At 37.4% G+C, this 72,089-nt stretch overlaps 1 protein-coding gene across 2 annotated transcripts; it reads right to left on the bottom strand.

Annotated features, from left to right (window-relative positions):
- Positions 1-730: 730 nt before the first annotated feature.
- On the bottom strand, positions 731-57,971 carry LOC128869181 (uncharacterized). Of its 2 annotated transcripts, none has more exons than XM_054111693.1 (5): positions 56,482-57,971; positions 56,220-56,379; positions 55,941-56,155; positions 31,678-31,848; positions 731-1,061 (listed from the first exon to the last, which is right to left on the bottom strand). In XM_054111693.1, exons 3-5 carry the CDS (start codon positions 55,989-55,991, stop codon positions 1,002-1,004), a joined length of 282 nt encoding a protein of 93 aa, XP_053967668.1. In that variant the 5' UTR covers positions 55,992-56,155; positions 56,220-56,379; positions 56,482-57,971; the 3' UTR covers positions 731-1,001. Both variants share the same exon structure in this region; 1 of them encodes a protein (XP_053967668.1).
- Between the last annotated feature and the right edge of the window lie 14,118 nt (positions 57,972-72,089).

Here is a 72,089-nt window from a genome sequence, read left to right on the forward strand (position 1 = left end):
CACGTATACTTGGGCAATAGAGATCAATAGGCGTGCTGATAAAGGCATTCAGCGGTTGAATCGGTACGCGTATTAGAAATGGAGCAAATGATTTTCCGCCATGTTCTTTAAAGTCCGGAATTGTCAAACGTCAACCTGAGTGATAGGGCGTTCGGCTCATAGTGGCGCGAAAACAACCGACGGGCTACACTGTACCGCAAATTCAGATTAAATTGAGCTATTTGGTATAAAACAAATATGGTGGTTTGACAGTAGTAATGTATAACGTCGAAGTATGAATGAAATTATTTTCTTTCGAACGAATTAGTGAATGATCTTAATCATACTACGATTACGCTTGAGATTAAATCTTAAGCATGTACAATTTTTTTGTTTCAATCAGAAAAAAAATTGCGTGATATTTGCCGAGACCCCCCCTCTCTTCAACGTAAGATTAGATGAGACTTGACTCGACCCCCTCCCCCCCTTAAACATCTCACGTAATTTATGGACGCCCCCTAATGGCATTTTGCTTCGGACCAATTTGCGACTTCGAATTTTTGCGGACTTTTTCGGTTAGAAGTATTTTTCTTCGTTCACTTCACTTTCGGTTTCGGATGCTGTGATTTAAAGGCCGACGTGTTCGGTCATCACATACATACATCGATTTCGTTGAATATCGCAACAACTAAATACACGTACCCGTAGCAATTTGAACGATTTTGCCAGCGGAGTCTCAATTTAACGGCGCGTTGTCAGCGAAGTCTCAGGCGGTTGCTCATAATCCCACTTCTGAAAATTTTCATATGCCCACGATGTACCTCAGTCACTATAGCCAACGTTTACCAATTGAAACACGACTACACTTTTAATGCTATATATTATATATATCATTTATTTTCGTTTTTTTGTATAACCAAGACCGTATTTCAATTATTTCCATTAATTACCAAACTTCGGGTGTTGCCGGTAACGGGTACTGCTCAACTGGACGGACATCCACAGAGATGTATTTTTTAAGCTTATGGCAGCGTTGCCACATCAGATGACACTATAGATAATAGGTATTTATTGTACATTTCCTGAAATGAAAAAAAAAAATATATAAAATTGTGAAAGCACGAATTACGAAATTGTTCTCATATTATAACAATTTCTCACACGACTTCGATATTGACATCGATTAAGTCATTGCGATTTACCTGATTTTTAAAACACTAATCTCAGTCCATCGTGATTAAGTGAAAATTGTAGTGGTTTAAAAATCTAGGTTCAGGTGCTACCTGAAAAAGAAGATCAATCTTTTGATCAATATCAAATAACTTCCTAATGATCTTAAAGCTTGCAGTGCCATGGGCGGTTGGAATATCATATTTCATAAATACTTTACGGATGGACTTTATGAGATGGCAATAGTCAAACATGCAAAAATTGGATATTTATGCACGACAACGATCCCAAACATACTGCGGGAGTGGTCAAAAACTGGCTTTCGCAGGAAAATATATATTACCCAGCTCGATTGGCCAGCACAAAGTCCGGATTTAAATCCAATCGAAAACTTGTGGAATGATGTGAAGACGATGGTTGGACAAAAAAAAAATTTAAAATATCGATGAACTTTGGGAAGGTGTACGGGAAGCATGGAACTCTATTCCTTTGGACAGGTGCCAAAAGTTAATAGAGAGTTTACCACGCAGGTGTGAAGCGGTTATACAGAATAACGGCTATTCTACCAAATATTGATACGGTAAATAATAATAGTCAACAATCTTTTCTCAATTCTTACAAACATTTCATATTTCAAAACTGCGCTAAGTCTTTGTCCAAATCCCACTATGACCAAATAAGAATTACTTCCATTTTTTCATATTTTTACTAGGAAAAACTGTCTACTTTAAGTTATTTTGTCTTATAATAAAGTGTTAATATAAATGTATTTGGTTCAAAAAACTGGATTTAATTTGGTTTCATATCATTTAATCGAGCATTATATTGAACTCTTTTTAAGTGCGCTAAACGTTTGACCATAGCTGTATGTCCTATGCTAATATATGTATGTATATAAACATGCATAGATACAATTACGCGCAATTTTCATTAAAAAAAAACAAAAAGAACAAATCTGTAAACATGCATATAAATCATATGGACATATCAAATGAACAAATCTGTTCTGTACGCAAGCAAATATAAGCTAATGTAAACTACATTTTTTCACACTTGCGTATCACTCTCTCCCTCCCATTTCTCTCCGGCAGCCATATTAATTAATTTCCTACTGTTAACTTGTGCTAATTTCATTTTCTTACCCGTGTTTTGCTAGAGCCCAATATGAGGAACGGGCCGATTGCGCCTTCTCTATGAATTTACGTTCTCTGATTTTACTATAGAACTGATAGCTTTTTTTATGCTGTTTCTTGCGGATCGTATATACCGCATACAAACAGAATCTACTGTATTGTCTTTATATTCGAATTGAGTTTTAAACATAAATGAACGCACTATTAGGGTGCTCCGTGAGTATATGGGCGGATGTGTGTAAAAGTGTGTATACAAAAATATCAGTGGCAACATTGTGACGATACCATGAAATACAAACACACACAAACCGATGAATTTATTATGTAAATATGTATCCGAAGGAAAACAGCTTTTTTCTACGAGCACAAGTGTTACTCAAATTTGAGTATTCTACGGACAACGGAAAGAGACTACGATAACGTCGGCACCATTAGAATTTTAGCTTAGGGCGACATACACATATGGAGGAATAAATTGCTTGTGTGTGCGGTTATATGTACAATGTACATTGTACATGCATATAAGCAAGTTAACAGAAAATATTATATATGAAAATTCTTTGTATATTTTGGCACATATGAATTCAGTTCATATTCATAAGCATTAACTGCAATACTTTCGCAAAGTGACATGGAATAATAGACAACTTATGGTGGGGGTAATTGATAAGTTTAATGTATTTTTTAAGATTAAGTCACTCTGTGTTTGAACTTCAAAGAATAAAGGCAAACCTCGAGTCGATAACGGAACGCATTTTTATTTGTTCAACAGTGTCCACGACTATGTGTATTGTATAATAGATAAACTGTTTAATACTTTAAATTGAAGTTCGTTTGGAAGAAAAAAAAATAGCGAAATGATTTTTCTTTAATCCGTAAACTTCACTTTATTTGATCTTTCATCCTACCGACTGTTCAATCTACCTTTTAGATTGCTAATTACAGACTACTAGAACTTATTACAATTGTCTTACTTATACCTTTCGTTATGTCTACCTTGCATATTTGGTCAGCAGGAAATTAAATTATTATTTGCAAATCGATTCTTTGGAATTGTTTTGCTATAAAAAAATATGAAATATATTGGCATGTGCCGGAAACGCAAATTCAGCATTTGTTAAGTAAGTTCAATATTTGTTTAATTAATATGTGATAAAAAAGTTCTTTAGCAAAGTCAGCATTTGCTAAGCAAGTTCAATATTCTTTCGATTAATATGTGATAAAAGGTTCTTTAGCCATTTCAGCATTTATGAAATGTGAAAGGGTATTGGCATGTGCCGGAAATGCAAATTCAGTTAAATTCTGAATATTAAGAATTTATTATGCGTATTATATTACTCTTAAGGGCTTTACTATAACACCCGCACCGTTAGTTTAAGGCTCCGACGAAATATGCAATATAGACAGTTTTTTATTTGTTTTATGTATAATATATATCGTTAACACTATGATGGTAAGAACAATTATTATGTTTATGCCTATATTTATAAAATTTGATTTCTTTGTTTGATATTGTATTTGTTCGATATATTTTACATGTTTAATTTGTTCTAAATATAGTGATTCTAACTTTAAATTTGAAAAAGTTGCATTCGATTTTCCTTTGATTTTTGTTATAACATTAGGTAGAATAAATTGGTCGTAAAATTTTAGTTTTACATTATTAAAAGCTTTGTTCATTGCGCTAATTTCAAAATTTTCAAATTTTACTAAAAAGTTTCCGTTTATTCTGATATCAAATTTATTACAGTTATGCTCGACTTTGAAGTAGAAGTTTTTTAATATTAGTATACCGGGTAAAATTTCGATTACGACTGATTCGTCTAACGTTCGCATATCGCAGTATGCTTCTTCGAAGTTTAATATGTTTGAAATACATTCATTAGAAATTTGAACTAAATTTTTCTTAAGAATATCTTTAACGTTTACATCAAAAATATTATTTTTGGAATCTATTAGTATTTCGTAGGTATTCAATATAATTGATTTATATTTTACATTGAGAATTTTCTCAAATATAATTTTCGATAGAATTTCCTTTGAATATTGAGGAATCTGAAGAATTATTACGATACTATTGTCGTGTAAGGCGACGGCTATTTTCATATTTGTGTAACTATCATAGTCATCTATCAAGTCAAGCTCTGTGTTTGTTATAATGTCCGTGGGAATTATTCCCAGTTTGCTAGAAAATATTATTTGCCCAATATCATCGATGTGGTCTGTTAAGAGTGAAATGTCATTGTTTATTTGGCAAATTTGTTCTAAAGGGTCCGCCATATAACTTTACGGAATTAAAAATGCTATAAAAAAGAAACTACTCAATATTTTTCCAAACTGTTTTTTTTTATTTTGAAGTACAATCCTTCCGGTTAATGATGTAACACAACTTCATTCCAATTGGACTTTGTACGGCGTCATACCAAGGTCTTTACGCAAAATTCGTCCGAATGATGTCTTCGAAATGTCCAATTGTTGAGAACGACGGTGAACTGATGTTCCTGGTGATTCACGAATACTCTCGGCCACAGCAGCAATATTTTCGGGTGTACGCACGGTTTTTGGTCGGTCACGCGTTGGTTTGTCAATAAGCAACTCAGTTTCTCTTACTTTTTTCGCAAAGTAACGCACATACGCTTCATTCGGTGCTTTTCTTCTTCCCATTGCCGTACGTAAAAAGTGATGTCGCAATATTTCCCAGCGTTCTTTGAGCGTATACACAACCATTTTCGTTCAGCGAAAGAATAAAACTAATTTTCTGTCAAATCAGATGACAGCTAAGTGTTACCATTCTTCAAATAATACCTAGTTCAAATCCGTAACGATAGATGGCGGGCCCTGTATAAATGTTATTTCGTCCTCTATTGTCGCTATTTTATTTTGCATAAAGTCTTTGAATTTATTTAAATAATTTCCAATCAGAATTTGTTTCTGGTTTATGTGGTTGGTAATGCTTTGTATTTGAGAGGATATGAGGTGGTTGACGTAGGTGATGTTGTTAATTTTGTTTGTCAAGGATTCTTCGTTTTTATAAAATGATTTCAGTGAGTTGGTCATTTCTAGTTCATCGTCGTTGTCCATAGTACCTGCAATAAACTTAAGTCCTTTTCTTAGTACATTTATCAGTCCTCTTTTTTGTCTAAAGTGTGGATTTAAATTTTCTATTTTTCTTTTTAATAGCGCAAAATTTTTACTTATGGTATCTAATAATGTCTTGGCCTCAACCGTGCCAGCATTAAGTGTTTGTACTCGTATATTTTCAAAGATTAAGTTTAATGTGTCCGCGTAGGCAGTTACGTTGACAACGTGGAAGATTTTGTTATATCGGTCAATCACTTTTTGTTCTCCTGTTTTGATCGGTATGTATCCATTATTGGTAGTTAAGTCATGAATGTCGATAGATTGTGCGTAGATGGTCGTTAGAAATGTAATCGTCAAAATCCAGGGTGTCATCTGAAATAATGTATATGGGTTTTCAATGTCTAGCTTTTATTTTGGGGTTATTTTTATCCTGATATTTCTTATTTTGTTTCATATGTGTTTTGTAATATTTTAGTCCGGTTTTAATGTCCTCTAACGTCTTTTATGAAGTTGGTTCCTTCTTGAATATCAACATATTTTCTATCTTTATTTAATTTGTTTATGTAATTTTCTTGTTTCTTCAAAATCAAATCATGGATTTCTTCATATTTGTCTCCATGAATTTTCCCATTTATGAAATCAATTGGTTTCGCCTTTGTAGTACTGTGTATCGTGTTATTATAAAAACCTATTATCCTTAGAATTTTTTCTGATTGTGGTTACTGTTAGATGTTTAGTGCATTGTAATATATTCGTAATTTAAAAACTGTTGCATTGGCATAGCTTTGAAGCCAAGTTCGTTGTTGACAATAATTTTCTCAATTTTACCGTAAGTGTTAAGATAAAGTAATAGTTTGGTTTTGAATTCTGTCCATGTCCTTCCATTAATTCTATAAGCTACCGCAAATTTTGTAAATTTATCAATTTGTCATAAAAATTTGTTTTTCTAATGAGTAAAAGACATCGATGTGAATGATTTCACGAGGCTTAGAGGGTGTTTCGGTAATTTTATAGGGTATCTTAGGAAGTCTTCTATCATATTTTTCTAAATTACAAACTTCACAAATATTTATAAATTGCGTTATCCTTAATTTTAGTTGAGGATTGTAGATTTGTATCCTTAATTCTTCGAAAACTGCTTGTATACCTCTATGGTTTTTATCTAAATGTTCTTTTTCAATAATTCCACTTAATTTATTTTCGTCTTCTATATCTTCTAATAAAGTAAAACCTCTTATAATTCTAAAACAATTCTATAAATAAAATAAACGAGAACAATTCCTCGTAAGTAGTATTAAAAATGTTGTAAAATACGTCATCTATTAAAATTGCATTTAATTGTGCAGGGTTAAAATGAGTTTTAAGTAGGGTAAGAGTTGTATTTCTATCTAATTCTTTAATTTGTATAATTTTCCTTATATTTTTAAAAATTTACTTGTTTTTTATTCGTACGGATTCTGATGCAATTTTCTTTATAATCACTTGATTTTTAAACAGATTTAATGGAGACGAAGTCTCTTTATGTTTATGGGTTCATGTTCAATACGAGAGAGAGCATCTGCGTTACTATTTTTCGTTCCTTTTTTGTATTTTATTTCATAGTCGAATTCAGATAATTTTAATCGCCATCTAACGAGTTTTGAATTAGGTTCCTTAATGGAAAAAAGCCACATTAAAGGTTTATGATCGGGTTCGATTAGAAATTTGCGTCCGAAAAGGTAGGGTTTAAAGTATTTAGTTGCCTAGACTATTGCTAGTAGTTCTTTTTCTATAGTGCTGTAGTTAATTTCATGTTTGTTAAGAGTGCGACTCGCGTAACAAATGGGGGGGTTATCTTGTGAAAGTACTGCACCTAAGGCATAATTACTAGCGTCCGTTGTGAGAGTAAATTTTTTTGAAAAATCAGGATATGCAAGAATCGGATCGTGAATTAACAATGTTTTAAGAGTATTGAAGCTTTCTTAATATTTCGTGTCGAAGATATTTATTTTTGCATCCTTTTTTAAATACTTAGTCATGGGTTTGGCGATTAAAGAGTAATCCTTTATAAATTTCCTATAATAGCCGGTTAAACCAAGAAACTGTTTAATTTGTTTAGGAGTTTTAGGGATTGGGAAATTTTTGACACATTCTATTTGTTTGGGGCTTGCCTTTATACCACTGGGTGTCACTATGTGCCCAAGGAACTCGGTTCCTTTTTTTAAAAATTCTGACTTATCCAATAGTACTTTAAGATTGGCTTCTTTTAAGTGGTTAAAAATTAGTTTAATGGAATCAATGTGCTCTTGGAGAGAAGTAGAAAAAATAATAATGTCATCTAAATAAACGAGGCAAATTTTATTTATGAAATCTTTAAGGATATTATTCATGAGTCTTTGGAATGTCGCTGGTGCTGTCTTCAGACCAAACGGCATTCGTAAGAATTCATAGTGCGCTCCTTCGACACTGAAGGCGGTCTTGTGAATATCGTTTTCTTCGATTTCTATTTGGTGAGATCCCTTCGCTAAATCGAGCGCGGTGAAGTATTGGCATCTGCCCAATTTGTCTAATATTTCATCGTTTAGTTTACGATAGTCTATTACAAGTCTCCATTTAGCCTTTCCACTGGCATCAGCCTTCTTCGCTATTGTTTTATTTTCAAGCATTTCTTGAATTTGCTTCTCTACTTCTTTTTTATGAATAAAGGGATATCTATAGGATTTAGTAGAGATTGGGATATTATCAGTAGTCCTAATTTAATGTAAAACTCAATTTGGTATTTTCCTGATAGAAAATATCTGAATATTTGTTTATAACTGGCCAAAGTTTAGCTTTTTCTTCAATATTAAGGTGCTGAATCCTGATCTGTTCTCTTAGTGGTTTGTATTTCTTTTCTTCGATGATATTAAAATTTGCGTTATCTTCCTCCTGCGTGAATTCGCTGTCTGACTCGGAAGCTAAATCTAATTCTATGTTATTAGAAGGGTCTTTGCCTAAATTTACGTGTTCTTCTGTCTTGTCGCCATATTTGCTTTTGACAAAAAGAGTTAATATGCGTTCTCCAAATTTAATTGTATTATCCGCATAATTTATGTTTGCTTTTAAAGGCCTTAATAAATCGTTGCCTATTAAACCGTCATAGAAGTCATGGAATTTTGTTATTTAGAACTCGATTACGTCTAGTCCTGTACCGAATTCTTCAAAAGCTTTAATCTTTGCCTTTTCGTTTAAACAGATTTTGTGTTGCAAGGTATTTATGTAAATGGGATTTATTTTTTGAATCCATTTTGGGTGGCAGATACCAGGATTAAGAATTGAGTTAGTAGCGCCTGTATCCACTATTAGTTTTATGTGTCCTAATTTTGTCTTTACTTTTATATATGGAAGTTCTCCGAGGCGGTATAATGAAAATTTTCATTTTTAGTTAGTTCGTGTTGATTTACATCCATGGGTTCCGGTAATGGAAGTCGATTGAGTTGGTTATCATCTCCATTTTGAGCGGTGAAGTTTTGCCTATTACGGTTGAAGTTTGAATTATATTGTGGATTCTGACTAAAAGGTGAATTGAAATTCCGTTGTTGGAAATGTTGTCTGTTACGGTTGGAAGTTGAATTATTTTGTGAATTAAAATTCTGGTTCGAATTTCCATAAGGATTATGATTAGAATTTTGTGGACTAAAATTTGGGAAGTTTCACCTGTTGTAATTGAAATTCGAATTATTTTGTGAATTAAAATTCTGGTTAAAATTTTGACTAGAACTTTAACCCAAGTTTGATTTGCCTTGCGAATTTTGTAAAGGTTTCTTCTCAACTCTGTTTCGTAAGAAAAATTGTTGATTGTCTACTCGAAGATGAGCGTATCCGGCTTCAAAAAGGATATTCATTGCTCTTTCTAGAGTATCTGGATTTCTACAAGCTGAAATGGTTTTCATAGGTTCGGGGGTTTTGGATTTAAATACATTGAGGGATATACGTGAGTTATTTTGAGCGACAGCATTCGCTGCTCCTAGTTCTTGTCCAAGGACAAATACAGTTTTATTATTAAGACGCCTAAGTTTGCTCTTAATTTCATCAAAGAAGTCTATGCTAGTGGTTTTAAAAGCTGTGGCCCTGAGTGAATCGAAAAGTTCGTCACAACTTAATCTATCTCCAAAATTATTTTGGAGTATGTATTTAATTTCATTCCATGAAATCGCCTGGGAATTTATTTCTATTATCTCCCTAGCTTTTCCCTTTAGTCTGCTTTTAATTATGTCGGAAAATAGTCCTTGTGATAATTCGTCGTACGTTTGAAGCATGGGGTGAACTCTGTCTATTAGGTTTAAAAATGTCCGAAGGTCCTTAGTCTCGCCGTTGAATTCAGGGAGGTTTCCTAGGTATTTCAAGGGATCGAAGCGTATTTGAGCCATTTTATATATATATATATGTAGGTATGTATATATATATTTTTTTTAATTAATTTATTGAATTAACCTTTAAAATTCTCTGGAGGGTCTCCCGTTAGGAAGTGAATCGCAGAGATTTTTATTAATTATAAAGCTGGAGGGTCCCCCCGAAGGTGGTGAATTGCAGCTTTCAGGTGCATTATTTGGTTATTAGCTGTACAAGCCGTATGTTATGAGTGGTATTATTATTGTGTGTGGCTACTCCTTCTAGGAAGGAGGGCTTTTCTACTCTGGAGGGTCCCCCGGAAGTGAATCGCTATGTTATAGATTTGTAAATTAATAAATTATTGGCTGTACAAGCCGTTTTTAAATTGTTCACTTATTTACACTTGTTTACAGGAATTGAAATTGTTTTCCTATTGCTTTCTTTTATTTCTTTGAAAAAAATTTAAACCGTCTAATCTTTGAACAAATGTGTTATTTTTAAATGTAAAACTGTATATATTAATGATAAAATATAATTTTAAATATGAATATTATATTATTGTAGTTTATGCATACATTACGTACAAATGGTATATCGGTTATATTAATATAGTTTTTTTTTTGTGTTAGTTGAAATTCTTTCTTTGATATTTTTGTTTTATATCTGTCCTGTAGGGATCACTGTGGCGATGTGCGCTCGGCACTCCTATTTTAAAGATCAGTGATATGCCTTCACTGTCCAAAACGAGGATGGATATGCCAGGAAAGATATATATGTATATATATGTATAAATTGTATATTCTTTTGACGTGATAACGTCTTATAATTCGATTTAACAGGCTGCACGCACGAAAAAATGTGTCGTTACCTTGCTCATTAGTGTTACCTTGCTCATTTGTCGTTACCTTGCTCATTTGTCGTTACCTTGAATGAACTGCAAGCGAAAGCGCGGAACGAACGACAAAGCAAACAAAGCAAACGAACGGCAACGTTCGACATCTTGCTCTCTCCTATTTAAGTGAGCGTATATATGTATGTATATGCGCAAATGTACATATATAAATTCACGTATTTGTATTTGCATATGCCTTCTTATTGATTATTATTAATTTGATTTACTTGAAGAATTTAAAATAAAACCAAGTTTGTTAATACTACCTGTTGTTTTAATGTTATTATTATTAATTTTTTTATTATATATGAAGGAAAAAATGTATGGTAATATTTACCACATACCTTATAAGATATGTTGTATACTAATATATGTACAATATATAAACATGCATATACATATACATTTTCGCGCAATTTTCAAAAAGAATAAATCTATATGTAAAGATGCATACAAATCATATGGACATATCAAATATACGAATCTATTCCGTACGCAAGCAAATGTAAGCTAATGTGCTTGAACTGCAAGCGAGAGCGCGGAACGAACGACAAAGAGCACAATCGGTCCCCGCGTTCGGCAACGTTCGACATCTGGCTCGGTCCTACTTGAGTGATCATATATATGTATGTATATGCGCATTTGTATATAAATTCACATACTTGTATTTGCATATGCCTTCTTCCTGTGCGCATGGTAATGAACCATTTCTCTGTAGAGAATAAACGATGATAGGAAAAATAGGAAATGAAAGGGAGTGTTTCAAGTGTAATGTGTCTTGAGAAAGTCAAATCGATGATGATGCCTCTAAGTGTTGTTGACTTATTAACGTCTGATGCACAATCGAAATTGAAGATATCTTTCATGAATTTGATAAATGTTTCGTCATTTTTCACGTTTGTGTAAATGTACAATAACTTGACCTATTCCATTGCAATTCCATTTACCTCCTCCTCTATATCCATACAAAATATCTATCAAACAAATAAAATTAAAATTTTGTTTTGAAAATTGCAACCATTCCATCAATATTTTCTTATGACGTTGTCACGTTAAACTATCGTCAGTAAACCGACTTTACAGACAACCTCTTTTTTTCAAATTTCTTTATTTAATTTTATATCTTATTTCAGTTCTCGACAGGTGTTTACTCAGAGTAGACGTGTTTCGCTCACTCTAAGTTTCTCTGTGTTGACTATTTCTCAGTTTATTTGCTTAACGTTCACGTGCTTGCTTTCAAAGCTTTAATTTACTATTTTATTAATTACCTTTTTCTTTATAAGTGCTTAAAAACAAGTGTGCTTTTGGAAAATTTACCAACGATGGCCCCCGGGCCTCCAAATCTCAGGGAAAACAGGTCTGCATTGCTTGCTCCTGCCCCACAAACGAAACGGAAAAAACCTTCTTATTCTCCATTGAATTTTCCAGCTTCGCCGGTTGAAAAAAAAGATAACCCCAAATTCATTACTATCAGTGCAATCGATACCAACAAACCTCTATCAAAGTACTCATGTTTTTGCGGTGCATAAAGCATTAGAGTGTATTAGTCAAGAAATAATTTCGATTACAGAACTTCGTACAGGTAACCTCTTGTTATTAGTGAAGAATCCGCAAATCGCGCAAAAATTTATATCCGCTAAGCAACTAAACGGTGTATGTGAAATTGAAGCCAAATTCAACGACAACTTAAACAGTGTTAAAGGTACAATTTATGCCCCCTGCCTCATTGATGTTGACGAAAAAGAAATCATAGAGAATATGAATAAACAAGGAGTTGTAGCTGTATATAAGTTTAATAGAACGGTTGACAGAAGAAACGTGAGGCCGAAATACGTGAGTGCGAGGAGCTTGAGATGCTGGCCAATAGGAACAACGCCCGAAAATTCCACCAGAAAGTTCGGCGGCTTACAGAAGGTTTTAAGACCGGGGCGTTTTCCTGTAAGAACAAAGACGGTGATCTGGTGACTGACGTACAGAGCAATCTTAAATTATGGAGGGAACACTTCTTGAACCTGTTAAACAGTGACAGCTGCGCATGTCATAGAGAAAGTGAAGATCCCGATACCCCAATCGTTGACGACGGAATTATCGTTCCGTTACCCGACCATGACGAGGTGAGAATAGCAATATCACGGCTAAAGAACAACAAAGCCGCGGGCGCCGACGGACTGCCGGCTGAGCTATTCAAACATGGTGGCGAGGAGCTGGTAAGGTGCATGCATCAGCTCCTATGCAAAATATGGTCGGATGAAAGCATGCCTGCCGATTGGAATTTAAGTGTGCTCTGCCCAATCCATAAGAAGGGCGATCCTGCAATTTGTGCCAATTACCGCGGGATTAGTCTTCTAAATATCACCTATAAGGTTCTAGCGAGCGTATTGTGTGAAAGGCTGAAGCCCACCGTCAACCAACTGATTGGACCTTATCAGTGTGGCTTCAGACCTGGAAAGTCTACCATCGACCAAATATTCACAATACGCCAAATCTTGGAAAAGACCCATGAAAGGAGAATCGACACACACCATCTTTTCGTCGACTTCAAAGCTGCATTCGACAGTACGGAAAGGAGTTACCTGTATGCCGCTATGTCTGAATTTGGTATCCCCGCAAAACTAATACGGCTATTAAAGATGACACCAGCAGCGCCGTCAGAATTGGGACGGACCTCTCCGAGCCGTTTGATACCAAACGAGGTTTCAGACAGGGTGACTCGCTGTCGTGTGACTTCTTTAACCTGATGTTGGAGAGCATCGTACGAGCCGCAGAACTTAATCGCTCAGGCACAATATTTTATAAGAGCGTACAATTGTTGGCGTATGCCGATGATATTGATATCATCGGCCTTAACAACCGCGCTGTTAGTTCTGCCTTCTCCAAACTGGATAAAGAGGCAAAGCGAATGGGTTTGGTGGTGAACGAGGACAAAACGAAGTACCTCCTGTCTTCAAACAAACAGTCGGCGCACTCGCGTATCGGCACTCACGACACTGTAGACAGTTATAATTTCGAGGTTGTAAAAGACTTCGTTTATTTAGGAACCAGCATTAACCCCGATAACAATGTCAGCCTTGAAATCCAACGTAGAAACTCTCTTGCCAACAAGTGCTACTTTGGACTAAGTAGGCAACTGAGCAGTAAAGTCCTCTCTCGACGAACAAAACTAACACTCTACAAGACTCTCATCATGCCCGTCCTAACGTATGGCGCAGAAGCGTGGACGATGACAACATCCGATGAAGCGACGCTTGGAGTGTTTGAGAGAAAGATTCTGCGTAAGATTTTTGGACCTTTGCACGTTGGCAACGGCGAATATCGCAGGCGATGGAACGATGAGCTGTATGAGCTTTACGGCGACATAGACATAGCGCAGCGAATAAAGATCCAGCGGCTTCGTTGGCTGGGTCATGTCGTCCGAATGGATACAAACGCTCCGGCTTTGAAAGTATTCGATGCGGTACCAGCTGGTGGTAGCAGAGGAAGAGGGCGGCCTCCTCTGCGTTGGAAAGATCAGGTGGAGAAGGACTTGGCTTCACTTGGTGTGTCCAACTGGCGCCGGTTAGCACGAGAAAGAAACGACTGGCGCGCTTTGTTAAGCTCGGCCAAAATCGCGTAAGCGGTTACCGCGCCAATTAAGAAGAAGAAGAACGGTTGATAGTGTTTCACACCATACTGGTGTTATTTTGCTCACTTTTGACGTTTATGAATTACCTGAAAAAGTAGAAGTATCGTGGCATATGTTACTTGTAGTCTTCCTCCTCACACTTCCTCCTGCACACGCACGTTTTGCACGAATTGCTCAGGCAACCACGCCTCATCAGCCAAAACATGTCCCAAATATTTGCAACCGAAAGAATTACTTAAAATAAAATGCAAAAACAAATGCTCAATGCGTAAAGCGATTAAACTTTACCAAGCACAAAAAATACCAACACTCGATACATCTTTCGCCACGAAAGTAAGAGAAACTCAAATACAAAATAATAATAATAAAGAAAAACCAACATCAAGCACTATTATCTCACCTCTCTCTATTCTACAAAATAAATCAAAAAATGACTCTCCATCCAACATTCCATTAAATAATTCTTCCAACAGCGACCAACAAAATATACCTCAAACCAACATCTCAAATAACAACAACACCCAACAAATTATCAATACACACGAATCACAATCCACAAATACATTACCGAATGAACTCACTATATCACCCCGGTTATGGTTGGTTGGTTGGTTGGAGTGGTGATTCATCCAGAATCCAACTAGCCCTTCCGCACCATTTTGTTGCTACATCCTCGTTACCAAATTGTTTAACAGTTGTTTGCAGCAGGACTATATCCAGTCTGTGCGGTTTAGGAACCTTATTAGGTTGTTGACGTCTAAGCCAGACAGTTGTTCGAGACTCTCGAACAGCGGTTTGCCCAGGGTTAACATTCTGTCCTTCCATGGGGCAGGGCATTCACAGAGGATATGGAAGATTGTTCCTTTTTTCTCCGTTGTTTACAACTATGACAGTATGTGTTGTGAGGGATGCCCATTTTGGCGGCTTGTTCTCAGATAGACCAGAAGCCAGTTATGACTGCCGTAAGTCTACAGGTGTCCCGTCGTTTCATGTTTATTAATGTCGACGATTGCTTGAGGTTGTAGGTGGGCCATAACGTTCTGCCGATTTTGCATTTCGTCTGGTCTCTCCATCTACAATCTGCAATTCGAAGGTATTTTAGGGAAATTGCATTCTTGACCGCACCTAGTGGAGTGAATACTGGTACTGCAAGAGCGCTATTCATGGCAGATCCCCCTCTTGCCAGTTCATCAGCTTTTTCGTTACCTTCTATGTTCCGGTGTCCCGGGACCCAAATTAAGGTTACTCTATGGTTTTCACTCAAGTTGGTGAGGCTGTTCCTACTTTGCTCCACCACTTTAGAGGTTGTTATAGTCGCGTCCAGCGCCTGGATTGCGGCTTGGCTATCCGAAAGAATAGCGATATTGCCCTTAAAAGAGAAATCTGCGATAAGTAACCTACAGGCTTCCCCAATTGCTAGTACTCCCGCTTGGAAGACGCTGCTGGTATTAGGGAGACGCACAGATTTTTCAATTCCAAGTCTATGAGAATATATACCAGCTCCAACACCACAATCCATTTTACTGCCATCTGCATAGACTGTGGTATCGAAGTTGTTTAGAGAGAATCCCTTATTCCATTCTTTTTTAGATGGAAAGAGTGTGGCAAAATTCCTATTGAACGTTACCATCGGGACGATGTAGTCAGTCCTCACCGAGGTTAACTGAGTTTGTCGCAATAATAGACTAGCGTGACCATAAGTTTTTCCTTTCCAGCGACCGCATTTATTTAACCTAAATGCACTCATGGTTGCCGTCTTCTTTATATGTAGGTCTATTGGAATAACGTGTGTCAGTGCATTGAGAACCCCGGTTATAATCGCTGGAGATTTTAATGCTTGGAGCCCTCTTTGGGGATCCGAAAACACAAACACCAGAGGCGTTATTATAGAGGACTTAATTCTCTCAGAGAATCTTACCATACTAAACGACAATACCCCAACACACTTTTCTACACATAAAACTTTCACAACCGTTGACTTAACAATCTGTTCATCCAACATTGCACCAAAACTTACAACCATCACCCTATCTGATCTGCATGGCAGCGATCACTATCCCATCGTCACTGAGCTCCGCTTTCAATCGGCATACAAAGTACCTCCCAAACTTAAGTTTCTAACAAACAAAGCTGACTGGGAAATGTTTCAACAAGTGACATCTAATCTTTGCTCTTACTACCCATATTCTGACAACATAAATAAAGAAGCTGCGGTGATAACTAAAATAATTTGGACTTCTGCACATTTTTCCATGCCACAATCTACGAACAAAATCTTTTCAAAATCGCTACCCTACTGGTCAACCGAACTATCTCAGCTGAGAAAAGAGAAACAACTTTACTTTTACGTTCTAGAACATACACCAATAGGATTCGCTATAAGAAAGCAAATGCAATTTTTCGCAAAAAGTGCAAACAAGCTAAAAGAGACTGTCTGAAAAAATTCTCGGAGTCCATTAATCATAAAACTAGTCCGAAGAAAGCTTGGCTCGATATTAAAAGTCTATCTGGCTCTTATACCCAAACTCCGGCAATCTCTCTAAGCAACTCAAATGGTCCCATAACTGACCCAAAAAAATAGCCAACCGCTTTGCTTCATTTCGGTCCGATAGTTCTCATGACTCTAATTTTCACGAAACATTTGTAACTACCAAAAACCAATACTTAAGCAGCAACGACAACACCGGTCGCACCTTTTCCCAAAACCTAGACTCCAAGATAGAACATATAGAATTAGAATCCACCCTCTCTTCTCTGTCGGGCAAGACCCCTGGAGCCGATCGTATATCATATCCCATGTTACATCATCTTCCTCTCTGTCTGAAGATCAGACTTTTAAGACTCTATAATAATATCTTAAACCAGGGAATTTACCCCCAGGCGTGGAAAAATGCAGTAATTATCCCCATCCCTAAACCAAATGCTACTCCAACATAGGTCAGTGGGTTCAGACCGATATCGCTACTTAGCTGTCTGGGAAAACTCTTTGAAAAGATTATATCAATGCGTATCTCCTGGCATGCCACAAAATTTAACTTAATAAGTCCACGACAAGTGGGCTTTAAGGCATTTCGAAAATTTTTGTGGTACTTATGAAACAATATACTGAAAATCGGCATTTGACTGCAAACTTCGAAGGCCGATTAAAAAAAAATTCGAACTAACATAAAAAAACGGCGCGATACGGGTCTTCTAATTTCGCCTCTATTTTCACCCGCCACTCTCAGAATGGACCTAATTTTTGCTAAACTGAATTTGTTCCACAGTGTAATGGTATAGCTCAAGGGTCTCCACTGTCTGTTATCTTGTTCATAGCAGCCTTCAATGAAGTCAGTATTGTAATTAACAAGTACAAAATTGTTTCTCACATTTGCTACGCAGGTGATTTATTATTGTTTTCTAAAGTTAATGACTTAAATGCTGTAAAGAAAGACTTCTTAGATATACTCTCAGACATAGCTCGTTGGGGCGAAGACTCAGGTGCTAAAATCTCCATTAAGAAATGTAAAAACTTCCATATTTGTCGCAAACATAAATGCAATTATTTTAATTTAGTTCATAACGATATACGAATTGTCAATACAACTAGTCTTAAGTTTTTTGGGTATAATTTTTGACAAAAAGCTAACATTTAAAGAACATTGTTTAGACTTACGAAAGCAACTGGCTGTCAGACTAATGCCCGAATTCTGTAAGCGAATCTCATCTCAAGTCACTAAAATTGAGATTATAAATTAGTGACTCTTTTTGTGACTTGAGACGATTTTGCTATTCAGTAAGGGAAAGTCACAAGAATTTCACCAAATATCATGGTGAAAATAAATAGAGACAGTCAGCTGATGGCACGTATCGGCTAGAGATAGTCAAAAAGTTGAACAAAAATTCACTTATCGATTCCATATGTAAGGAAATTTTTTAAACTCATTTATCAAGCGAAATTCTTCATCAAAAACATAAAGAATATGAATATTACTAAGCTCATACAAAATAACGTTTTTAATTTCTGTTTTATAAACCTTTTACCTGAATCGGTTTATCAACAATTCAATTGAGACAAACAAAATTAGTAATCGATAAATGTTGAATTGCATCTCTGTATACATTCCGTTGAAGTGAACGAGCTGGGTAAGCTGTAAAATAAAAGAAATTTTCTGATTTCTTTTAAAATATGTATTATTTTTTTACAGATATACAGTGCAAACCAAAGCGAAATGTTAAATGTATGTACATCCTTACACATATATGTATATGCATTGACTTGAAGACTGCGATTTATATTTGCTCAAAAGCGAAATACTGGCTTTGTATTATTTAGTTTTAAAGTTTACTGTTAAAACCCAGCCTACCGCTGCCATTGAATATCGGCTGTAAACAGTGTTAAGTGACTATTTGTGTCTTATAAATAAAAAAGTTTTTGATGTTTATATAAAGCTTAAAAATTTTATTTTTTACAAAAGTTTTATTCGTGATCGTGATTTCAGGACTCCAAAGGCACGCTCAATTGAGTTCCTTGCTTTTATATGTGTATTATTGAAAATCTCTTCGCTAGCGGAAGAAGGTGTTGCTATTGGTGTTAGTAGCCATGGCTCCAAAGGATAACCTGAATCGCCTAAAAGCCATTTAAATGCTCCCAAAATGTGTTCCCTGATGAGTTTGATTCTCACCGGCGAAGTTGTCCATATACGGCGTCATGACATGATTCTGGGAATCGTGCATTGACATTTTGAAAAATTAGTTCGTCGTTGCAAATCTTGGAATGGGGTTATTAGTTATAAACATTACAAAATGTTGATAAACCAGTATTTATTTTTTATAAACTCACGGCTTCAACATTAATGCTGTAGTATCCCTTGCGATTCCGAATTTGTTATGGAAGCTGCAAATTTTAAGCCGTTGAAATAGTGCAAATGCATATTTTGTACCATGTTCAAAACTGACCCCCTCTTTATGCTGTTGTAATGCCGCCGCATTGGGAAAACTAATTTCAAAGTGTTTGTGATCCACTACCATTTTCCAAATTTGCTCAATACATCTCGACGCGCTTGGTTGACTCATTGCCGAGAAGTGGCAGTTTCCTATAACGCTTCGGTATGAGCCATTTGCCAGAAAATATAGTACTGAAACAAACTGAAACTAGTATGTTGTAATGCATACCTATATATTTTTATTAATATATCAAGCCCACATGAAGCTCAAATGGAATTCTCGAATTCCGCTCAAACTTGTCAAGTGGTTTGCGATCTTGAATAAGTTCCCAGCAGAAGGGATTCTAAAAACCTCCCGAAAACGACTTCTTCCAGAAGGGATGGGTCTTCCGTGCTGCGCAAACTTGCCAGAATCCGTCTACGCATGTTTCTAAAACGTCAATAAATACACAATTATTTGTGTTCTTAAGAAATGTTTGCCCAACACATATTACTTCGCTTCATTTTCGCGCTTTTTTTGCAATAAATATATATAAAATAATTAATTCCTCTTCCATATTTTTCGTTTTGTGAGCTGTTCAGAAGTAGATCACTAATTAATGACTTTTTTTAGACTAATGACGTAAGATTGCTTACTGAATTGCAACTAGTCTCAAAATCAAATTTCACCACGAAAGTACTCAATTAGTGACTTGAGACTGCTTACAGAATTCGGGCATAAGTATAGTTAAATATTTATCATCAAAACATTGTTTAATTAACCAATATACTCTTATAAATGTAACCAAAGCTCTTTTACTGTCCAAGATTGATTTTGGTCTCCCGATATATGGCAATTGTGCGAGAAGCAACATTAAGCTTCTGTATTCCCCATATCATACGGCCGTTAGCAGGAGCATACGCGCGTTTCCAAAATCTCCGATAAAATTCTTATTAGTTGAAGCTGGGTTACCGTCAATAGAAGAAAGATTTGATGCATGTCTCATGAAACTCATTCCAAAGTTATTTCTGTGCAACAACAACACTTTATATGAAACAGTGTTAACCGAACTTCAGCGGAAAAAACGCCAAAACGGAAATCAACAATTGGACTTATCATCGACTTGGCTAAAAAACTTGGCATATACTCACAAGTAATCTCAGAAAAAGAAGACTTCCCGCCCTGGCACATAAACAAGTTTTTTTTCATCTTGGAATTAGAAAAATTCAATAAAAGTGGCACTAGCCCAATAACCTATCAACGCTTATTTTCAGAGCTCACTAGCCCTCTACTTGGCGAATGGAACATGATATTTTCTGATGGATCAAAAACTGAGACAAGTACATCCTTCGCAGTCGTGGATTCTTCGGGGAACACAGTCTCAGCAGGCATCCTTCCCCATTTTGCCTCTGTTTACACAGCTGAAGCCACAGCAATCCTGAACGGACTCATTTCTGTTGAAAACTCAAATCTTAAAACAATTATATGCACGGACAGCAGATCAACAATAGCGTCAATACTGAATATAAGAAATAAAACTTATGCTATTTCCCAAATTCGCAACAAACAGATCGGCAATAACAACAACATAAAACTAATGTGGGTACCAGGCCACGCAGGCATTAAATGGAACGAAATAGCGGACAAACGAGCTAAATTGGCCGCCATGAAACCGCTCAAAACATTTAACAAGTTTTCGAAAAAAGATTTCAATAAATATGTACTCAATTACCTGTATCAAAAACAATGGGTTACATGGGGATCTACACAGCACCAATACACTACATTTAATCCAAACAGGCTAAAACCCGACTATCCATCTTACTGCCGATGCAATGATGTCAAAATGTTTGTTCGGCTACATCTTGGGCACACTATTGCAAGCCACTCCTATACCTTCTGCTCAAATATGAACGAGACGTTATCCATAAAACGGTTCGCGGATGACATATGGCAAAAACAAATTTTTTGTATTTTGGTAGGACTGTTATAAGCTTACATGGCAAATTTCAGCGTGATATGTCACATAGTTTGTTTTCTGTGCTACTGGAAACAAGTCAAGCTCGAGTGTGTTCTTCGAATTCTCTTTTATGACTTCAATTGTCTCAAAATGTTTTCCACGGAGCGGCAACTTGAGCTTGGGAAGCAGGAAAAAGTCACATGGAGCCATATCAGGCGAATACGGTGCTTGCGGAACGATATTAACATTATTTTTGTTCAAATAATCGCGAACAAGACGTGATGTGTGAGCTGGTGCGTTATCGTGATGCAAGAACCATGACTTGTTGTCCCACAATTCCTTCCTTTTAAGACGAATGTTCTCGCGCAAACGCTTTAAAACGTCTAAATAATATTCAGCGTTAACCGATTTTGCGATTTGTGCGAGTTTCAAGCACAATTTCCTTTACTTTTCTGATGTTTTCGTCGTTTACTGATGTTGCTGGACGTCGTTCGTGAGGCAAGTTTTCAACCGATGTACGGCCCTCTTTGAACGATTTGTACCACTGGAAAACACGTGCACGCGATAGAGCAGAGACCCCATAGATTGTCTGCAACATTTTTAAGGCGTCTGAAGCCGAAATTATGTTGGAATAACAAAATTTCAAACAAATTCTTTGATCAACTTGATTTTCCATCGTTAAATTCGAAGAACACACTCGAGCTTGACTTGTTTACAGTAGCACAGAAAACAAACTATGTGACATATCACGCTGAAATTTGCCATGTAAGCTTATAACAGTCCTACCATCCAACAAAAAATTTATTTTTGCCATATGTCATCCGCGGACCGTTTTATTGATAACGTCTCGTTCATATTTGAGCAGAAGGTATATTCAACAGAACTAACCGGCCAAACTGCCAGCACTGCCCTACATCACCACTAACATCAATTCATCTTCTCGACAACTGCACAAAATTTTCCACAGTAAGGAGCAATATTTTTTGGGACCAAATCCCATCACCACTATTAAGAAATATATGCTACGAAAATATTATAAAAATATCAGATTGCTTAGCACAGACCGATTTAAAGAAACTTATTTAACTAATTTATTATAACTTTACCTAGTTTGCCTGTAATTAATTTATAATTCATTTTATAACAAATTAGAGAACCGAAGGTCCTGGCAGCCAGTGCTCCTATTCTCGTGTTAAAATAATTATATTATTATACCACGTTTGTAAATAAATAAATAAATAAATATATCTTTTTTTTTTCTCAAATGTTTTTTTTTTTATATCTATATATTATATTTATATATTTATATTTTATATACAATATATAAAAATTAAGCCGAAAAAAAGTGTGCATTTGTCCGGGGTAATCTCAGCAACGCGTGTAAGGAAACCAATGAAAGTTTCACACATTATTGGTGTTTTTTTGGCAAAGGTTTCTGTGAAGTTTGGTTGAAATCCGATAACGCGTGTGTGTGCGGTGCGTCGGTTAAGTGAGTGTGTTTTTACTATTTGCCGCACGTATTTTTTGTACCGCACATAGCATTCATTAGAATTGAATACATTTTGGTCGTGTGTGTCTGGGCCGATTATTATGAAAATTAGTATATATATATTTTTTTCCACGGTGAAGGTTGGTATAATATGCTTATTGATTCCACTCGCCACCAGGTGACGCTGCCGAAGGCCAAAACGAGGACCCGGGTAACCCTTGGATGTGTTTTTACATTGTGGGTATCAAATCAAAGCTACTGATGAGTGCTTTAATACAGAGTATTTTTTAGATCTCTAAGTGACCAGGGTCTCGAGATATAGCCGAAAAGGTGGACCAAGTTACCCTTGGATGTGTTTGTACAATATGGGTATCAGATGGAAGCTGTTGATGAAAGCTTTTAAGTGAAGTAATTTTTACTGCCCATTTCTGGGATAAAGAAAGGAGATGGAGCTGGAAATGGAAGAGGAAAAGGAATAGCTACAGGAGGAGGAAGAGAAAGAGGAAGACCACTTATTATTAAAAATTAAAAAAAAAATTCTATAAGAATTTTAAAATGTTACATGTACGCTTATTATATAAACGTTAATCTGAAGTCAGTTATAGTGAAATATTCATTGTATCACTGCCGGCGTGATTGGTGATCGTTTCCTTAATTTTTTGCAGAAAAGTTATGCTAATATGAGATATTACCAATATCATTCATATATTTACGTATTACCTGTGTACTCACAAATATACGGTTGAAGCAAATATATGTCAGTTTTTTTACTTCGCCTGGAAAAGTTTATATAAATTTAAGAAGAGTAAATAGAACTTATTTTATATCAGACTTCACGCAAAAAAGTCATTTGCACCTGAACACATAGCTGGGTTAAAGCGGGGGGGAATAGAACAGTTCTTTTCTCCTTCTCCGCTTTTTCGCACACGTAATTGTATGGGATGAGGGCACGATGGCACATAAAAAGTCACTGGAAGCGCTTGATAGGACATTACGAGATTTACGTAGTAAAAATGAAATGTTTGGTCGTGCCTTAGTGCTGCTGGCAGGTGATTTTAGACAAACACTGTACAACTGTAGCAGATGAATTGGTTGCATGTTTGAAATCATCATATTTGTGGAGACATGTTCAAATACTCAAACTAACTACAAATGTACGTGCTCTAATGCAAAATGATCCATCAGCTGCTGAATTTTCACAGCAATTATATCATATTGGAAATGGCAAAGTTCCTGTCGATAATTTAACTGGCTTAATAACTTTGCAACCAAACTTTTGTCAAATAAGTCAAACGAAAGAACAGTTAATTCATAGTATTTTTCCAAATTTGCCTCAAAATTACAAAAATCATGATTGGCTTAGTGAACGAGTCATCATGGCTGGCAAAAATAAAGACGTGAATGAAATGAATGCGGCTATTTTGGCTAACATACCAAGTCCAGAACAAACATATCGATCCGTTGACACTGTTACAAATCAAGATGATATTGTAAATTATCCCACTGAATTTTTGAATTCCCTTGATTTACCAGGATTACCGCCACAAATGCTAAGCTTGAAAATAGGAGCACCGATTATTATGTTGAGAAACATAAATCAACCACGACTATGTAATGGCACTCGATTAACAGTTAAGAGATTGATGACTAACGTCATTGAAGCAACAATTTTGAATGGAAAATACTCTGGTGAAGACGTTTTAATACCGCGAATACCAATGATACCATCGGATATGCCGTTTGAATTCAAACGTCTTCAATTTCCTGTTCGCCTTTCATTCGCGATTACTATTAATAAGTCACAAGGCCAAACTTTATCAATTTGTGGTATTGATTTAGAATACCCATGTTTTTCTCATGGCCAATTTTATGTTTCATGCTCAAGAGTTGGTAAGCCATCGGTATTGTTCATTTATTCAGCAACGCATGGAAAAACGAAGAATATTGTACACCAAAGAGCATTACAATAAAAAAAGTAATAAAGTAAATCACATCAAACGTTTTTTAATTGCTACTACTATTTAAAACTTCTTTCATTACTATTCATGCGCTAGAATTTTTATAAAAAACACACAGTATTTTTCGGCTTAATTTAATTAATTAATCTAGATTTTTTTTAAAGACGACCAGTGGAACGGGCTGGTTTTCGCTAGTATTTAATATTTCTCTAATGAATTAACGTATTAATACCTTTTATCCTTTTGTGGTGTCTTCTTCTTGTTTTACTGCTGTTGCTTACTTGACGCTCTCCTGGCTGCTACTGATGATAACTCTTGTTGGCACTGAGCTGTTAGATGCTTCCTTGGCTGTGTAGCGACTATTTGGTTCAAAAGCCTTCGTTGCGTGGCTGCTTCGTGGGGCTGGGGATACACTTCACTCGTGCTCACTGCGTGTAATGTTTTTTTTTTTGGTTTTGATTTGGCGAATTTTATTTACTCGTAAAAAGTTTTATAAAAGATTCCTTTTGTGGCAATCCTTTGCTCACTAAAAGTCTTTATGTCCTGTTCGATTTTGGCAATTTGGGCCTACAAAGGACAGGTGTTTATTATTTTCAATTTTTGGTTTTGGAAATCTTTTGCCCACAAACACAAATGTTTATTATTAAAGTGTTTTTTTTTTTTTCGTTTTCACCGTTGCGGCAAACTTTTGCCAGCAATTTCGCTAAAAGTTCCTTATACCGCACTAAGAAATTAAGCTCACTTATCTATCCTTTTAATTTTGGAATAGATAATCGCGGTATCCTACCGACTGCGCCACTTGAAATGATTTTTCTTTAATCCTTTTACCTGTCCAATCTATCTTTTAGATTCCGCATTACAGACTACTAGAACTTATTACAATTGTCTTCCTTATACCTTTCGTTATGTCTACCTTACATATTTGGCCAGCAGGAAATTAAATTATTATTTGCAAATCGATTCTTTGGAATTGTTTTTGTATAAAAAAATATGAAAAATATTGGCATGTGCCAGAAATGCAAATTCAGCATTTGTTAAGTAAGTTCAATATTTGTTTAATTAATATGTGATAAAAAAGTTCTTTAGCAAAGTCAGCATTTGCTAAGCAAGTTCAATATTCTTTCGATTAATATGTGATAAAAGGTTCTTTAGCCATTTCAGCATTTATGAAATGTGAAAGGGTATTAGCATGTGCCGGAAATGCAAATTCAGTTAAATTATGAATATTAAGAATTTATTATGCGTATTATATTACACTTAAGGGCTTTACTATAACATTTAATCTGCAACAAAAAAAAACCTTAAATAAATAATTGATAAAAACCGAATAGAATAAATCATTACCAAATAAGGATAATACAATTTTGTGAAAGTGGGAACAATTGTGTTTGACCCAACACAACAACAGCAGCCCTGATACAACAAAAAGGACTACTCTGTGAAGGTGCTAAAAACTGTGACTGGCCCTGGTGACTGGTGAAACAGCAGCCCTGATACATTACAGAGGACCCTTCAACACTATTATACTAGAATGAGAACAGCTCTGTCTATTTTATATTAAGCTATCTAATAATTAAGAATTACAAAAATAACACTATTTAAGTATTCTTATAAAGTTAAACATACTCTGTGTTAAATCTTTATTTTCCCCATTGTGCATTAAATAAGAGAAAAATAAAAAAAATCTCTAAAACAGTTAATTCTGCTTCGGTTTAAATTTTTTTTCTAAAATGTCGAATCCCAACAATTTAATACGACCAGCTACCTTAAATGCTCCCATTACTAATCCTGACGCTCCTTCTGATTAGCCCAATAGAAATGGACAGATAAACATAGCGGACTTACGAAATATTATTCTAGATGTTATGAATAGCCAAATGCCTGGAATCGGGAAATTTCCCCACGCTTTTCTCGGAACCGGACAAGAAATTAACATACACTACTAAAGTAGTTGGGGAGATCCGTACATCATCCGATTCCTCTGTTTACACTAAATTCCACCCTTATCCAGCTGCGTTGAAACACGAAGTTGAAAGCCAGGTGAACAAATTACTAAATGACAGAATCATATGAAGATCACTAAACAATTCCGCAGTATAAATAGTCGATAAAAAACCTGACTCTTAGGGTTATAAACAGTTTAGAATGGTAATAGACTACAGAAACTAGGATATAGCAAATTTTTTTCTGTTCTGGATCTTAAAAGTGGATTTCATCAAATTCCGCTTAGAAACTCTGACATAGGAAAAACGGTATTTTCAATTAATAATGGAAAATACGAATTCACGCTCTTACCATTTGGATTGAAAAATGCGCCTTCGATTTTCCAACGTGCACTGGACGACATTCTCCGCGACTACTTAGGGAGAACATTTTACGTATACATCGACGACATAGTCATATATAGCAAGTCTCAGGAAGACCATATTCGGGATATTCAGAACATATTCAGAACACTGGAGGATGCCAATATGAAGGTCCAATTGGATAAATGCCATTTTTTCAAACAAGAGGTTGAATTCCTTGGGTTTATAATTTCAGAAGCTGATATAAAAATCAATCCTGGAAAAGTCGAGGCCATTGAAAACTTTCCACAACCTAGAACAATTGAGCTCCTATCCTTTTTTGGGCCTTTCAGGCTATTATCACAGGTTTATAAGGGACTATGCTAAAATGGCAAAACTTTTAACAGCCCTCTTAAGAGGAGAAGAAGGTCGGATGTCAAAAGGACAGTCGTCAATAATTGGTGTAGAATTCAATCCAGAATCAACTGAAGCATATACAAAAATTAAAAATTCTTTAATTTAAAAGGACATACTACTTAGCTACCCAAATTATAAGGAGCACTTTGAGCTGACAACCGATGCGTCAGATTATGCTCTTGGAGCTGTGCTCTCGCAAGGCGGTAAACCTATTACATTTATTTCAAGGACTTTGAACAAGGCTGAAGAACACTATGCAGCAAATGAGAAAGAAATGCTCGCTATCATCTGGGCCTCAACTCATTTCGAAACATTTTATATGGTGCAGCAATGGTGAAGATATACACAGATACCAGTCTCTAACTTACGCTCTCAGCGATAAAAATAATAACAGCAAGGAAGGCTATATTGGAGGAGTACGACTACGAACTTTTCTATAAGCCGGGAAAAGTGACGTAGTAGCTGATGCCTTCTCCCGAGTGCCAGAGGTATCACAAATCAACACGATGACTGAGATGGCTCATAGTGACGATAGCTCATAGCACAATCTCATTTTCAGCGTTGAAACACCTGTAAATGCATTCAAGAATAAAATTTATTTTGATCCGGATTTAACCACAGCGTATAATTTTGAAATTGTTTTCCCTACTATTCACAGATATACAATACTTTTGACATATTATATTGTACTTCCGAATAGCTAATTTCTATTCTGAAAAAATACCTCAATCCATCTGTTATAAATGGTAAAGGCCCTAGAATCGTTAATGGGAAAAATTCAAGAAAATCCATTTTGCTAAAATCCGAATAAGATTCACAAGCCTTCAAGTGGAAGATGTGAAAAATGAACGTCAACAGGATGAGATAATTATAGGTACACATAAAAGAGCACAAAAAAATGCTAAAGAAAACAAAATACAAATTCTTGAAAAATTTTAATTCCCTAGTACGAATAACAAGATTAATAGAATTGAGAAACAATGTGTGGTATGTAAGGAGAACAAATATGATAGGCATCCATCGAAAGCTGTACTTAAAGAAACACCAATACCGACGTACTCTGGAGAAATTCTTCATGTGGACGATTACACCACCGAAAACCAACTTGTTCTTACAGCCTTAGATAAATTTTCAAAATACGCGCAGGTCAAGCCCATTAAGTCAAGAGCCGTCGAGGACGTGAAAGAACCCCTTTGAGAACTTAATTTCCTATTCGGCGTTCCGAATTGTATCGTTTTCGATACCGAAAAATAACTTTTATGTTACAGGACTAACTAGGAATACAAATCTACAAAGCTCATTCTTATTCGAGCACGGTTAATGGACTGGTCGAACGATATCATTCCACCTTAACGGAGATTATGCGTTGTCTTAAAACCGAACGCATTTACACTACTTTTATAGAATTGTTAGATAGAGCAGTTTATGAATACAACTATTCAATACACAGCACAATGGGTCAAAGACCACTTGAAGTATTTTTCGGACGGATAATATGTACTGACACTGAAACGTACTAAAAAGCAAGGCAGGACCACATTCAAAGACTGAAAGATGAACAAGCAACTGACCTAATGATTCATAACAAGAACCGAGAGCCAATAAAACAATTCGATCGGGAGAAAGCGTTCATGTAAGAATTCATAAGCGCTGTGGAACCACACTATCACCTAAATTTAGAAAAGAAATAGTCAAAGAAAATAAATATACCACAAAAACTACAGAGTCTGGAAAAGTAGTCCACAAGAATAACATAAAAAAATGTTAACTATATTTTATCTTTTTACAGCACCTTTTTGACCATTTGCTTCTCTGCTGCAATCGAGATGCAAGTTTTAAACTATACGATGTCACACCTTGTGACTATTTTTAATGGACCAGCGAGAATACAAGACGAAACATTTAACTTAATCCAGATCATAGAAATAGACAATTACAGATCCGTTATTGACAATGCCGGACCAAATCAGACAAATTATCCCTAAATCCAATCCCTTCTTATCACTCCTAATGCATGAAATATCCCAAATTCACGATACCCTAGAAACCATGTGAAATCGGCCAGGAGAACAAGAGCTATTAATATAATAGCAACTGCCTGGAAATACATCGCCGGATCACCAGATCACGACGACATTAAAATGGTGAAAAGCGCATTAGATCAAACTATCCGAACCAATAACCCATAAGTCATTATAAACGACATCTTTACAGAAAGATTAGATAACCTTACTCAAATAACAAACCAAACATCCGAGGTAATAAAGAACAGTAATGATTATGCTAACGAGGCTACACTCACTAGATCAAGCTCAGGTTTACAAAAGAAGAAATAACTAATATCAAATATGCTATTCAATGGACAAAACAAAATATTATAAATTAATTTTTGTTATCATCAATAGAAGAAGCTCTTGATTTGCAAGCATTAAGGTTCTGTACAATCAGAAATAACTTGTGTGTGTTATTGTTAAGCCCATAAAGAAAAACACAACAAACAACAAAATATTAAAGGAAAACGATAAAATATTTGGCATCAAGAATGAATGTCTAACAAAAAAAAAATTTTTAAATTTGTAAGAATGACGAATTGGTAAACATATCCAACAATACTTGCATCCCACCGCTATTAAACGGATGAATTCATCTTGTCCAAATTCTTACGGTTACCATATACCTAAAATAGAAAATATTTCTTCAAGTGTAATCTTCCTTAATGATTTTATAGGGACAATAAACAATAAAACCGTTAATGGGACATTTTTAATAAAATTCCACAACGTTACATTGCAAATAAATAGCAAATTTTATAGAAACTTGGAAGCTAGTTAAGGAATGATGTTATTCACAAATAATAATTAAAAATAGTTAAGTAAATTCTAAGTATAGTCATGCAAGGCTCAACAAATCCAAACATATATATTTTAAGCATAACAAAAACTAAACATATGTTAAGAATAACAAAAGATAAACACGTTTTTCCCAAACAGCAAACAAAGAACTAAATTGCAAGTCGTGTACCTAAGACAGTAAGATGAGATATAAGTATAAATACGACTGTCAAATATGTTGGCAGTCAGTCCAGTATTAACATAGTGTTAAGAACTACCCTAAAATAAATTCATGAAAAAAATGTTTAAATATTTTCCATAGACAAGCAATTCTTTAACTATATTCCAAGTCTTTAACTAGCTCCACTTTTGGAAGCTTAACACAATTCAGCAAACGCCGGTTGAAGATGAATTCATAAACCTATTATCCTTGGAAATGTTGAGCCTTTTAACTACATGGTATGTCTTACCAAAAAAAAAAAAAGTTGATGACCTACCCTACTTCTAAAGATTGGGGACAATCGTTTTTGAAGGAGGAAGAGTTAACACAAAATATGTTGAAAATTCGTTGTACATTTTGGCACATATGAATTCAGTCCCTATTCATATTTGTTTCCCAATATTTACTTTACACACGCGGTCATGAAAACTTTGTTGTCAGTTAATATCGTTGACAAGTATGTTGACAACCATTCGCTACCCAAATTCTCAGACAAAATAAACACGAAATTTGAAAATGCATTTCCGTTCAAAAAACTTCACCTTCTGACTTGCAAAGCGAAATCATTAACTGCAATGCTTTCGCAAAATTACATGGAAATCTTAATAGACAATTTATGGTGTGGGCAGTTGATAAGTTTAATGTATTTTTTAAGATTAAGTCACTCTGTGTTTGAACTTCAAAGAGTGAAATCAAACTTCGAGTCGATAGCGGAAAGGATTTTTATTTGTTCAACAGTGTCCGCGATTTTTTGAGAAAGTTCGCGTTAGTTATATTTTTTTTAAGATCTTTATCGAAAAAGATCTAAGTTGTATACTAATAATAAGTTTTGCTGGGAGTTCAGAATTCAAATATGTTCGTACATAAGCTAGAGCATCAAGTGGGGATACGCACATACATATAGTACATATTTGTACAAATATGCATATGCAAAAGATAATTGTTTTAGCATTTGTTAGGCGGGAATACAATCATTCGGGTATTTACTCCTGTATGTAAATATGATAAGGCGATGCCTTGTGAGGTAGGTCATGGTTGCTTCAGTGCATACATATGTATGTGTGCGGCACTTTGTTTGTTACAGATGCAATTGAACTTAGTTAGGGTTATTATACCCTCTAATGAAAAGTAAATTGAATAAAATTTCGTTTGCCAAAGGAACAAATAATTGCACATTCAAATGCCTTGCCAAATGCAGCCGGCAATTTGAAACCGGAAACTGTCGAAAAAGTCCTCGCGGTTACACTTCATTTTTGACAATTCACACTACTCGTAGCTCGTGAGATTTCTTTATATCATTAACATCCTTTGTAACATGTGTCTACATATTTTACACAATTAGTGTATCTAAAATATATACATATATGATTATATTTATGTAATACCATGGTTACTTTTTCGGGGTAGCCAATTGTGTTTCCATTCACCCTCATGCTTTTCATCATAGCCGGCATCTTATTGAGTATTTCTTCTTGCTCCTCATAGTCATAAGCCTGACATCTTTTCCTTGTGTCAGTATATGGGCTCCTGATAAGCACGTCGAACCCATCCTTTGTCTGAAAATATTGAAATTGAGATAAGTAATTCTATTTATGTAGGTCAATATTTTATACTGTTTTAAACAACTTAAAGTATTTATTCCAATTACGTTGCTGCAGGTGTCCCATACCTGCAGCTCTTATTATAACTTGCGCCACCATATGGGAAAATAATTTTGCAGGTGTTTTCACTTTATGTAGGAGCGGTCCCGAAACCCAGAAGTGGCTTGCTAAAATTGTATGTGTTATTGTCACCCCTGTGGATGTACATAACAACGACTCTAATATATCTCATTTGCCTAAAAGGCCAGACACAAACGCGACAACATTGTAGCCATAATTTTGGCAGCTTTCAATATATATATATATAATTGGCGCGTACACCCTTTTTGGGTGCTTGGCCGAGCTCCTTCTCCTATTTGTGGTGTGCGTCTTGATGTTGTTCCACAAATGGAGGGACCTACAGTTTCAAGCCGACTCCGAGCGGCAGATATTTTTATGAGGAGCTTTTTCATGGCAGAAATACACTTGGAGGGTTGCCATTGCCTGTTGAGGGGCGACCGCTATTAGAAAACACTTTTTCTTAATTTTGGTGTTTCACCGAGACTCGAACCAACGTTCTCTCGTGAATTGCGAATGGTAATCACCCACCAACCCATTCTGCTACGGCGACCGTCCTCAATATGCTTTCATAAAATACCGAGTTAGAATTAAAAAGTACATATTTGTAAAATATTTATGATAACTATTTATCTTTGAGCATTGCCGCTTGGACATAATTTGCAGATGGTAGTGTTGAGTCCTCAAAATGTCGTAACAGTATGACTGCCATATTTTTATTTTGTTGAAACTTAAAACACACAGGTTTTGGATGGAATACATGTGCGTGGAGGCTGCCAGCAATTTAAAACCAGATTCTATTAAACCTTTTGACATATCTGGTTTTTTCGACCATATATTGAGGGTGTGAACTCCAGGGTGGGGGAGTTTTTTTATGCAGCAATCTATATGCGCTTGGACTTTCAATATACAAATAACTAACTGGGTAATGTCCTTATCAGACCAAACTGTCTTGACCTTTTGTAAAAATGGAGCGCAATTTTTACTCAAATTCTGCTTTCATCATAGAAATGCGCTTTTCGTGAGATTCTATTCCTCAATCATGTATTATGAAAATAACTAAAATTTTCGATTCCGATATCCCCCACCTCCCGTAAGTCGCTGTCGTAATACAGCTCCTGGCTTGGTGATGTTGAGGTAATGATTTATGTATATGAGAGGTTCCACTAGAAGTGATACACCACATCTGTAATCCGCATTCAAAGGTGCATGATTAAAATAAACTTTTTTGATTAGGAGAACTTTAAATACCTTTTGATGTAGATTGCTGAGGTAAATCTTTAACCAAGCTTTTATTAGTCGCTTGAGTGTTCTCTGGAACCTGAGCAACAAACATACAGTATTTGGGTGCAGTACTTCTTTTTAGATGTTGTGCAGTCGAGAAGCCTGAGATATTTTCAATAATGCAATATTATTAAATGTGTTAGCCATTCATAAACTATTTTATGATCATAGTAAATTGGGTCGCATTTTTGATGTCTTCACATGAAAAATGCTTTATGCAAATGCGGCTGGTGTTTAGGTTGAATTCATATTCTCTCCGGTAAAATTGAATCCATTTTTCTAACAGAGGTGCGACGGATGGGAAATTGAAAAGTTTAAACATTTATCGGGTGTGGTTTTATTGCCCTAACAGTTTTTAACCGTGCATTTAAATACAAATATTACTTTAATTTTAAAAAATCCCCACGTAAACGCACTTTTCAAATTTGCATTCACCGTATTCATAAACAAACTGCTATCACCACACCCATTATGCAAGCGGATTAGCTAATCTCTTCAAATTTGATGAGAGCGTAATAATACGTTCGCATATAAGTATCTAGATGATCTACTTTTTCGCGCTTAACTCAAAATTCGAAATTAAAAAGCGGGATTTCCCATACAACATTTCTCTCCCAAAATCTAAGATTATAAAGTAATCCTAGATAATAACGATACTTTTTGACATACAACCCTGTGTTTTCTGTGTTATCGATAATTATCATTACGAATGTAAGGAGAAACATCAAAATAAAAACTAAATTAAATGGATGCCAGGAAAGAAAACAGGTCTGTAAACATAATTCTAATAAAATGTTTGTTAAATATTATTAATTATGGATTCATTTTACAGAAAAAAGCGTGCGTCCATAAACGTTTTGTCCTCTTATTACTTATTATAAAATGTAATATAGAATTTCCCGTGCTTATTGCTGCCATAATTTTTTGATAAGGATTTCCTCAAACTGTTCATTACTAACAGCAAATTGCGCAATTAAATTAGCTATTCCTTCCCCTTGTATTTTCTTGATATCATTAATAATAATTAAAGAAACCAAAAACACCGAAATATTCCACCAAAATAATTTCTATGAAGAAAAACTTCTCAGCGCAGTATTGATAGCTGATTGTCAATTTTGCAGGTAATCTGCCATATGGGAACGGGTACATTAATTTGGTGATTGGATTTATAGGTGATTAATGCATATAATATAAATAATATAATATTATAAAACATAAAAGTAAACAATTTTTTTTAAGCACGCAGGAAGACAGAAGGCTCACAAACCTTTCATACTTTTCACTGATATGAGATAAGAATCCCATAAGCGACAAAGTGAGAAAACTCGAGAATATATAAGAAAGTAGATACGAAGAATTTAAAAATTACTAACTTAGGAGTAAACGGAAATGTGTTATAGTTGTTGAAAGTGAAAAGAGAAGAGATATAAAAAAAAAAGAATGAAATACGAACATGAGAATGGTGAACGTATAGAAAATACTAGCTGTTACCCGCGGCTTCGCTCGCGTTGTAGCCCTTAAATAAATATTAAAGATCATTACATTTCAATAGGGCTGAATCAATGTGATTTAGTATTTAAAAATTACTACATACAATGAGTTTCAAAAACTTAAAATATGCTTTATTTAATTACAAAAAAAAAAGTTTAAATATATTTCACTGTAATAAAAATAAATAATTTTAAATTCTTATAATTCAAAAAGGTAGAATGGAGAGTATTAATCTAGGATATTTTTGTAGACTATATTATAAGTTTTTCCGTCTTTTGCAAATATGTGTAAATTCCGGGCATTAGACACTCGCGAACATGCTACATATAGTTGACCGTGAGAGAAGCATGGCTTTTCTAAACTCACTCCCGCTACCTGCAATGTCTGCCCTTGTGCTTTATTTATGGTAACAGCAAAGCTAAGCTTGATGGGAAACTGAACCCTTTTGAATTGGAATGGAAGGTCAGTGGGAATAATTAGAATGCGAGGTATGATGACACTTTTTCCCTTACCCATACCTGTTAAAATAGTAGCACCAAGTATATTTTGCCCCAATTTTGTTATCCGAAGCCTTGTTCCATTACATAGCAGAGGAGCATTCAGATTTCGCATAAGCATCACTGGTACATTCAATTTTAATTGAATTTTATGTGACGGTGCACACGGTTCAAGTGAGTTTAAAAATTCCATAGGATATGAAGTACTTAGTTCCGTATCCATAATTGTATCCATTGACAAATATTCCTTCATTTCTCCTTGCACCTCTTTTAAAATGTCAGTGTTGATTCTAGAAACTATTTCATTTTTTGGCGTTAATATTGCTCTTGCGCACAACCACTGATCACTACTCAAATTTTGTTACAATTCCGGAAAAACGTTCGACAAACTAAATTGCAAAATTTTCTTGATAGTGATATATAACCTTCTTTGTCAACGCCTAAACAACCATCACCAATTTTCAACAACATTTCTGCATAAAGTCCCGAGTCCACGCCATTATGAAGATGAACTCTCATATTTGTTTTCAGGCTGAGTTTTTCAACTTTCGACCAAAAGCATGATGATTTAATACATGCTTGAAATTCATCTGCTGGTGTCCCTCTCTGAATGACTGGGAGGGTTTGTCGGAAATCACCAGCCAATAAAACTACCATTCCTCCCATTTTATATATCAACTATCTCGCAAGTCCTGGAGAGTTCGGTTTAAAGCTTCTATAGCCTTCTTGTGAGACATTGTACTTTCATCCCACACTAAAAGCTTACATTCTCGCAGCATCCTACCTCGCGAACTATTTTTACTGAAATTACAGATGGGTGAATCTTCCTGTGCCAGATTTAATGGTAATTTTAAAACAGAATGTGCTGTACGGGCGCCGTTTAATAGCGTCGCGGCAATACCCGAAGAAGCTACAGCAACTGCTATTTGTTTGTCTTTTCTGACTGACATTAATAATATATTAGGTTAAGCAAGAACGTCTTTCCGGTTCCTCCTGGTGCGTCGAGAAAGAAGAGTCCACCATTGCCGGAGTCTATTTTACGTAAAACTTGGTGGAAAACATGATTTTGCTCTGGAATTAATTGAAGGACTAATTCTGTTACTTGATGTTGCAGTGCTATAAAAGCATAATCTATCTCTCGAGCAATTTCATTATTAAAGTCATCTGTATTGTTTCGTCGAGGGCTTTGCATTCCAAAATCATTTAATTTTTTTCCAACCATTGTAAAAACCTTATTTTCGATTATAATTAGCGTTTCGTTGTAGATATCTTCATTGAAAGTCATATCTGTATGTACTCGCTGCAGTTGATGTAAAATGTCTTCGGCCATGTATTCTTTGTACTTATCCCAAAGAGTTTGAGGATTAGACAAGCCGCATGAAGATAAAAGCGTAGCGTAAAGTTCCCTGATTTTATCTGGTGATCGACATTGTACCGCTTCCTCCATAGTTTCGTCACAATGATTATCATTTTCTAACAATCGCCGAGATTCACATGCTTCTCTGTATGTTTGACATTCCTGACCATTGACAATTTTAAGTTCTGTAAAGCTAGTTGTACCTCTAATATGATGCAATAACATACGCAGACAAAAGCCTTCGAAATTTGTAACATGTACAATATAGACACGACCAAGAGAATCCGATGATTTAACCCCAGGTTGATTTTCAACAGGTGTACCTTGAACACGACGATGCCACTCTTTTTTTTCAGGTGTTCCATGTATAATAACGGGGAACCTCAGAGTACAATAATGTCCTTGCAAAAGTATCATTCTGACAAAGGTGGAAAAAGGCAGTCAGCGTGGTCTTAGGAGGAGATAAAATCCTATCTAGAAAAGTATTTTCATAAAAAAAAACACGCTGTCCGTTTTCTATTGTGTATTCCATGTAGTATTCCATGTAATGGAAAGCCAAGCAGCCGCCATGCTGCTTCATTGCTACTGACATATCTTCCTGCTTGATAAGTTTGTACTTCATTGAGGGTCTGTACAACACCTTCATTACGCAGATTGAAGATCGCCTGATCGCTTCCTCTATTGACACACTTGCAAATATATTTAATCGCACGCACAGAATTGCAGGCTTCACTTTAATGTGGGCGTTGAATAATTTACACAAAATCGGCGAATAGGGCACAACCCAGCTATTATCAAAACTCTTGATTTCCCCACTGCGAGTCCGAATGCCAACCTGTTTACCACCATCAGCAAGCGCCCTTCGTCTATATAACGGGTAACCCTTATCACTGTGAACCGTTTCTTTCATCAGTTCTCGAGGATATTTTTTTCATTAGGAAGTAGCTTCTGTTTTAGCCAAATTAATATGTGCACATGTGGTAGACCTCGTTTCTGCTATTCAATCGAGTACATATGGCACTGGACGTCTCCAAATACTTTTCCTCTTGTCACAACGTTAATTAATTTCTGAACATTCATGTCGATCAGTGGTTTTTTGTCCAGACATAAGCTCTTGAGTTATATCCTGCCACGAAGGATTACAGGTAAAAGTTACGAAGAGGTCAGGCCATCCGTAAGTTCGTACATAAGTAAATGCGCCTTGAGTGTACTCTTGCAAATAACGGGGACTGTTCACGAAAGTGGACGGTAAAATAACCATTTTGCCAATGTCGTTAGGTTTAGGGAAATGTAACGAAGACGTTCGCTCTCTACTTTAATATACATGTCTACCACGAATTGATGGAAAAGTTGCCTTGTTCGCAGAAGGAGATTGAAATCATTCTCTCGAATCATGATGTAATACGCATAGAAGTCCATACAGGAAACTTTTTTATTTGAAATTGGCTGTTTTGTTGTTGGATTAATGACTGGAATATTAAAATGATATCCTGATTCACCTTTACTGAAAATTAATGGGTACTGCAAATCATTATAAAATTTAAGAGTATCGGCAACACGCTGTAGCGTATTATCATGTGCCCGTAACACTATGTCTCGTGGAGAGCACGGGTCACCAGTGCCCAAAACAGCAGCTTCATTGACCATCGGCGCATTATAATGCCTCTCATGTTCACCACGTTGTCTATTGATGCTTTCCATTTCAATTCAACCGGGCTATTCGGGTCATGTTCTTCGATTTCGATGTAACTTAAATATGTTGCTCTCTGGTCAAAATAATTATAAACGTATTTTTTTGTTCGCCCGAAAAAATTTTTTTTCAAGAGTTATCGGCAATTTAGTTTTTCGGCTCAAACTCGATTTTTTTTAATTATATAAGAAAAAAATTTTTTTAAATGCCCATAACTTAGTCAAAAATGAACCGATTTTAATAATTCTGGGTTCAAAATGATCGTAATTACTTACACGAGCGACTTCATGTAGAAACAATTGCAAAAAAGTAGTTGAAAATTTTTTATTTAGCAAAAAAGAAAAAAAATTGAAATTTTTTCGAAATTCAATATTTCAAAAAGTGTATTTTTTTTATTTTTATAACTTTTTCCAAATCAAAAGAACATCTCAAACTTTAATTGAGCTGAATGCCTAGTAGCTAAAATGAGTTGTTTTTGAGTAATGCATTTTTGAGTAAAAATCCTGTTTCGCACTTTTTGTTTTTTGCAAAATAAAACATTTTGAACTACTTTTTTGCAATTGTTTCTGCATGTAGTCGCTCGTGTAAGTAATTACGATTATTTTGAACCCAGAATCATTCAAATCGGCTTATTTTTGACTAAGTTATGAGTAATTAAAAAAAATTTTCTTATATAGATTCTTTCCATTTCAATTCAAAAGGGCTATTCGGGACATGTTCTTCGATTTCGATGTAACTCAAATATGTTGCTCTCTGGTCAAAATAATGAGACACGTATTTTTTTGTTCGCCCGAAAAAATTTTTTTCAAGCTTTATCGGCAATTTTGTTTTTCGGCTCAAAATCGATTTTTTTTAATAATATAATATATCAGTACAGTAGTGACTCTCGTCGCGATAAGATCATTTTTAATCGTCTGCCTTAGTGTACACTAGCTATCAACAGTGCAAAAACCAAAAACCAAAAGAACAAAAAACAAAAACAGTGTATTAAGCTGTGAAACCAACAAACAAACAAGAATAATTACAATACATAAGAACCAAACCAACGTGCTTCTTACTAACTAGTAAACAAATAAGATCAAAAAGGAAGAAAAAACAATACAAGTGTAGTGATAATTTAGAGTAGTCCCAGTTCCACTAACAACATGAACGACCCACCTAATATAGCAAAAACTTTCAATCAACCTCTTTTGCAATGGGACAAAACCATAAAACCAAAATTTTCAACCTTAGGACCAAAATACCTCATTATGACCAGAACCAACAACACTAATACACTCTCCAACGTTTCCCCCTTTTTACTTAAAAAGGCTATCGACATTACGTGCAGTGGTGAGGTTGAAGAATGTAAGAAAACTCGTAGTGGAAGTGTCTTAATTAAAACCAAAAATCATGCTCAGGCAAACAGATTAATAACATTAACCGCTCTATCCAACGAAATCACAATTCAAATTACCGAACATAAAACTTTGAATTATTCCAAAGGTGTGATTTATTGCAACGCTCTCCGTGGCATCCCACAAGACGAGATTTTGGAGGAACTTAAATCTCAAAATCTTTGTCTTGTTGAAAAAATCCTTAAAAACGATAATAATAACTTGATTGAAACGGGACTAGTGGTATTAACATTCGACTCAACTACATTACCAGAAGATATTCGTATTGGCTATGAAAAAATCAATATCCGACCACATATACCGCGACCACTCAGATGCAACAATTGTTTTTACTATGGACATATTTCTAAATTCTGTAAAAATAACAAAACTTGCCCCTTCTGCGCAAAAGACTACCGTTTAAATACAGAAAGTAAAGAAGAGTGTAGAAACAAGAAACTTTGCGTCAACTGTCATATCTCTAAGGTTACTCCAAACGACCACTCAGCTATTGATAAGAAGTGTCCAATATTTATTAAACAGCAAGAGCTCCAAGCAATAAAAACAACGCTCAAAGTTGATAACAAGACTGCCTTCACCATATATCAAGAACGCCATCAACATAATCATGCTACATACCTTTCTGTTGTTACCACCCAGCCACCAATTATAGAAAATACCCATTCCCAACCAACAACAGTGCTTCCACCATCATCACAGAGACCAGCTGAACACCACCCACCCATCAACACTACAAATCAACACGGACGGCCCGTCGCCACTTACAGCGATGTTGTAATTGACTCCGACTCTGAACCAAATTCAACATCATCAGCACATGATTTAGCATCGAAAGTCATCTCCAACACCAAACTCAAAATCTTCCCGGGAAACACTTCTAAACGCCTCATATCTCAATTAACCCATTACTGCATAAAGTTTGTCCATATACTTATAATGAATTTCTGTGAAAATTTCGGGTTATGGAGATCACACAAATCGAGTGGTGAAAGAAAAGTTACACATTTGTCTGTAGTTTGTTGTAAACAAGCCGTCCGATTTATCGAACGTTATGCATACCGGCACCTCAAGCTATCTCATGAGAAATAAAAAAAACCGAATGCTTCTAGCAAAATTTATTTAAAATATTACTGAAAATGAAGAAATACAAGTAAATTAATTATATATAAATAATATTTAGGTATTGGGCTCTACATGATACTCCATGAAACACTTAGGATGGAGGCCTACTTCACATTTTTGGCATTTGTATTTTGATTTCCCACCACACTTATTTGTACAACGGTGTTCGGAATTTATTGGAACAATCCAATGGTTGAGGCAATCAAACCGTGTAGCGGAAAATGGTGTAGCTGGTTTTCGTCCTTGATGTGGGGGTGTTCCGTGTGTCACAAGCAGAGTTCGAGCCACATGCCTCCTAAATGCCCAGTGTCCTTATTACAGCCAACTTTTTTCACAAGTAACCATCCATTTACAATTGAAACATCAACGAAATAGGCAAAAATTGGCCACCACCATTTCCTTATCCGCATCCTTGTACGCACATTTGCAATCGCCTGATCGCATTTATCCACTCCACCCATATACTTATCATAGTTAGAAATTAAAGACGGTTGGGGGAGTGCAATTTTTGCTTTATTCACGTGTGACCACCGCGTGGCAGTTGTCATTGTCATGTTTTCGAAATTGGTTGCGACCGTAACTACATTGTTATCTTTCCAGCGACACACAAATACTTCGTCGGCCGTCCTGAAATCGGTGTAGCCTCGGTCTTCACTCTTAAACATTTTTACATCTTTCAGAGGACAATTTTCTGTGCGATTGGCTCGTAAAGTACCTGTTGCATAAAATCCTATTTCTCGGAGTGCTTCAACAAACTTAAAGATGTAAAGAAATTATCGAAATACATTTTTATCCCATTATTAGATGGTAACTTTGCAAGGTCTAAAAGGGTGAGGACTACATCTCCACCTAGCCCAAAGGTTTTTTTCTCAGCACTTTTTCCTGTATATAAACTAAAGGCAACCATATATCCTTGCGCACAAAGCCCAATTTTTAAATCCAAACCTAATGGGCTAATATGGAATCATGCTTTCATCGACACTATAATGTTCGTCTATGCCGTAGTGCTTTTGGAAAGAATTCCCGAGCCTATCTAGTAACGGGCGCAATTTATACAGTCTATCAGAAGATGCAGCTATTTGGCTATTATCATTGAGGTGCAAGTTTTGGAGTATTGATTCAAACCTGTTACACCTTATATTTTCGGAAAGAAGTTTTGGAACATCGTTGTCTCTGGAAAAATAAAGTCGTTTATTTGGTAACTTAGCGTATCCTGAAAGTATCATTCCTCCCAAAATGACATAAATTTCATCTTCAGTAACCATCAGCTGTTTATTCTTCTGCCCAGCGTAAATATTACTTTGGTCCACAATTTGTTTGATCAATTCCTGATTGAAAAACAATTTAAAAAGTCTGTAGGAGTCTTACAGTCAAAAGCTTCTTCTGATGGTATTTGTTGGCTGAATTCTGTGCAAGAAAAATTTGGGATTTGTTTCTTCCATAAGTCAACTCTTCTTTTCTTGGCAGGTTGTAACCCTTTCTTTAAAGTCGAAAGTGGTACATCATCTTCGCTATCGCTACTCGAAGAGGACTCGTGCAAACTCTGATCTTGATTAGATCCCCTATTTGTGTGAAAACGACGAAGTTCGTACTTAGTTCGCAATAATTTACGTCCTAAATGGTTCAAATTAGCATCGTGCTCTTCATCCGATTTATCACTGTCCTCATCTGTGGCTTGGCCTTCAAGTTCGATTGGTGGCTCTACGTAAATAATATTTTCATTGTTAATATTTCCATCATCGCTCTCCAAAAGGCTCAAAATTTCATCTACAGTCAATCTGGAAAACGCAAAAAACCAAACCACTTAGAGCCTGCTATGCATAAGGTTCGATATATCGGACGCCACAACTAAATACTGCAGTAAATGTTTGATAATAAAGCAAACTTCACAATTTTTTATGTTTTGCTTACTAACACACTTATACACTAATAAACACTTGTCACTAAAATTGTTTGCTAAAAATATACCAAAAAAATTTAAAAAAATATTTTACCCTTTACGCGAAAGAGTCTGCTTGCAATCCGCCATACAGAAAAGTTTAAAATAACGGGAACTCCTTGCGATGGGTCGACAAATCAAGGTATGCCTTTGTTGGAGAAATAGTTTTATTTCGATTACAACGTTTAAGCCACCTCCACATCACACTTGCTTGATATAAATTTAATTTAACTCATGTCCGATATATCGAACGTTATGCTGTAATGGGTTAAAAAGTAAAAACAAACTAATTTCAAAATCAAATGTCAAACAGCCTGGCAAAACAACAACAAACCACGAAAGCGAAGAAGCTATGGAAGATTTTTAAGTTTTCTGGATTTATGCCCTTTTCTTATGACTTTTATTTATCATCAATGTATTTACACTCATTTCTATTACCAATTAACTTATTCAAAACAACTATAAATTTTAATTTAACCATTCTTAGAATTACATTTACGTATACAGCAACAATATATCTAAAGTTCTGATCGTTTATCTCTAAGCTAAAAATATGAAACTTAAAATACTACAATGGAATATTAGAGGCTATCTTAACAATTATAATGAGCTGTTGTTGCTAATAAAGAAACATAATACAAAAGTGATAGCACTACAGGAAACGCATATTCAACCAAACTCACCCATTCCTATTCCAATTAACTTTAACATTTATACTCTCAACTCCTCCAACGCTTTTGGAGGGGTTGCCATTCTTATTCACAATTCCATCCAGCACGAGCAAATAACCTTAAATAACGATTTCGAAGCTATCGGAGTCAAAATATACTCACAAAAACAGTTCAATGTGATATCTGCTTACTTCCCTATACTCGTCTCACTTTTTCAATCTCAACAGCCTAGCTCTCAAGTCCAAAAACCCCGATTTATTACTAAAACAGCCAATTGGGTATCATTCAGTCAACACTCAGAAAAACACAACTGCAACCGCCTGGTAGCCGATAATATAAATAAAGAGGCCGCTAATATCAATAAAATTATTCTTCAAGCCGCACATGCTTCCATCCCCCAATCTAACCCAAATAAGTACACCCACAATGTCCCATGGTGGAACTCAAAGCTACAGGAGCTTCGTATTCAAAAAAATAAGTGCTGGAGTTCCCTCAAACGAAACATTAACCAAGGCACTGTGATGAGGTACAAACGAGCTAGTGCGATTTTTAAAAGGGAACTTAAACAATCCAAAAGAAAATCATTGGAAGAATTTACCTCCCAAATCAACCCCAGCACTCCAACGGAAAAAATTTGGGCTAATATAAAACGACTTAGTGGTTATAAAACAAAACACGGAATTCACTGCCTGAAGAGTCTCAACGCACCCTTTTTCAACATTACAGATCGTAAACAAATATCAGATGAATTTGGCTTGCATTGGTCTAATTCATCTAGTGATAATAAATTCCCTCTTTTATTTCAAGATAAAAAGAATATATCTCTCAACATTACGTTTCCACAAACCTCCGACGCCAAAGCATTAGAAATTGAAAGAGAAATAAATTTACTCGAACTTAAATCCGCTCTGCAAAACCTCAAAGGTAAAACACCTGGTTATGACCGAATAACGTACTCTATGATCTCTAAACTTCCTCTGTCAGTAACAAACAGATTGCTTAATTTCTACAATAGCATTCTCCAATCACATATCCCCCAATCATACAAACTTGCTATAATAACCCCTATATTAAAATCTAAATCAAACAAAATTGAAATCGATTCATACCGGCCAATTTCCTTAAATCCATGCTTATCTAAACTATTGGATAAAATTATATCAAACAGGTTATGGTGGTTTGTTCGAAGCAACAAACTTATCCATAACAATCAGGTTGGATTCAAGCGGGGAAAGTCAGTAACAGATGCTCTATTATATGTAGACCATCACGTTGCAGAATCTTTATCCGCAAGAAAACATATGTCAATAAAATCACTCGACTTCGCAAAAGCAATTGGAATCCACGCTATAATAGATCAACTGCTCGAGTGGAAACTCGGGCCGCGAATTTGCAACTATATAAGAAACTTTATGACCCATAGGAAAATTAAAGTCAGATTAGACAATGTCCTTTCCGAAACTTACCCACTTCAAAACGGAATACCGCAAGGCTCACCCCTTTCAGTAATTATATTCCTAATAGCATACAACAAGCTTTGTGCCACAATTTCCTTTTATAAAGAAGTCTCGTTCTGCGCTTACGCAGATGATTTCAATATTTTAGTTAAACAAAAAAAGGATAAAAATGTTAGTATTAATCTAAACAATTTATTTGGAGACATTAACTCCTGGTGTAACTACTCTGGTGCTTCACTCTCGGTACAAAAATGCAAACACTTACATATATGCCGTAAAAAACAGTGCTCGCCCTCTGTCCACTGCAACAACATCCAAATAAATAAGGTAGATACTCTAAGAATACTAGGAGTCACTTTTAACAACCACTATAATTGGAATTCACACATATCACTTCTACAACAAAACCTTTCACAGCGCCTTAATATCATCAAGTGCCTCTCTAGCTTCAAATTCAATTGCAACTCAGTAACACTTATACAAGTAACGAAAGCGCTCTTGATATCAAGAATTGATTTCGGCCTCTTTCTATATGGTTTCGCACCTAAATCTGCTCTAAATAAGTTAAGAACTATTCTGAATGCGGCTATAAGAACCGCGCTAGGAGCATTTAGAACGTCCCCGATTAATAATATGCTTTTTGAAGCTAACATTCCCACAATAGAAGCGAAAAGGGACTATATCACAAATAAATTAAATAAAGTGCTTATGAATAGCTATGATGCCCCTGTCTTCAAAATTGCTCAAACCTACAAAAAAATAGGCCATCTAAAAGAGTCCCCTCAGCAGTTAGTAGAGCAGTCCTCAACAGCAAAAAACTTAACCTTCCATATCTACCACTAAAACCTATTCTAACCCACATCCCCCCCTGGCGTTTACAGAAAGCAATAGTTAACACTGAGCTCCGAAAGTGTAAAAAATTCGAAACACCAGCTAAAATATATCAACAAGCTTTTGCACACTTACAAAATGAACTCAAGGACTACACCTTCATATACACAGACGGCTCCCAAAGCAATAATATGATCGGATTTGGCGTAACTACCGAAAATGAAAACTTAATAGTATCCAACCTAGCTGCATACAGTACAGTCTACTCTGCTGAATTAATTGCTATCATGTCGGCTGTTAATATAATTAGAAATAAAAAAGGTAAATTTGCAATTTGCTCCGATTCACTTTCATCTCTCGATGCCATATCCAATATCGAAAAATGATTACTATCCTAGTTCTATCCGTAGTATTTTACAAACAAAATACCCAAATATTTTACTGATATGGTCCCCGGGCCATGCCCTTATAAAGGGTAACGAATTTGCTGATAGCACGGCTAAATACGCCACCATAGCTCCTGTATTAACAACTACTAATCTAAATGTTAATGATATAGCTGAATTTCTTAAGAAAAAATTCATAAAACAATATAAATCTGAGACTTGGCAAAATGCTCAACTTGGTACAAAGCGCAAAATGTAAAAAAGCTTGATTTAAGCAACCTCCTAAAACACTCTAACCTTTCACTTTCTAGAATGGACCTTGTTAAACTCACGCGAGTACGTCTGGGCCATTCAAAATTAACCCATAATCACCTTATCGACAGCAATACCCCCAGAACATGTCAGTTTTGTAACTCCACCCCGATCTCCATTAATCACGTTATGTCTGAATGTTATCCCTTCAACTCACTAAGAAAAAATATATTCCATAACACCGATCCCATTCAATGCATTTCCAACCCCACAATCGATAATATTAAAAAAATTATAGCTTTCTTAAAAATATCAAAATTATATTACGAAATTTAAACAAGCATGTCGAAAAATTATATTGTATCTCCTAATTTATAATGAAATTCTAAACGACGCATAAGCACTTAGTATTAAGCATTAATTAAGCACTAATTTTACATCATAAGAAGAAGCTGAAGGCCTTAGTAGCCATAGCTTTCCTAACTAGGCTTATAATTTTAATTATAAGCTTCAGTTTGTAATAATAATAATAATAATAATAAACCTGCAAAAATTTATGCTGATCATTTTCTTCCGGAAATAGTGATCCAATTTGATGATATATCTGCCCTTGTACAGTAAAAGTTGGTGAAAATCCGGGCATTCTTATCACTTTATCAACTCCAAAGGATGTCATTTGAAAGCAAGAGTTATACTTTCTTATTTTGCTTAAGAATTGCTTTGACTCATTTGTAACATTTAACAATAAAGTTTTTAAAGGCTCTTCTGGTTCACCAAGTACTGGAAGTGAAACTTTACCACTGGAACAACACATTCCAGCAGTTTCATCTTTCCACTTGAAAGCATCGCAATACTGACATTTTTTATCCATTGTGCCAATAACAATTAAAGGATGATTATGATATTCAATTGAAGGATAATATTGAAATCCAGTACCATTAAATACAGACCAATCCTTACTTATAAAATTTCTACGGCGCGTGCTCTGCATTTCTGCATTATGAATTCTTCTCACCTGCGATTGCTCTGGGGTTTCTATTGCTCTTCTAGCTGCCTGCAGCTCAGCTTATCTTTCTGAGCGAACTTGTGCTTGAGAAGGCGTTTCAGTTGCTCTCAAAATCCTTTTTCGCTGTTCTTGTCGTTGTTTTCTCAGCTCTGCGTTAATCGAAGACTCTTGATTTCGTGCAACTTTTGCCGCACGGAGCCGCGACAAATTTTTGGATAGATCAGATTTCCGTTTCCGAGGCATTTTTAAAGAAGAACAGAGTATGAACTAAAATCAGTGGTAAGATTTAAAATAATCAAGTGACATCTACCCGCAAAAATGACATCAAACCTCAAAAATCAAAATTGTATATATTTTATATAAAAATATAAAAATGACAGAAGAATACCAAATATCAGATCAATATGTCATCAAGAAAAGGGTAAAATTCCAATTACTAAATTTGACCCAAACAAACAAATAAATAAACTGGGCAAGCTAAATAAAACTGTTTAATAAAAAAACAATAAATATAGAAAAATTTCAAACAGCTGAAATTTTGAGATTTTTTGACAAACAATTTTTTTATCATTCAAAAAAAATATTTTTTTTTAATAAGAAGTATCCTATGTTACTTCTATCACCTCCAAAAACATGTGCACAAAGTTTCGTAATAATCGGTTAAGTAGTTTTGGCATGAAAGCGTAACAAACAAACTTACATTCACATTTATAATATTAGTGGGGATATGAAAGCAGAACACAGTTGTTCGAAATAGTTACTTAAAGCTGTCTAAATAATATTTAGTTATACAATTGAAACAGATTTCTAAACCTTCCCGAAACTAATGTGGCTTGATACAACGGTGTTTGTGTCAATGTCCTCAAAGTCATAGAACGAGAGAATCCCATAAAGTACTATAAAGACGTTTATAAATTGTACTAGATATTCTGGCCTACAACCTTAAGTAACACTGACCTTTGGGCTAATATATAATATATATATATTGTATATATATATATATATATTGTATATATAATTGGCTCCTTCTATTTGTGACGTGCGTCTTGATGTTGTTCCACTAATGGAATTTCCTTGAAATACGACGTCACAATTTGAAGTAGATCGGCCAGGCTTTCGTGGAGACAAATAAAATTTCTAGCTTCAAATAAGTCAAATTTTAATCTGTTTGTTGAGGCCATATGTTGCACATAGGAACCACTGGAAAATACAAATTAAAATTGGGTCTAGAAGAAATTCATTGAACACTGTATGGTCAATGGCCCGTAAACCTCAATAAACTCAATATTAAAGAAATTAGCAACTATCAATCAAAATTAAAACAAACTAAAAGGTTTATGTATACTCGTATACCAATAAAAATTTATAATTATAAATACAGCTCTTAGTTTATTATTATTTCGCATATTACGACGCAAGTTAATGAAAACGAGTTTCACATTAAGAATTAAAACCTCATAAACTGTGTATCAAACACAACCACTGCACTGGAAATTATATTTAACATAAGCCAAATGTAACTGGCAAAGTACAAAAGTAATGGAAAAATTAATTCCTTCAAAAATATGCATGCTAGGGTATAAATGTAAATACCCAGCAGCGCACCATAAATCCATACTCGTCTTAGTATCTGCTTAGTTTTCTATAGTTAGATCTGAAGTTTACATTCAAATGTCATATCTATGTAATTCGCAGAAAATATGGCACCTCCTGATCATCTACATATATTTATATAGTGGTATATTCTGTATTTTAGCGTTTGTGAAAACTACGTGAACATATTAGTTTAATTATTCATTTATTAGCCCACTCGGAGACCTTATTTAAAGCGGTTTGTAGTGTGACTGTCAATTCGCTTTCAGTTTCACCAACTGCAATCAGCGCGGTGTCATCTGCAAACGTTGCTGTGATAAGCACGACACCAAGATTTCGTAGTAGGTATTGTTTAGGAAGTATTAATTTTAGTTTAGGAAGCAAACCTATGTCACAAACTTTATCGAATATCTTTGCCACATCGAGGAATATGCCAGAGTATAATTTTTTGTTTTCCAGTGCCTTTTCTATTCCGTGCGTGATCCTGTGTACCTGGTCGATTGTAGAAAGTTTACCTCGAAGACCAAACTGATGTGTTGGAATTACTATTTCTTGCGTTCTATTATTTTATTGAGTCACTTAATCAACAGTTTTTCAAATAGCTTTGAGGTCACAGGTAGAAGTGCGATGCAATTTCGTGTCCGGGTTTACATGGTTTTTGAAGCGTAATAACCTCTGCAGTTTTCCAGATAATTGGAATGCAATGAGACTTAAAAGATGTGCTCATTAGGTTAGTGAGAATTGGGATGCTTTTAAGTGGAAGATGCTTGAGTATTTCTGCACTGATTAAATCGAAACCAGCATTTTCATTTCTCTTTTTAGTTCGGCGCTCGTAACTCGTGGAACTTCTCAAAACTCTTGAAGAACGGATGTATACAGGCTTTTGCATGTTGCCTCATGAGGTTTGAAAACATCAGCTAGATAGTCTGCATATATTTCTGCTTTCTAGCATTAATTAATTGCCCATTTTCCTTCTTTTATCTTGAGAGGAGGGCAGTGCATATGTGGCCTTTTTAACACACTTTTATTAACACACTTTTATTAGGTCGGGTTGTATGTATGTATGTATGTATGTATGTAACGGAATCTTTGAGCTTAACTTTCACTGGCTTCTAAAAATCTGATCGACTTGGAATTTTGGAGGACCGATGACAATGCAATAATTTGATACAAGTTTTCCATTATCCTTATTAGGATTGCCAGGATTACTATTTTCTTTTTTTACCTGTGGGCAAAAAGTAAGGTGAATTTGGTTGTAAAATGAAAAATCTTTATTTATTCTTGTAAATCAATTTCATTCCCTTCAAAACAATCCAATCTCGATGAAATACACTTGTGCCAACAATTTTTCCAATCCCCGAAACATGCCAAATAGTCCATTTCCGGTATAGCCATCAGCACCTTCTTCGATTCAGCTTTTATCTCCTCAGTCGACTCGAAACGCGTTCCCCGGAGTGGTCTCTTGAGTTTTGGGAATAGCCAGAAGTCACACGGAGCCAAATCAGGCGAATACGGTGGTTGCGGAACGATATGCGTGGAATTTTTGGCGAAATAGTCACGAAGAACGAGTGCAGTGTGAGACGGTGCATTATCGTGATGCAAAAACCAAGAGTTGTTGGCCCATAATTCTGGTCTTTTTAGATGAATTGCTTCACGAAAACGACGCGTAACGCTCAAATAATATTCCTTATTAACAGTTTGGCCAGGTGGAAGGAATTCATAGTGCACCGCACCACGAAAATCGAAAAAAACTGGCCAATGGAGTGGGGTAGCCGTTTCTCAGGCTCTCTCCACGAAATAAGTTCTTCATCCCGATTACTTCTTTATCACGGCCGATAACTGCATAGCTTTAGACTCACAGTCGATAAGAAAGGAATTAAATATAACACGAATATATCGAATCATTAATTCACTGACTGCAATGATAACAATAATTTTCATTCATAATAAAAAATAGTTTAAAAAAAAACTGAAAAACACGCTTTTTTGCTAATCGAACTAAAAAGTAGAAAATAAAAAATAGATTAAAAAACTAAAAAACACGCTTTTATTGCCAATCGAACTAAAAAGTATAAAATAAATTTTAATGACAAAGATACCTATAATGAAGTAATAGCAAATCGAACGATCAGTCATAGTCAACTACCTCAGAACAGAATTATAACAAAAATTAAGATACAAATAGAATAATTCAAATTAGAGTTAAAAGCGACGATCGTTAGACAATGAATGCAAGGGACGAGAAAAAATATCATTTTTACATTTCTTTATTTTCCGACTAACATCAGTTTGTTTAGCTTAGTTTTATCTATTGGTGCTCGAGTTTGATGCCACTTACTGTGAAGTTCTCTCTTTAGTGAAATAAGATCTCTGATTTCCTTTGGGTATTGTGTAATGACTGCGGTTTTTTTTTTAATAGTTCGAGTATTTTTTTGCGCTAAGTTGCACGTTGGCGTAAAATTTTGAACTTCATTATCTAATGGGGGGGTGGATGTATACTGCGATAAGCGAAAGATCTTAATTAATGGTTACAGCTGTAACCTGAAAGTCATCAACAAAAACTTTTTCTTCTTCGAGGTGCTTGACACAGCCTTTTATTAATATTGTACTACCACCTCGGGCACAATTGCTTGGATGAATCACATCACAGGTTTTATAGTTTTCAATTTTTATGTATAATTACGTTGTGAAATGCGCTTCAGATATCATACAGACATTAACATTCCCGAATTGAGTACAATCTCCAACGCATATTTGTGCTTTAGTAGACCGTTCGAGTTCCATAGAAGTAGTCCAGTAAAAAGAGACCAAAAAAATAGCGAAGTAAGTAATTTTAGAAGTATGGTTTTATTATGTGAAACCCAAAACTTAAATTTAAGTTTTCGGGGTCGGGGATTGTGTCCCGCGGCCGCCATCTTAGAAATAAAGGTGCAACCGGATACTTTTTTTGTAGATAATAATATTATCTACAACTTTCATTCAAAACTTTTTGTTGTAAAATTAATAATGAAAAAGTTAATATATTAACAAAATTACGCCAAAAATTAAGTGATGAATTGTTTTCAAGCATCATAATGTTTTTTTATTGATTTTATGGAAAATATGCATCAGAGCTTTTTTATTGAGCATTCTTTTGTGAACATTTTTGTCTATAAGTTTTTTCCACTATCTTTATTTAGTCGTACGATTTAGAGCTGCTAAGCGGAGCAACCAATACATTAGCGAAGCGCATAAGCTCACATGAATATCATTCGTTCTTATTTTGTACGAGATTATTCATTCCTTTGAGATAGACCTGTTGCGTACATACATACATATATATATATTTTACCTCCCTACCTGCCTACCTACCTACTATATATATATACATTTTACCTGCCTACCAACTTACCTACCTACCTACCTACTACATATATATATATTGACACCAAACCGGTTTGAGAGAGAGAGTACATGCATGCCAATAAAGTTATGCAGAAAAAAAATTGTATTTGTTAAAACGTGCCAAAAAACATGTGTTGAAATGGGAAGTATTACATTTTGTTACAGTTTTGCTCTTCAGTGTATATATATATATATATATGTATATGGTTTGGTGTCAATGCAACAACAACAACACTAGTAACAAGCAATAATGCAAATAAAGACAAATGTTACAGTTTTGCACTCAACCAATTTTTTTATTTCTTACAGTTAATAAAATAAATATTAATACGTGCAGCTGGCGTTAGTTTTCTACAGTTTTTCGAATATCAACATGTTTTGTTATTGATTTTCGTTAGGTAGGTAGGTAGGGTGGTTGTCGTAAGACACACTTAGACCTTCAGCAGGTCCATTGTGATACCACGGGAGCTTATCCTTACTCTACGTGTTCCCTTTCAAACCATCCGGTTGCTTTAATAAACGAGCAGAGCTTCGTTAGTTTTAGATGGGCTATATCCGCTACATCGGTTAGAAATGCTGTATCGAGGGTGCGCAGCCTTCTCCTAGCTAGGCTTTCACTCTCACATAAAAGGTGTCTGACTGTTTCCTCTTCTTCTGTATTTAGACAGCTTCTACAGAAATCGAAGTACGGGAGTCCTCACCTTCTAGCGTGGCTGCCTATTAAACAATGACCAGTTAAAACACCTATCATTTTTCTTATAGATTCTCTGTTGAATCTTAGCAAGACCTTCGATCGACCGCTGTTCCAGTTCGGCCATGTCTGTCTGCTTAGTTCGCATGTTGTGAGGTTTTGTCAGCTTGTATTTACCTTTTTGATGGTTTCCCTGTCTATAAGTAATTTACAAGTGTCTATGGACATGGGTATCAGCGCCTTATCCGGTTCGAGATCGAGCGTTGTACCGGTTCTTGCAAGTTCATCCGCCTTACAATTTCCTGCAATGTTCCTGTGGCCTGGTACCCAGATAAGGTGCACCTTGTAGCACTTAGATACGTCATCTAGTAGTTTAAAACATTCTAGAACTGTTTTTGACGAGTGCGTTTTTGATTCCAGCGCTTTTATTGCTGCTTGACTGTCCGAGTAAATGAAGACTTCATTTGTGGATAATACTCTCGTTTTTATTTTTTTAAGCCCATCTTTTATGGCAGTGACTTCCGCCTGAAATACACTGCAATGATCAGGTAAGCGAAATGATTGGCATACTCCGAGTTTGTCGGAGTAGACCCCTCCACCTACTTTGTTATCCAGTTTTGAGCCATCTGTGTAGATGTTTAAGTCATTTATCTTAACAATGAGCCCGTTATCCCATTCCTCTTTGGAAGGAAATACTGTGACAAAGGATTTATTAAAATTGGTGTCCTTGGTCCTACAGAAATCCGTTGTGTTGGGAATGCAGGTGAATTGTTCTAAAATTGAGGAGTGTCCTCTTTGGTTCGTTCTGAGTAGGCCGATTTCTCTTAGTCTGAGAGTTGCTTTGGCAGCTGTTTGCTTACCGTATTGCTCTATTGGTAAAATGTTAAGCATGATATTTAGTGCATCTGTGGGTGTGGTTCTGAGGGCCCCGCAGATGCAAAGACTGGCCATTCTTTGTACGTGTGCCATGGTTCTTATAATGTACAATTTATCTAAAGCTGGCCACCATACTAATATGCCATATGTTAGGATTGGTCTGACAATTGCCGTGTAAAGCCAGTATACGATAGATGGGGAGAGACCCCAACTTAGTCCTATCAGCTGTTTACAAGAGTATAGTGCTATTGTCGCCCATTTTACTCTATCTTCGACATTTGCCTTCCAAGTTAACTTTCGGTCTAGTATGAGTCCTAAGTAGCGGGCGTCATCACTAAATGACAGTGCCGTTCCACCTAGAGTCGGAGGAACTATATTTGGAATTTTGTGTTTCCTGGTAAATAGGATGAGTTCAGTTTTGTTGGGGTTGACGCTTAGCCCATTTGCTTTTGACCAGTTTTCAACCACGTTTAGTAAATCCTGCATGACTTCTGTAAGTGTATTGGGGAATTTCCCCCTTACTACCATTGCAACATCGTCCGCATATGCTACAACGTGTTGTCCTCTCTCCTCTAGGCTCTTTAGCAATGAGTTTAGTGCCAGCACCCATAGGAGAGGGGACAGCACACCGCCTTGAGGTGTTCCTCTTCTAACTTTTTTCTTGATCTCTGAGGCCCCTAGAGTTGCGATCACAAATCTGCTCAAGAGCATGTTTTTGATGAACTCAACCAGAGCGCCAGAGATCCCGAAATCCGTCAGTGCCTTTATTATGGTATCCGGTAGGATGTTGTTGAATGCGCCCTCGATATCTAGAAAGGCTACCAGTGTGAATTCTTTATTATACATTGACTTCTCGATTTCTGTAACAAGTGAGTTAAGTGCTGTTTCAGTCGATTTCCCTTTACAGTACGCATGTTGTGAGATGCTGAGCTTATTAGGGCTGATGTTAGCCCTAATATGCTCTTCTAAAATTCTTTCTAATGTTTTTAGCAGAAAGGAGGATAGGCTTATTGGCCTGAAATCCTTAGGTGTTGTGTGTGAACTTTTTCCCGCTTTAGGGATAAAGACAACTTTTACCTCTTTCCATGTTGATGGGACACTTTTCAGTTTCAGAGCGGCCTTAAATATGGCCGTCAACCACTCCATGATGTAGTTGAGTGAATGTTGTATTTGGGCCGGGAATAATCCATCTGGGCCCGGTGATTTAAATGGTTTGAACGTGTTAACTGCCCAGGTTATCCTAGTTTCAGTGATTATTTCTTCAATGTCAGAGTTTGGTCTTTCTGTACCATTGTTGATTAATACGTTAGATGATTCGTTGCTGGGAAAGTGTGTGTCCACTAACAACTTCAAAGTTTCGTCACTCGAAGTAGTCCAACTCCTGTCCGGTTTTTGGAGGTATCCGGTGGGATTGTGTTTTTTTGAGAGGATTTTGCGCAGTCTGGAAGCCTCTGTGGTTCCTTCGATTTCTCCACAGACCGTTCTCCAACCAGACCTTTTCGCTTTCCTAACTTCTTTTTTGTAAATTTTTAGTTTACTGTAGTAGCAGTCCCAGTCTTTACTCTCTCGTGTCTCTCGTGTCGCTCTATTAAACTGTTTTCTGCTGTCGTTTCTTAATGTAGGCAGGTCTTCTGACCACCAGGGCGGCTTTTTCTTCCCCTTATACCTAATTAAAAGGCAAGCCTTGTTTAGCGCAGCTCTACAGACCTCCGTTAGGGTTTGTACGTGTTCGTTCAATGATTCTCTGTCTTCAATAGTAATATTTTGGGAATTTGGAAGTCTTTCCTTAAGTTCCCGTTTATATATATGCCAGTTGGCCTTTTTCAAGTTCCTGTTGGCGGGTGGGGCCCGTGGGTTGTTTCCCCCAAATTTTATTTCTATGTAGCGATGATCGGAGTAAGAGTGTTCATTCAGAACTCTCCACTGCATCATCTTTCCGTAGAGGGTTTGACATGCTAGCGTAATATCAAGAACTTCTTGTCTGTTGCGCGTAATAAATGTAGGTTCGTTGCCTTTGTTACACACTAAAAGCTTACTACATATAATATAATTAAAAAGAGACTCACCTCGTTCGTTTGTATCCGAGCTTTCCCATATGGTATGGTGGGCATTGGCATCACCTCCTAGTACTAGTTTGCGATTGTGAGCTTTGCAGTCTTTCACAAGGCTTCTTATTAGCGGCGACGGCAGTGGACCTGTGTCGTCTCCGGCAAAATAGAACGAGGTTAGCCAGGTGTTGCTTCCGCTCACTTCCCAGCTAACCGTCGTAGTATCTGCGTTACTGAAATTTTGAATCATAAATATATTAAGATGTACTTTTGCCATTATGCATGCTCTTTTAGTACCTTCACAATTGGTCTTGTATACTTTATAACCTGATGTCCTCAGACCGCAGATTTCGCCATTCCGTACCCAGGGTTCCTGAATGAGGACTACATTCGGCTGATCTTCTGCCATACGATCCAGGAGGGCAAGGAAGGCTTCTTTACAGTGGTGTAGGTTTATCTGTAGAAGATGCATCAGCTGTTAGCGTTATGTCTGGGTCTTCTTTGCTTTCGCATAAAAGTTCCCTTTCGGAATACTTACGCTGTTGTGTGGGATACTTACCCTCCCGTTCGAAGTACAACCTCCCTAAGCCCATTTCTGAGCCTGAAGAGGCGTATTCTTCTTCGGTGGGCTGGTCGTCTTCGCTCATTGGCTCGGTTTCGCTCATGGGTTCCAGTTCGCCCATGGGCTTTTCATTTTCCTTCGAGGCGAGGAACTCAACTGCATCCGTGGCGGTTTTATAAATGTGGAGCTTCACCGTTACGAAACCGTTCTCAGTTGCCCATCGCATTTCGCTAACGGTTCAATTGAGTTCTCTGTGAGGAGCAGGAGAGCCTGCATGGTGGCGCGCTTCTGCTCTTTCGATTCATCCGCGCTGTTTTGGCTGGTAAGAGTTTTGACGTACCTCCACTCCTGCGTTGGGATATCCGGATTGCAGACCCGGATGAGCTTCATAATCTCTTCCGGGTCTTCGACGGTTGAAGGTAACCAAACCCTTGCTCGCGGCCTGGACGGAATATCCTTCCTGTCCACGACCACCAGCTTGGCATTTGGGTACACTTCTCCGACTTTGGAGATGGCCTTTTTGTACAGTTGAACCGATCTCTCATCGTCGCACGCTATTATTTTTATCTGGCCTTGGTGCCAGCCTAAGTCTTCGCACGCACGCGGGGGGCCGGGGTTCTCCAGAATAACCTTCAGTGCCACTTTCGTTAGCTCGGCCTCGATCCATTTCCATTGGGCCTTGGGGATCATACCTTGAGGATGGTTCTCGTCCAGGACCCCTATGATAAAGCGGTTTTTTGCAACCTCCGCAAATGATCTTCTGGGCGTCACGCCCATTGATTTGTGCCTTTTTACGCTTGGCTTATTATCCTCCAAGGACCGCTGTCGTTTTGGAGCCGATTGTATTGGTTTGAAGTCGGGGTTGAAATCAGGAATGATCGCTTTCGCTCTATCAATCGCCTCTTTCAACTCCTGTGACATTTCACCTTCCTTTGGGCGAGTTTCGTGCACCCTCCTTAGGAGCCTAGCTGCGTTTCTGCGATCCTGGTAGCTCGTTTTCGCTGGGTCTACCACCCTCACAAGCGGCCATCCTTCGGTACCGGAGCTAGCAGTAGCATTGCTTCCGGTCGGGACCGTTTTTGGGGGCTGAATCGCAGTTGACTGCCGGGCTAGTGCCCCCCTACTTGTACTTGGACCTGTGTCCAGTTCTGAGTGCGTGCCAGCTGTCCTCGCTTTCGCTGAGACTGTCGCTATATGTTTGGATCGACTTATTAAGCCGATGGATGGCGTTTTCTTTGAGCTCGGTGCGACCGTTGCTCTTGTTGCGGAACTGTTTGTTCCTGTCGGTCTATTAAAAGGAGGACCGATCTCCTTTTTTTTATTTATTTTTTGATAGTCTCTTTGCATTTTGGACCCACGAGTGTTGGAGAAAGGATGTCCGTCGGTGCATAGCTCCGAACTACACGGGTAAGGCTAGTTATTACGGAGGGCGCCAGTTATCCGTAAGCTCCGTTCGAGACTTGGTTATTTATTAGAAGGGCCCCAAGCCTGACAGATTCTCGGCACGAGTCGCATCACACCTTAATCCAGCCCTTCACCCCCGACCACGTTAAGAGTACTTTGGGTAGTGCTGTACTATTGAGTAGTATCGAACCCAACCCATAGTACCCTTAACTTAGCTAAGTACCTCCTGTAAATAGGAAAACTGTGGTACTTATTACCAGCTGGCACCCTCGGGGAGGGTTCAGTGGAGGATTTTCGCCAGCCATGATTTGATTTTCGTTAAAATGTTTAATTGTTTTGTGTGTGAAAAAGTGAGTGAAGATGATAAAACATCTCTCACTGTTAAAGCCAAAGGTATAAAAACTCTGCTGGAAAAAGTATTGCGAAAGGTCGAAGCGATTATTAGCAATTTTTACTTAGTGTTTCACATGTTACAGTCCATGCTGCTTGTTATAAATATTACTCAGATAAAAGAATAGATAGGAATGATACGGTTGCAGGATGTATGTGAGCAGATTGAATCTTTCTGTGATATTAGGATGGATAACTCAGAACAACATATTGGTCACAGAGATTCACGAGTTTTACGAGACAATCAAGATGTTGAAAGTTGGACAATTGGTTTTTGTCTCATAATCCGTTTTTGGATCGATCGGAGCTTATATCTATTGATACGGGTATCGTTGCTGGCGATAATATAAACTGCCACCACGCTCTTGAACTTGGAAAAATCATGATTTTGGAAAAAACAAGTTCAAATTATAAGGAAATTACTTTTAAACGAAAAAACAAGGTACTTTCATTACCAGCAATTTCAAGCAGTATTGAGATGGAAAAATCTACGGTAGTTGTCAATCCCTTGTTAATTTTCCAACGAATGTGTGTGTCGAAAGAATCAGCAACTGATATGAAAAAATATTTTGAGTACGAACTTGCACCTTTTCCGTTGGCATTATTTTCTGAAGAAGGTATGCGAAAAGGTAAAAAATCCACACTATACAATGCCTTTAAACCTCTGGATGCAGCTCCTCACTTCGGAGAAAACAAAATGTATGTTATCGACGGGGGTTATCTTCTTCACGCTGTGGTATGGGATCGCAACGTACAATATCTTTCAAAAATATTTGTGAACATGTATGTACAATAAATTATGTCAAAGATCATTACGGCTCAAATGCGACCATTATTTTTGATGGTTATTCGGATGATCCGGCCATTGCTGGTACAAAATCATGTGAGCGTTTGAGAAGATCTAAAAGCCAAAATTCAAACGACAATATTGTTGATATTTATACGATTTTACCGAACACAATAAAATAGCTTTTATCGACCTTCTCAAAAAGGAGTTCGAAGAATCGTCCTACAGCGTCGACCAAGCAGTAAATGATGCAGATGCTGTAATTGTTACTTCTGCTCTGGAAAAAGCTGCCATATTTGATTCGTTCATTATTATTGCGGAAGACATTGATGTTCTTGTTTTACTGACAGTTGCTGGATCAAATTTAAGCAATGTATTTTTTTTTTAAACCAAAAAAAGGGTGTTTACCTGAAACTATTTACTTCACTTCGAGTTTCAAACATACAAAAACGAGTAAACAAAATTTATTATTTATCCACGCTTTTTCCGGCTGCTATACAACTTCTGCCACTTATAACATAGGCAAAATAGAATTTTTGACAACATTTGAAAAATGCCCTGAGCTACTATCTGGTGCCGAGCTCTTTATGAATCGACATGTAATCGATTTTTTATCACGATCTTCTTCTTCTTCTTAATTGGCGCTATAACCGCTTACGCGATTTTGGCCGAGCTTAACAAAGCGCGCCAGTCGTTTCTTTCTCGTGCTAACCGGCGCCAATTGGACACACCAAATGAAGCCAAGTCCTTCTCCACCTGATCTTTCCAACGCAGAGGAGGCCTTCCTCTTCCTCTGCTACCACCAGCTGGTACCGCATTGAATACTTTCAGAGCCGGAGCGTTTGTATCCATTCGGTCGACATGACCCAGCCAACGTAGCCGCTGGATCTTTATTCGCTGCGCTATGTCTATGTCGTCGTAAAGCTCATACAGCTCATCGTTCCATCGTCTGCGATATTCGCCGCTGCCAACGTGCAAAGGTCCAAAAATCTTGCGCAGAATCTGTCTCTCGAACCCTCCAAGCGTCGCTTCATCGGATGTTGTCATCGTCCAAGCTTCTGCGCCATACGTTAGGACGGGCATGATGAGAGCCTTGTAGAGTGTTAGTTTTGTTCGTCGAGAGAGGACTTTACTGCTCAGTTGCCTACTTAGTCCAAAGTAGCACTTGTTGGCAAGAGAGTTTCTACGTTGGATTTCAAGGCTGACATTGTTATCGGTGTTAATGCTGGTTCCTAAATACACGAAGTCTTTAACAACCTCAAAATTATAACTGTCAACAGTGACGTGGGTGCCGATACGCGAGTGCGCCGACTGTTTGTTTGAAGACAGGAGGTACTTCGTATTGTCCTCGTTCACCACCAGACCCATTCGCTTTGCCTCTTTATCCAGTTTGGAGAAGGCAGAACTAACAGCGCGGTTGTTAAGGCCAATGATGTCAATATCATCGGCATACGCCAACAATTGTACACTCTTATAAAAAATTGTGCCTGAGCGATTAAGTTCTGCGGCTCGTACGATGCTCTCCAACATCAGGTTAAAGAAGTCACACGACAGCGAGTCTCCCTGTCTGAAACCTCGTTTGGTATCAAACGGCTCGGAGAGGTCCGTCCCAATTCTGACGGCGCTGCTGGTGTTGAGCAACGTCATCTTACATAGCCGTATTAGTTTTGCGGGGATACCAAATTCAGACATCGTAACTCCTTTCCGTACTGTCGAATGCAGCTTTGAAACCGACAAAAAGATGGTGTGTGTCGATTCTCCTTTCATGGGTCTTTTCCAAGATTTAGCGTATTGAGAATATTTGGTAGATGGTGGACTTTCCAGGTCTGAAGCCACACTGATAAGGTCCAATCAGTTGGTTCACGGTGGGTTTCAGTCTTTCACACAATACGCTCGCTAGAACCTTATAGGCGATATTTAGAAGACTAATCCCGCGGTAATTGGCACAAATTGCAGGATCGCCCTTCTTATGGATTGGGCAGAGCACACTAAATTCCAATCGGTAGGCATGCTTTCATCCGACCATATTTTGCATAGGAGCTGATGCATGCACCTAACCAGCTCCTCGCCGCCATGTTTGAATAGCTCAGCCGGCAGTCCGTCGGCGCCCGCGGCTTTGTTGTTCTTTAGCCGCGTTATCGCTATTCTCACCTCGTCATGATCGGGTAGCGGAACGACAATTCCGTCGTCAACGATTGGGGTATCGGGATCTTCACGTTCTCTGTGACATGCGCAGCTGTCACTGTTTAATAGGTTCGAGAAGTGTTCCCTCCATAATTTAAGATTGCTCTGTACGTCAGTCAGCAGTTCGCCGTCTTTGTTCTTACAGGAAAACGCCCCGGTCTTGAAACCTTCTGTAAGCCGCCGAACTTTCTGGTGGAATTTTCGGGCGTTGTTCCTGTTGGCCAGCATCTCAAGCTCTTCACACTCACGTATTTCGGCCTCTCGTTTCTTCTTTCGGATAATACGTCTCTCTTCCTTTTTCAGCTCTCTGTAGCGATCCCACATGGCTCGCGTTGCGCCCGATCGCAGCGTGGCTCTATAGGCGGCATCCTTTCTTTCTGCGGCAGCGTGACATTCCTCGTCGTACCAATTGTTTTTTCGGGCTCGCCGGAATCCGATTTCTTCTTCGGCGGCGGTACATAGAGAACGAGAAATGTTGCTCCATTGCCCATGCATGCCGGTTTGTTGGGCAGTGCTCTCTGAGAGCAGGAGTGAGAGTCGAGTGGCGAATCTTCTGGCTGTCTGTTGTGATTGCAGCTTTTCGATGCCGAACATTCTTTGCGTAGGTAGATGTACGTTTTTTGCTGCACAGAGGCGTGTGCGCAGTTTGGCTGCAACAAGGTAGTGATCCGAGCCGATGTTCGGTCCTCGGATCGTACGTACATCTAATACACTAGAAGCGTGTCTTCCATCTATCACAACATGATCGATCTGGTTTCGTGTTTTTCGATCAGGAAACAGCCAGGTGGCTTGGTGAATCTTCTTATGCTGGAATCTGGTGCTACAGACTACCATGTTTCGGGCCCCGGCGAAGTCGATCAGCCTCTGTCCGTTGCCGGATGTTTCGTTGTGCAGCCTGAATTTTCCGACTGTGGGACCAAAAATTCCCTCCTTGCCCACCCTGACGTTGAAGTCGCCAAGAACGATTTTTATGTCGTGGCGGGGGCAGCGCTCATAGGAACGTTCTAGGCGCTCATAGAAGGAATCTTTGGTCGCATCGCCCTTCTCTTCCGTCGGGGCGTGGGCGCAAATTAGCGATATGTTAAAAAAACGGGCTTTGATGCGGATTGTTGCGAGACGCTCGTCCACCGGAGTGAACGACAGTACTTGGCGACGAAGTCTCTCTCCCACAACAAATCCGACACCGAATTTGCGCTCCTTTACATTGCAGCTGTAGTAGACGTCGCAAGGTCCTATGGTTTTCTTGCCTTGCCCCGTCCATCGCATCTCTTGGATGGCAGTGATGTCAGCTCCTGGCCATTCCCAAGTGAATGGCGATCAGTAACTTTCCCCACTTGCATGGACTTCTACACATGGAACCATCCTCTTTATCACGATCTACGGTGGCGAAAAATCAGAAGAATCAATCGACATATTACGTTTTAAATGATTTACTAAAGCTATTGTGAAAACTACATTCCATTTATCGTCCCTTCCTCCAACCAAAGATGCTGTTCATCATCATTGTACAGACTTGGCTTGGAGAGTTTAAAGATCCAGAATGTTGGGGTTGGAAAAAAACATCTAGGCATTTCACACCGATACAGTGCACCAAGCCTGTCGCACCTCTACAATTTTTGAAGTTAATGTTCTGCATGTGCAAGGCGAAATGCGGTAAAGCCTGCGGTTGTCGCAAAGCAGGGCTAAAATGTTCACCAATTTGCCAACATTGTAGCGGCGAAACGTGTGAAAATGAAGTATATATTTCTGAATTCATTGATAACGACGATATTGATGAAGACGATACCGAAGACGACGCACCGACATTACTAACATAGACATTGAACATGACGACCTTGACTTATCACTCATCGACACACAGGTATAACCTGACATTGACATTGACATGGTCGATCCAGAACCTGGACCATCAAAAAAATCAAGACTTGAATAATAAATAAAAAATTAGTGGATTAGGCCTACAGAGGAGACCACATAAAAAAACGCGCTGCAGACTCTACCTCTTAGGTGGTGCGGAAAGGAGTATCAATAATTTATATAAAATATGAATATAATTGCGTACAAAATTAACAATACAATAATACATAATAACATCACTAAGAAAAGTAGATAAATGCAATGTATATGATATTCGTATACGCTTATGCGCTTCACTAATGTAGTGGTTGCTCCGCTTAGCAGCTCAAAATCATAAGACTAAACAAAGATAGCGGAAAAAACTTCTAGACAAAAATGTTCACAAAGAATGCTTTATAAAAAACCTCTGATGCATATTTTCCATAAAATCAATAAAAAAACATTATTACGCTTGAACACTTCATCCCTTAATTTTTCGCGTAATTTTGTTTATAACTTCTTTATTATTAATTTTACAATAAAAAGTTTTGAATGAATATCCGACAACATTTTCGTAACTCTCTGAGTTCACGAGATAAACGCAAAAAACCAGTTGCACCCTTATTTCTAAGATGGCGGCCGCGAGACACAACTCCCGACCCCGAAAACTCAAACTTAAGTTCACAGTGATGGGTTTTATAGAATAAAACCATAAGCTCGCATTCTGCTAAAATTACTTACTTAGATCTTCTTTCTACTGGACTAAAGTATTTTTAGGTTTTTAGGCATAGCTACATATGTAGATTCTGATTAAGTGCTTTGCTTTATTCATATCCATTTCTTCATTTAGCTTCTGTAGTAGTATCTGTGCTAGTGCATCTTCAGAGCAAGCAGTATCATTAGTTTTATGTTTTAGAACAGGTGCGTAAGTAAGTCGTTTTGGGGTTTGTTTTTTCAATGTATAATTGCAAACCATTGATTTCTTAGAATTATTTTCATAATTTTTTGTCCTGTTTATTTTTTTCTTGTCCAATTTTTTGACTGCGCATTTTTTCTAACTCTTTTGGTACTATACATCGCTGGATGGCCTTCTCCGCAATTACAGCATTTTGGCAAATGCAAATTAATACGAATGATAAATTATCGGACCACGAAATTCTAAATATCGAAATAAAAACTCATCATCTAGAACAGCTGAGCACAAAAACTGAAATCCAATATCCCAAGTACAATAAGGTACGTTCGCACTCTTACTTAAGGAAGAAATTGTGCACCCAGTTGGTACAAGCATATGCATATTAGTTCAGAAATAATAGAACAAACGCTAAAATCGTAATTTCTTAAAATATACATAACAAATTATACAAGAAAGAAACCAGTCAGGTAACTGGTTTGATAACGAACCGCAAAATTGTAAAGGAGATCAAGTGATGGAGAACAGTAGATTAAGTATGCAAAAATAAGAAGCACATGTAAAATAGCTATGGAAAAATGCAAAAATAATTATTAAAAAATAGAACTATGAAATCGGCATCCCTGAGGGAAATGTGGAATGAAATAAAGAATCTGGGTGGCAAGCTATGCACAAGTAAAATAAAAACGGTATTTCTGCAATTATATAGACCCTCATTTTCTATTGCGAACGAAAAGTCAGATGAACGAATGGTCTCCAGACGATTTCTTTTACCACAGGCTCCTTCAATAAGAAATGAAAATCGGATCTAAGATTTTCCTTACCATTTACTTCTGCTATCTTCCAAAACGTGACTTTACAATTTAAAATTAACTTATACATATCTAAGCTTGAGTTCTACCCTTACTCTGCTGGCACTGCGCTTCCCTCGACGCAGTGGCACGACGTTCCAACGTTGCAGTATTGCACCGGATCATGTTGCGGCATAAAATCGGATCATGTTGCAGTATTGCACAGCATATTTGCTCACGTGAGTGAGCCGGCCACTATGTTAAATGCCCCCTCCCATATGTCTGCGTCCCGCAGATCTACATGAATGTTTGGAGGGTTTTTAGGAGGGACGTTAACCTCGAGCTGACCTGAAATGCATTGTACCCGCGCAGCCGATGCTTTCAGGTTTAACCCAAGGATATAACCTAAATTTGGTTCTAGGCCTTCTGAGGTTACGTTGTTCAACGGGAGTGCTTTGCTTGTGAATATTTATTAATACCGTAATTATTAATACGTTGCTCAACTGGAAAAGTGTTTTCGTTTACTAATTCTACAATTTCGCTTCATGAGGCATCTCCACCCTTGAGTAACCGTGCCAGGCAGCCGTCTTTAAGTAACTTTCCGAAAGAGGACATCTCGCAATGGTTGTGTTATTGAGCAGCAGTCTTCCTTGATGTTATAGGTTTCGCCTTCGTTCACCAGTAATTTTTATTGATATTACGTGGAACCCATTTGCCATGCAGTGATGTGGATCTTGCTACCAGCCATCGATATCGTTCGGCCTTCAGCTTGGGTACAGAGAGCACGCAAAGAAGAAGCGTACCATTCGTATACAAGGGTGATTTGGCATATTCTAATGCCTCGACGAGGTTTGAATACGGTAAAACTTGCTCTTCCAAAGTTATTCGTTGAATATAGTACTGATTTAAAAGGTTGGTGTTCAAGACTCCCGTTTCTAGTGACATAGTTATGTTGAAATTGAAATTTGAAAAGGTCGAGCCAAGGAGCACCAGGAGATTTGGTGGTTCCTAAAACACTCAGGCTAAAGAGCCCATTGTATTTAAAGCTCTGGAAAGGAGGTAGATAGTCCAGGAGGGAATCTTTGGCAAATCTGTAAATATCCTCCAGTTTTAGAGAACGAATATTACTCATTCTCATGACATCGGAACCCAATACTCGTAGCCGTGCTCTAGCAAAGGCAGGACACTCACAGAGAAAGTGCTCAGTGCTATCCGCCTCCTCCAAGCATGACAGGCATACCGGGTCCTCGATGATTCCAATGGTGGTCATATGCTGATCCCATGGGTTGTGTCCTGTAATGATGCCGACCATCAACCGAATGTCTTTCCTTCTAAGTTTTAGTAGAAAGTTTGACAGTTTTCTGTTCGGAGTTGTCACAAAACACTTTGCAGTTCTGCAGCGTTCTAGACCGGACCATCGCTCTTTAGGTAGATTGCCTACATAATCACTGATCCAATTATTGATTCCTGCGGAACTGATTCCGATTATTGGTTCTGGCCCCTGTGGGGGCACCGCTGATCCACGGTTGGCCAATTCGTCGGCAATTTCGTTTAATTGAACACCGGAGTGTCCCGGAACCCATATAAGTACAAACCTGTTTTGTCTTGAGACAGAATTAAGCTTCTTCTTACATTCTTCAACAATCTCCGAGGTTTGCTTCGCGCTCTCTAGGGCCTTCAATGCAGCCTGACTGTCACTGAAGACTCCAATCTGTTACTGTGGGTATCAGGCCATCTTTAGGTGCCAAAAACAGTGGATACTGCTCCGACAGCAACTTAAAGATTTCTCTGTGTCCCGAAGTTCCATCTTCGTGCCAGAAACCATATTTATGGAGTATACACATTGCTTTTATTGCTTCCTGTTGTATCTTAAGATCCAGGAGGAGCAAATCAAGCATAGCATTTAGGGCATCACCAGAGGTTGTACTCATAGCACCCGTGATGCATAAACGTACACTTCTCTGCAGCCTGAATAGTTCCCGGATTGTGGACTTAACCATGCTCCGTCGCCACCAGACAAAAGGAGCGTAAGTGATGATTGGTCAAGTGTCAAACCTTTCAGTGTCGGAAGACCGAGTCCATCCAATTTCCATTTTCTCGTAAACAAGACTATGGTTGTTTTGTTCGGATTAACGGAAAGACCTTGCCTCATGCACCAGTCATCGATTTTGTCAAGAATCCTCTGGACTTTCGTGCAAAGCCTCCTTACCGATTTATCCGATGTTAGCGCGCATCGTCCGTATATGCTTGGACGTGAAAACCGAGCTCCTGCATCTCCACTAATAAAGAGTCTACGACAAAGCACCACAGCAGCGGAGAAAGAACACCCCGTTGGGGACATCCTTGCTTGGCCCTGACTGTGATTTGTTCGTCACTGCTCCCACCAGCGGTTAACAGCCTCTCAGAGAGCATGGAATATATCCATTTAATAATGGCTAGATTAACTCCGTGTCGTTCGGCATAAGAACATATCGAGCCGAAAGTGGCATTATCAAAAGCCCCCTCAATGTCCACGAACACGCCCATTGTGTATTCGTCAGCTTCCAGCCCGGCTTCAATCTTGCTAACAAGATCATGTAAGGCTGCTTCACATGATTTTCCACTCTGGTAAGCGTGTTGATTTCTATTAAGTGGACTTCTCGGCAATCACCCACTCGAATATGTTTCTCTACCACTCGTTCCAGACTTTTGAACACGAACGATGTTAAACTGATTGGTCTAAATTTTTTTGCTAGGGAATAGCCATATTTTCCTGGTTTCGGAATAAACACTACACTTACGCGTCGCCATTGGGATGGTATATAACCAAATGTAAGACAGGCTGTGAAGATCCTTTTCAGGGCCTCCATCAGCCTGTCTCCTCCTTTTTTAAGCATTGCTGGATACATTCCGTCAGGTCCAGGGGACTTAAAGTTCTGAAAGGAGGATAAGGAAAGCCTTATCGATTCCCTTGTCACTATCCGACTAGCAATATACCAGGTGTACCTAGAGGTTCCACCGTTGCTACCGTTATTGTTCATGCCACTCTCTACTTCAGAGAGAGTTCTACTACCCGGAAAATGGGTTTCGAGTAGAACATTAAACGTTTCCGATTTGGAAATGGTGTATGAACCATCAGGTTTTCGAATGGAATCCAGCCTTACTGAGCGGTCTAAATGAAGGACCTTACAAAGTCTCGCTGTTTCCCTCATTTCTTCGACGCTACTGCAGAAATTTCTATAGGATTCAAGTTTGGCTTTCCGTACTTTTTTCCTATATTCTCTTTGTGTAAGTCGATGATTAGCCCAGTCCTCTTCTGTTTTGGTCTTCAAGGCTTTATTAAGAAGTTTCCTGGACCGTACACGAAGCTTCGATAGTTCAAGGTTCCACCAAGGAACCGCTTTCCCCTGTCTGCTTTGCCTGAGTGGGCACAGTTGCTCAAAGCAATTGATTAAAGTGCCTTCTAATTTTTTAGTAGCATCTTCAATCATTTCTACTGATTTGAGTTTTTTCAGGTTTGGTAGTGGCTCTGTTACAAGCTCACCATACCTGTCCCAGTCCTCATTTCGAGGATTCCTACCGGAAGGTATTGGTATTGTGTCAATTCCCAGTCGGAGTTCGATAAGGCGATGATCAGAAAGAGAGTCCTCTTCCAAAACTCACCATCGGATGATTTGATTTCCAACTGACCTATTGGTAAGTGTTAAATCAATCACCTCTTGTCTCCTTCTGGTCACAAAAGTTGGTTTATTACCAGTGTTTTGAATGACCAAATCGGATGGCAGGATCAAATCCAGTAACTTGAGACCTCTGTGGTTGCATTTGCTGCTTCCCCACACAATGTTCTGTGAATGTGCATCACAACCCACTATTACCTCCAGATTATTGGATTCTGCATACTTGACCACTTCTCTTAGTTCCCTCGAAGGAGGTGGCTGTAAAGAGTCGTAGGGTACGTAGGCCGAAACTATGACAGCTTTGACACTGTTCCCACTTTTCAAGTACTTTATTTTTGCAAGAACGATATCTCCGGAGCATAGCTCTTTGAACATCGTGTGTTCGATCAACCTCTGCATGATAATACATGCTCGCGGTCTCACATTCCCTTCACAATGAAGTATTTGACCCCACGACATATCACCTAGACCACAGATACGCTTGTGACATACCCATGGTTCTTGTATTAGTATTATGTGTGGGTTTGTTTGCAGTTTTGCATGCCTACGGCACAAGAGAGCCGTAGACGCTTTGCTATGCTGCAGATTTATCTGTGTAAATATTACTTCAGTCATAAGACTGAGTATAATTACGCTTTGTCATCCACCTTATAATGGAGACGGAAGTGGATTCGCCCCAGATGTAGTTGAGGACGGCACCCGTACTTCGACTTAAGAACCTTGAGGGACCCAAGATCGATACCCCGTACCAGGTTGGAACCCGCCTCCGAAGTGGTAGCGGATTTCTGCCTGGTGCACGAGTATACTCTCCAGAGAGTCGTGTCAAGATCCTTGTTCTGAACACGGATGCGTGTGAGGAGTTCTGCTGAATTACAGGAAGGACCCGGAATCCAGACACTCGCTCGTACCAGCCTTTCTTTGCTACTCTCAACAAGAATGAACTTGCTGTTTTCGCAGGCTGGAATCTTTGCTATCTCTTTTTCCAGCCATTCTCGGGAAAAAGCATTGGAACAGTGCATCTTTACGATGCCGTCCACCACGCTTTTCCACTCGAAAGTCGGCGCGTCTTTCGACTCATCGATAGCTTTCCAAAGGTAGCTGTCAAGATAATCTTGTTGCCCTTTGGACAGTAAACCGTCTTGTTTGTCGGTATGTATCTCTACCGTCATTTCCTTTGCTGCCATTCTCGCGAATGATTCGCCAGTCGTTGACGGAAGAGTGTCATTCGACATTTGAGGTCCCTTAGCCTTTGCCTTGTCGGGCAAAGGTGTGTCTGCCTTGGATTGGGTCGAGGATGCAGGCATTTCCGAATTCCGTCTCTCGACTTTCCTCTTCTTTGCCTTCCTCCTCTTTCCGGTCGATGGCACAGATCCCGTTTCGTTTCCAGAAGAGTGCAACGTTACAGAGGAATCCTCTGTTCTGCCATGCTTTCCCGTTTCCATTACAAGTGTCGAAGTTGACGGAGCTTGAGTACTTGCCTTAGCTAATGCTTCGGCTTGCCTCGCCTTCTGTCTTCTTCGTTTGATCTGCCTTGCGGTTAGACCAACCCTTGCGTTCGACTCTCCAATAACTTCAGTCTTTTTACCGGTACTTACCTGATTCGCACCAGGTTTAACGTTGCCAAAGACTTACTCGGTACCAAAAAACCATATGAGTCCACATCCTCCACAACTTGTTCAGTTGCTTCAGATGGTTTCGACGACAGTGTATCGCTCACACTCACTCGGCTCTCCATTGGCATAGCCAATGTGCCATGTTTCACCACTAGTAGTGCGCTTCCTCCGGAACCCTGGGTGTCAGTTCCGGTCATAGGGGAGTGTGGGGCTCGGGCCTGCACATCCGATGCCCAAGCCGTCGATTGCTCGACGGGAGGATTTCCCGAAAGTGGGTTACCTCGTGCAGAGAGATCCATGGTTAGCCTCCACATTGTAAGAAAATGCATTTTATACCTTCTGCCAGGTTGCCGGTACGGTACTCTCCACATAGTACTTGCCCTCTTAGTTCGTGGTAAGTTAATCTCCATAGCATGGGGTTAACTCACCACTTAAGCCTCATCCCCGCGGCAAGGAGACCGACATGACAAGGATATAGTTATGTTAATAGTTAAAATGTTTGTCATATTTTCGTTTAACAATTTTGGGCCTTTTTTGTAAAATTTTGCTTTAGCTTTGCCATTAGTTTCTTTTATATATTCACATTACCTTGACCTACAGTCAAATCTGTGTTATTTTCAAAGCTTTTATTTTACTGTGTATTATGGACCATTTGTCTTTCGTTAGTGGCAATTGTTGTATTGTTTCTTCCTAATAGAGGTGTAAAAGTAACGAAAAAAAGCAAACCCGTATATGTTCGTTGCTATAACGATGAGTACTCGTTACTTTCGTATCGTTACGTTACTCGTTACTTTTGATACCTTATCCATAACGCAACGAATCGAATATGTTGTATCGGTATGGTACTCGTACAGTGTGACGTTGCGACGTCACAAGAAAGTGTAGAACTGCAAATGAAGAATTGGCAGAATCTCCTAAATTATAATTAAAAAGCAACAAATTGGTGTCAAAAATTATTTATTGACAATAACATTTAAACAACAAAAATCTTTCATTCCTGAACTGAAATTAAACATTAAATAAAAACATATTTTAGACAAATCAAAAAAAAATTTTGATAAACTAAATTATTAATATATTAAATAAAATTATAGCAAGAATCTTTGGTTCATATCTATATATATAAAAATCAATTGCTGTTCGTTAGTCTCGCTAAAACTCGAGAACGGCTGAACGGATTTATTTTATCTTGGTCTTGAAATGTCCGTGGAGAGCTAGGGAAAGTTTAAAAGGTGAGAAAAATTCGAATAATTGCCAGGAAAGCCCTAAAAACAACACCTTTCTTCTTCCCATATAAACGTTTTCTAAATAAAATTTAGAGTCAATTTGAACTTTATTGATATTCTATAAAGTTCTTATTAAATTATATTCACTCACTGTGTTCATCGGACCTCATATTACAGCTATGAAACGGACACATTTTTTAACGCACCTAAAAATATTTGACAAACAAGTGATAATCTTTAAGATATCAAATGTTTTACCATAATATTTCACATTAGATTTGAAAACCAACTAATATGTCAATCCATCCTGTCGCACTTTAGAACACGGAAAGAAGTATTACGATATTGTGTTACAATATCTATGGATGAGCGAGAACTCTCTTTACTTTGCCAATCCTTTGCGATAATGACATTCCAAGTAATGTGCTCTTTTTTATTGATATTTTGTGATTGTGACACTTGACTGTTAAGCGAGCGAAAAATTTTCTCACTTTGATTATTTACAATTTTCGTTGCCGAGGAGAAGACGGCCTGACTTAGGTCGTCGTAGTCAATCAAATGTGTGAAGAGCTACCACACGTGCTAACCGTACTGATGACTAGAGAGAGACAGATCAAGAAAATAGTCGTATTGCTATGTAAGCCGTTTGATACCAAACAAGGTTTCAGACAGGGTGACTCGCTGTCGTGTGACTTCTTTAACCTGATGTTGGAGAGCATCGTGCGTGCCGCAGAACTGAATCGCTCAGGCACAATATTTAATAAGAGCGACAGTTATAATTTTGAGGTTGTTAAAGACTTCGTGT

This window comes from Anastrepha ludens, chromosome X (assembly GCF_028408465.1).
Source record: "Anastrepha ludens isolate Willacy chromosome X, idAnaLude1.1, whole genome shotgun sequence".
Taxonomy (NCBI): Eukaryota; Metazoa; Arthropoda; class Insecta; order Diptera; family Tephritidae; genus Anastrepha; species Anastrepha ludens.

Bases quoted from the DNA above. Each gene is read 5' to 3' on its own strand.
- LOC128869181 (XM_054111693.1), bottom strand. From the start codon at position 55,991: ATGCCAATGCCCACCATACCATATGGGAAAGCTCGGATACAAACGAAC. The intron at 31,849-55,940 runs GTGAGTCTCTTT...CAATATTTTCAG, and splicing joins CTCGGATACAAACGAACGAG to ACAAAGGATGGGTTCGACGT. The intron at 1,062-31,677 runs GTATTACATAAA...TTTTCATTTCAG, and splicing joins ACCCCGAAAAAGTAACCATG to GAAATGTACAATAAATACCT.